The 52,786-nt window shown below is 34.7% G+C and overlaps 1 protein-coding gene across 1 annotated transcript; it reads right to left on the minus strand.

Annotated features, from left to right (window-relative positions):
• Nucleotides 1–24,249: 24,249 nt before the first annotated feature.
• On the minus strand, nt 24,250–33,428 carry LOC131153033 (protein CANDIDATE G-PROTEIN COUPLED RECEPTOR 2). Its single transcript, XM_058105051.1, has 6 exons — nt 32,773–33,428; nt 26,850–27,041; nt 25,187–25,349; nt 24,996–25,098; nt 24,824–24,905; nt 24,250–24,680 (listed from the first exon to the last, which is right to left on the minus strand). Exons 1-6 carry the CDS (start codon nt 33,058–33,060, stop codon nt 24,603–24,605), a joined length of 906 nt encoding a protein of 301 aa, XP_057961034.1. The 5' UTR covers nt 33,061–33,428; the 3' UTR covers nt 24,250–24,602.
• Between the last annotated feature and the right edge of the window lie 19,358 nt (nt 33,429–52,786).

Below are 52,786 nucleotides of genomic sequence, written 5' to 3' on the forward strand. Positions count from 1 at the left end.
TACATGAGAAAATGCTTTAATTACCCAAACATAAGATCCTAAAATCCCTGCAACCATAATAACACTCACTTGTATGGCATGAGTATGAATATTTTCATGTAAATATTAACATATCAGGTTATTTTATGGTTACACAGAACAAACATGTTTTTATAACAAATTTTTAGAAAATTTATAAATAGTATAGAACTTATGATATTTTTCAGTATATCGTGATAATTCAACTGGCCCAGATGTTGTGATAATTCAGTTGGTCCAAATGCTGTGATAATTCAGTCGGCTTAGATGTCGTGATAATTCAACCGGCCTAAATGCTGTAATAATTCAGCTAGCTCGGATGCCGTGATAATTCAGTCGACTTAAATTCAGCCGCCTCAGATGCCATGATATTTCAGTTGGACTAGATGTCGTGATTAAATATATTTATAATAGTTTATTCAGAAACATTATTATGATTATTTTACACATAACCATGAAACAGTTATATTACAGTTATTTATGAAATGTATTGTATATTAGCAGAACTCGGATGACTTAGTTTAGTTTCAGAGTATGATACTGTAACTATCAGTTCAGATTAGTGCCACCACTTGTCTCAGATAGAGTATCAGTGTATGGATAGTCGATTGAGCTTAGGGTAGTAGTGTGCCCCCTTGGCAGTCCGGACCAGGCTGGGCAAACCAATCGTACTTACAGACGAGTCAGTTTTGGCTTAAAATGGTAGGCCAACTATTGTTAGGTCCTGCCTATGGACTGCACAACCCAATCATGTGGGGGTAATACATAATATCAGTTAGCTATCCATCTAGGGGAGAATTTCAGTATTATGCAGATTTAACAGACAATTTATATGCATACAGAAATTTCTGTATTATACAGATATAGTAGACGATTTATATGCATACAGAAATTTCAGTATTATAAAGATATAGCAGATGATTTATATGCATACAGAAATTTCAGTATTATATAGATATAGTAGATGATTTATATGTATACAGAAATTTCAATATTATACAAATATAGCAGACGATTAATATGCATATAGAAATTAATTATAACGGAACGTTATGTTGAAATATGATTTCTTCAAACTTATATAGAATAGATTTTTCCCTGACTTATCAGTACAGTAAATTATGTTATAGTTAATTATGTACAATATATGTTTATAACACATTAGAACTCATGTAGCACACACTGATGCTAATCTATTCCACTTACTGAGAGGTGTCTCATTCCAGAATTCAAACATTTCAGGAAACCTAAACAGACAAGCGGAGCAAGCTCCGAGGTAGAGGAGGTTTAAGTACTGCCCTAACTGCGGGGTAAGTGTTTGAGTTGGAAAAGGGACTTTGTGCGAGTCCCTAGAATATTTCTATCAATTTTTGGAGATGTATATGTATAATTATGAAATTAGTAGGATTCTGGTATTATGTATAAGGTTAAGGTATATCATGTTTCTCGCTGCACAGTTGATATGTATTTATGAACAGGTATATCCCCGGTACCCCACTTTGGGTCTGGGTTGACTTTGTTTACAATTCGTGGTATCAGAGTTTATTAAGTAAAAATAATAATAATAATAATAATAATAATAATAATAATATAGCTAGAATTTTCGGGACGTTACACTCTCTCTCTCTCTCTCTCTCTCTCTCTCTCTCTCTCTCAATTTCTCTTCCATTTCTTGGCAAAATTTAGACATCATTCTCAGGTCTCAGCTCCGTTTTTCAGAGATTTTATCAAAAAAATTTCATCATTTGCATGCCGTAGGCACCACTTCATGGTTAGGGTAAGTGGACTAGATTATGTTAGTGTTTATTTTAAATATATATTCCTGATTTAAATTTATTATATGAATTCGACTATTTCCATATGCTTGAATTAAATTAAACTACGGGAAATTGATCATATTTTTATTTTAATTATATCCAATTAAATGTGAGTATATGAATTTGGTGATACTAGTTTTATTTAAATATTTATGTGAGTAAAAATGAAGTACGTAGATTTGATCCTATCATATTTTATTTAAATATATTTGAGTTAAACTAAATGTGTGGAGGTGATCATACCCGCATTTTTATTAAAAATATACCTGAGTATATTATTATATATTTTCTCTGGTAATTTATTAAATTATAATTATTATACAAATCGTGTGACATGAGTTTAATTTATTTTATTACATAATTGAGCAAGTTTGGGGATTTTTGCGGAGTTATATTTATTACATATTATATTGCGAATTTTACGTTGTTATATTTATTACTTGTTTGATTGAGAATAATGATGAAATTATATGTTGAGAAAATGATGAGAGTATTATACTGCGTTATTGCATAAATTGCAATTATATGTTTTAAGAACCCTCATGGGCCGGATGTGGTGGATGCTCGGTACCGTAACTACAGATGAGTATTGGTGCAGCCACACTATTGTGGAAGTATTGGCAGTGGATAGTCGATTTGGCCTGAGAAGGGTTGTGTACACACCTATTTTCGGACCAAGTTGTGATAGACAATTCGTACTTACAGACATGATACTTTGATTATGTCTAGTCAGCCAGTTAAACTAAGTTCAGTTTTCGGACCGTACAACCCAGTCACGGGGGTTAAACATGATGTGCATAGGCCTAAATAAGTTCTTTTATATATATTTGGATATTTATGTGATTATGACCACTTAACCGGCTTAATGTTGTTTTAAAGAAAGGTACGCATATTGATATATTTAATCCACACGTTACAATGAAATTTTTATTATAGAAAATATATGTTGTTCTCTGTTTATAAATTTTGTTTTAATAGTTGAATTATTAAATTAATTATTTTTATACTAGCTCATTTTAGCCACACACATATAGTAATCTAGTCCTTTCTCACTGAGAGGTGTCTCACCCAATTATTTTCATACATTTCAGATGCCTTGAGGAGCCTAATCGAAATCAGAATAGCGTATCGGAAGTGTGTGTGGGATAGAAGAGTTATTTAGAATAATTCCTAACTTAGCTATATTTTTAATGTTTTAGAATTTTAAAGATAATAATATTTGATGTTAGAGATATTGTTGTATAAGGGTTGTTGGCCTAACATGACTTTCAAATATCATTTTGATGATTACAAATGAATGATGATTTAACATGTGTTGTTAAAGTGATGATATTTTAGGAATACTTAAAGACAAAGTTCAAAAGAAAGAATAGCAATGAAAGTTCAAGATCACTAAGGACTCAGAAGCCACATTCATATTTAAAGTGATCCAAAGGAAGCTCAAGCAACACCAAAATGAGTAAAGTATGTGGATATTTAAAGTTGACTCAAAGCTCAAGTCAAAGGGGATTCAAAGTAAAAATACCATGGAAGACTTCATGCTTAGAGTGTTTTAAGGCTTTAAGACAAATGATGTAAGTACTTCATATTGAAATATCACATGGAAATATGTTGAAGCTCTTTAGGGGTCATTGTGGATTTAGAGACTTTATTTTACAAATTCCTGGATAAAGTTTTTATAAATCAAAGCAAGATAGCAAAGAGTTTTCTTGAAAACTAAAACTAAAAAACCAGAATTTTAACTGCTTAGACGACTGAAGTTTATCCTCAAAAGACTGAAAATTAAGTTCATTCTACTGAAGAGTTTCCTAATGAAATCCTGAAGAGGCAGTATAACCTTAGAAGACTGAACCATGTCAGCTTAGTTAACTGACCCTATTTCTAGTTAGTTTTTTAGTATTTTAAAGAACTTTAGAAGACTGAATCCAATACTTCAGTCTACTGAAGACTGTTAACGGCTAAAATTTTTAAATGTTTAAAAATTCAAACTTATGTTTCTTGTGCCCCAAATTTCATGAAAACTTAGGAAATGCTTCAAGTAATCTTGGGCAACATGAAAATACCCTTATGAGCCTATAAATACATGTTTTAGCAAATTAAACTACACCAAGAAATTGAAAATCTGTTCAAAAGCTGAAAGCTCTCTTACTCTCTTAAAGATCTCTCTTGCTCATTCTTGCAACTCTGAGTTGCTGAAGAATTCTGAAGTGCTAAAACATCCTTCTCTGAGTTCTAAATTACTGAGTTGTTGATTCTCATTTAGAGAAGAATTTTGGTGAAATCATTCTTTAGTTTCAATCTATTTCTTTTGATATTTGATATTGAAGTATATAGTGCTTTTAGTTGTACTAATCTACTCTTATGAGAGTGTCATTGTACACATGAATTGTTTCTTGTCTCTTGTAATCATTGACGATTCAAGGATTATTTGGATCATTTGACCAAGCATGGGGTATTGCTTGGAGAGGGGACTCTACGCTTAAAGAGGAATTTGTAAAGGTTTGCTCCTCCCGGAAATGAGTGCTACAGTGGAATCCTTAGGTGGTATTGGCCTAAGGCGAGGACGTAGACTGGGAATAAGTCAAACCTTGTAAAAATCTCAGTCTCGCTCTTATCCTTCTCTTTACTTTCAGCATATATATACATTGTGTTATGTGTATGCAAAGTGCAGGTTGCTGAAAATTAAAAATCGAGATTAAGAAGACTCTTAACTTAAGAAAGTACGTTTGATTAAATTTTGTTGAAACCGAAAAGGGAGTATGTTGTTTAATCGTTTGCGGAAATCTTAGTTGAGAGAGTGCTAACAATTTCATTCACTACAGGGCTTGAAACAAACATATATTCATAGGGCTACAAAAATCTCTACCTTGAGTTCTTGCAAAAGCTAAAAATTGCCAAAGAGCTACATATCATATCTTGATTTGGTATTTTATGGTTGATTGGTTTCGTTGTTGATTGGTTATTTGATTGATTGATTATTGAATTGATTAAATAACTTAGTTTTTGCTGTGCATTTGATAAATTAGTACATAAGGTTGAAGGTTTTTGAAATGAATTAAAAAAAAATTTTAATAACCCAATTCATCCCCTCTCTTGAGGCTACACCTTGACTTTCAATTGGTATCAGAGCCGTATTATAACAAATCTTAAAAAGTAGTTATATAAAGATCTACATGGCACATGTAGGAGTAGCTCCCTTTGGAGAGTGTCAATCCTTAACTAGACCACCTATCTTATGTGGACTTAATTACACATTTTGGAAACAACGAATGAGGATTTATCTTCAAACTATGGATTGGAAAGCTTAGAAGGTTGTCACATATGGTGACTTAATCCCTACAAATCTAGTAGATGGAAAAGATGTTCCTAAGGAAGAAAAAGAGATGATCGAAATGGATCAAAAAATGCTGCAAGTCAACTCTAGTGTTATAAACGCCCTATATTGTGCACTTGACATTAATGAATTCAATAGAGTTATGACTTGTAAAATAGCAAAGGAAATTTGGGATAAACTTGAAGTAACCTATGAAGGTACCGTAAATGTTAGAGACAATATAATCGATATGTTGACTAGTGAATACGAAGCCTTTAGGATGAATCCTGATGAATCCATCACAAACATGTACACTATGTTTACACATATTATAAACTCATTAAATGCTCTAGGGAAAACTTATTCTACTTATGAGATGATACGTAAAATCCTTAAAGGACTTCCACCCGTTTGGGAACCAAAAGCCACAGCCATAACAGAAGGTAGAAATCTCAAGACCACCTCACTAGATGAACTTATAGGATTCCTTCTCACATATGAGATGGTGATGAACGAAATAAGTGGAAAATCTAAAACCCAAGAATCTATTGCATTTAAAGCCTCAAACGAAAGCTCTAGCGATGAAGATGAAGAAGAGATGGATACAAATGAAATAGCCTTCATATCCAAGAAACTTGAAAAAATACTTAGAAGAAAGAATAAATTTAAAAGAAAAATTCGGAACTCAAAATCAGATAAAGAACAAACTAATAAGAAAGAAACAAAGAAAGAACCTCCTACATGCTATAATTGCAAGAAAGTTAGACACATAAAACCAGATTGTCCACAACTTAAGAAAGATTCCAAAAAGAAAAAGAAAAGGGCAATGAAAGCGTTTACATGGGATAATATTAGTACAAGTAGTTTAGAAATTGAATCAAGTGACTAAGAGGTTGCTTGCAATATGACATGGGATGATGATAAAGGACAAAGCTCCTCATCCAAATCATTTAATGATTATAGTAGTGATTCATCTAATGAAACCAATAATGAGAGTATGCCATCTTATGAAGAACTACAAAGTGAACTATTCAAAGTTCATAAGATTCTAGTTAATATGACTAAAAGATACACATCATTGAAAAATAAGAATGAAGCTGTAATGAAAGAATCGGAATCTCAAAAACTTGCTAAAAAAGAAAAATATTTGAAAATCAAGAAATTAGAAAGCAAGAATGAAAAGATGATGAAGGAATTAGAAGATATAAGATCCTAAACTTCCATTAATATTGAGAAATATCAATATATTTCTGAACTAGAAAATAAAATCAAGAAGATGTCTTAAGACCAAGTAAAACTACAAGAAAAGGGTAAAAATATACTAGACTCAGAAATTGGTGATCTTAAAAGAAAAATTGAGGATCAAACTAAAATAATCTACAATTTTACTAGAGGAAAGGAGAACTTTGATAAAATGATTGGCGCACAAAAAATGTCCTTGAATAAATAAGGCATATGATTCAATGGAGTTGAAAATATATGGAAAAAGAATCTTTACATAGGATACTTTACAAAAGCCTCTAAAGATTACGCTAGCACCTCCTCCAATGCTTACACTCACACCACATGATTTCTATGTAAGAAGAAAGGACACATTAAGTTTGAATGTCCATTAAAGAGAAAAGGTGTGAAAATTAGACAAGTTTGGAGAATAAAAGAAACATTGCTTGCTAAACCATCCAAAACCAAGAAAGTATGGGTACCTAGATAAAATGGACTCCAAAGATATTAGGATGTTTTAATAAGGAAACCACTTCATCCAATTTAAAGATCATTGAACTAGCTGAAATGTAGAAAACTAAAAGAAGAGCTTATGAGATATATCAAATAAATACAAAATGTCATTGTTGGCCAAACATCAACAAGACTTGGAGTGTTGAAAGCTTATCTTCAAAGATCTAGGAAGTCATAAGCCTCAAAAGCCAATTTGAAAAGACAATTGAAGCCTAATAATATGATAAAACAAAAGAAGGAAGAGTTTACGTTAAGAGAAAAGAAAATATTTAGAAGGTTAAGGACTTCAGACGACTAAGCCATTAGACCTCAGGCGACTGAGGTGCTATTGCCTATTTAGATTCCTATTTTGTAAATATTCAGACGACTGAACTTAATCTTCAGTCTACTAAAGTCGCGGGATCTATATATTTAACACGTAAAAACCCTAACTTCAGACTTCTGAACACTGCTCCATCTCTCATCTAAGGTACACGATCTCTATTTCCTTCAATCCTCACCAAATATCTCTTGAATCCAAGCCTCCCAACACGATTATACACCCTTACCTATGGATTCTAGGGTTTCATAGCTGGTGTTTGTTTGCTCTCTGATCTTCAACACGTGTCGCACTAAAATGACAGCAAACCGAGGACCTTCTATTGGCAGAGACAATAACAACATCAAGAGATGGCTAGTTGCACCTCAATCCAAGCTTCATTATCGTTCTACTCTCTGTTCTGCGAATCCTATTCTTGATAAGGTGATCGATACCACCTTCTTTGATACAGAATTCCCTGAGATACTCCCCATGTTTAGGAATATAGGATGGATGAACTTTGTAGTTTACTAAGCCAAAGGCATGTTCCCCAATCTTATCAAAAATTTTTATGCCAACATTGCTCATGAAGACGATGTTTTAACTACATAGGTTTGAGGAAATAAAATTGTTTTAACCCCTCTTGGGACTACACCTCAAATTTTAGCTCCCATTTTGCATATCACCCCAAAAGAATTCGAATGTCTTGCATTTGCTCAATCCTGGATTTTAGAGCAAGACTTCACACCAAAAGCCTTTTTGCCTCTAATTATGAAAAATGAACCTGTGTATTTTGAACATCCACCGTTGTACAAACAATTGAATCTTAAAGTCCAAATCCTTCACAAAATCATTTCATATAACATCTCACCTAAGACTGGCTCTTTCGATCATCTTTCCTATGTTGAGTGCTTTATCTTATGGTGTTTACTTAAAGGAAAGAAACTTGACCTATCCAGTCTTATTTTGAAGTGGATATGGACAAAGTTAGAAGCATCTAAAGTGACCTTTCCATATGGAGGCGCATTGAACCTCATCTTTGCTCAGCTTGATATCACTACACCTTCTGAGTTGTTCATAAAATGTACTCGTTAAGATCTTTTCAACTCCACAACCTTTAAACAAATGGGCTATGACAAGAGTGATCAAGGTTGGTACTTCAAAGGAGGAAGGCCTCAACGAGCACCAGCAGCAGTTCCTCCTCCTCCTCCTCCTCCTCCAGTTCATGACCAAGGACCCTTCATGTCCTTTCATAGTGAATTCTCCACCTTCAGCAGGGATATGAAGTCAAGAATTCAGGCCCTTCAGGAGAAGGTATCCTCCCTTGATCAACGCCTCACTCGTATTGAGGAATATTAGACTAGCTCATCTCGAGGTGTTGATCCTATGGACACTAGTTCAACCCTTTGAAGTGATGATGAAGATTCTAAGGAAGGGAGTGACGAAGGTGATGAAGAATAGGAAGGTAATGAAGAGGAGGAAGGTAATGAGGAAGAAGAAGGAGATGAAGAAGAGAAAGGTGATGAAGAAACTAAAGAAGAAGATGATGATGCTGATAGCTAAGTTTTAGACTTTTTATGATGTACTCTTTATGTAAACACTTAGTTTTTATGTTGCCTTGCTTTTATTTGCTTGACTTTCCTATGCTTGTAATACATACGCTCTTTTAATGACTTTTTGCATTATGCCCATCGATTCTTTTTGAATGATGTCAAAGGGGGAGAGAAGTTTTGAGCAAATATGATATGAATTATGATATGAAATTTTGAGCAAATATGATATGAATTTTGATATGGATTGTGAAACAAATATGAATGTTAAAGCATGAATGATAAAGCACAATATGAGCAAACATGTTAAAGCAAATATGAATGTAAAAATAATATAAATAAAGCAGTTAAAGCAAACTACATGATGACATATGCTATTATGAAATATACTTGATTGTGTGTGTTCATATGTTTTATGTACCTGATTCTATTCATATGCTTAATTGTGATTTTTTTTTTAACTTACTCATATTTGATATCATCATTTTTCAAAATTATTAAAAGGCATACTTATTGTAAGGGGGAACCTTGTCAAAGGATCTCTCATCTTTACTCCTTATTTTCCATCATAAAAGAGGGGGAGATTGTTGGCCTTATGAATTTCAAATCTCGTTTTGATGATAACAAATGAAGGATGATTTAATATGTGTTGTTAAAGTGATGATGTTTCAGGAATACTTAAAGACAAAGTTCAAAAGAAAGAATATCAATGAAAGTTCAAGATCACTAAGGACACAAAAGCCACATTCATATTTAAAGTGATCCAAAGGAAGCTCAAGTGATTCCAAAATGAGTAAAGTATGTGAAAATCTAAAGTTGACTCAAAACTTAAGTTAAAGGGGATTCAAAGCAAAAATACCATGGAATACTTCAAGATTAGAATGTTTTAAGGCTTTTAGACAAATGATGTAAGTATTTCATATTGAAATATCAAATGGAAATATGTTGAAGCTCTTTAGGGGTCATTGTGGACTTAGAGACTTTATTTTAAAAAACCCTAGATGAAGTTTTTATAAATCAAAGCAAGGGAGCAAATAGTTTTTTGGAAAACTAAAACTGAAAAACCAGAATTTTAACTGCCTAGATGACTGAAGTTTATCCTTAGAAGACTAAAGAATTTCCTCAGAAGATTGAAGATTAAGTTCAGTCTATTGAAGAATTTCCTGACGAAATCTCAAAGAGGCAGTATAGTCTTAGAAGACTGAATCATGTCAGCCCAGTTGACTAACCCTGTTTCTAGTTAGTTTTTTAGTATTTAAAGAACTTCAGAAGACTGAACCCGATACTTCAGCCTACTGAACACTGTTAACGGCTAAAATTTTTAAATGTTTTAAAATTCAAACTTAAGTTTCTTGTGCCCCAAATTTTATAAAAACTTGGGAAATACTCCAAGTAATCTTGGGCAACACGAAAATACCTTTATGAGCCTATAAATACACAAGAACAACAACAACAAAATCAAGCCTTAGTCCCACTAAGTGGGGTTGCTATATGAATCCTTTTCTGCCAATTTATGCAATCATAGACCATTACTTTTGATAGATTCAAGGATATTAAATCCTTACTCACTATCTCCTCCCAAGTTATTTTAGGTTTACCCCTACCCCTTCTATTGCCCCCAACAGTAACTAAATCACTCTTCCTTATAGGTGCACTATAAGGCCTACCTTGCAAGTGTCCATACCATCTGAGTCATCCCTCCCTTATCTTATCTTCTATACGAACTACACCTAACTTGCCACAAACATGTTAATTCCTTAATTTATCTTTTAATGTAATACCACTCATCCATCTAAGCATTCTCATCTCAGTAACTTTAACTTTTTGGATATTATGTTTTTTCGTCGCCCAACATTTCAATCCATATAGCATAGCTGATCTTATAACTGTAATATAAAACTTCCGTTTCAATTTTAAGAGTATTCTACGATCACATAGCACACTTGAAGCACTTCTCCATTTTACCCAACCTGCTTTAACTCTATACCTTACTGTTGGAAGTCCCAACCCAGAGTATATAGTCTAGAGGGGGGGTGAATAGACTCTTTTCGTGGAATGCATATTTTTCTATTAAAATAAAAACTCTTGACAAGATACAAGAAATTATATCGTAATATAAATATAAATCGTGCGTAAGATATAAAATAAAGAGTGTAAGGGAGAGAAAGAACAACACCGGTATTTTTACGTGGTTCGGCACCAAGCCTACGTCCACGCCTTAGCACCAAGCCAAGGATTCCACAATCCACTAAAGATACTCCTTCACTGGAGGAGAAGCCTTACAACTCAAGAACAATTCCCTACACTTGGGAACAAACCCCTACCGCGCTCACCAAGAGCCTTCGCTTCGGTTCACAAAGAACCTTACAAGAGATTGGAAATACAATTTAATGCACCTTAAATGAGCCAATATGAAACAAAACCAAATCCTTACTCTATTCTCTCAAGGAATGAATCTTACAAGATAAGTGAGCAAGAGAGGATTGAGCACTTGTGAAGAATAACTAAAATGCAAAGTGCAAAGAGCTTCGATTTTGGATAAAATGATATTTTTCACAAATATGATCAACAATGCTCAAAACCATGTTAATACAAGTCTAATAGCTTGTATTTATAGCCCAAGAGCCAAAGGAGCCGTTAACTAGCCATTGGGGGGAAGAAAAACTATTTTATTTGGTAAACTAGTCGTTTTCCACCCTTTGAATTCGTCGACTAGGCCCTGCACTCGTCGACTAACCATACACTGCACTCGTCAACGAATCCCCTATGTTCACCAATGAGGTCCCTAAATCAGAAAAAGTGATCAACATAAAAGTTGTGGAATTTTGTCTTAGCTTTCTAGATACACTAAGATCGTCCCATTTGGACTTTTCTAGAAAAAGTTATGCCAAAAATACTGAAAGGTGTTCAGGACTCAAGGCTGCACTACGGTAATGACGATTGCTTTGTTTTTCCTTATCAAAAAGTGTTTTAATGACTTAAAACATTCTTGGACAAAAGTATATAAAATATATTGAGTCTAATGAAGATTAAAACTTGTTCAAGTGAGTTTCCCCATAAATATAAGATATCTTGTTTTATGAAAACATATTTGAAAACTTGTTTCGATATCTTATATGCTTAGTATGTCCTTTATTGAAAATATGCTTGACTTTTAGGACTTTAGGACGTAGAGCTAGTTTTGTAAAATCGAGACCAAGTTTTGAAAATGTTTATAACTCATATATTACTTAACACTTGTCCCATTTTGAAAAATTAATTGAGTATAGGATTATTTTGACAAACTCTTTGCTTTTATTTTGAAAACTATGAATTGTGAGTTTGTTACTTTTGTGCATATCCTATATGCTCATATGCCCTAGTATGCTTATGCAATGGCTCAACTCTTACTCAGAAATCATGCAAGACACACACCTCAAGAGTTATAATACGCACTCACTCACACAACCCTTATTACAATTAATTTATACACAATAAAAACTCCAGGATGTGCTTTGGTGTTTTTGAGTCAGTGTCCTTCCGATCTTTTCTATTTGACGTCTACTAGGTTCGATCTTTGCTTCTGATTTGGTACCTTTGTGTATCCATCACTTTGTACTTATACTAGATAAGATCTGCAAGGATGGAAAATACTAGAAACAACAAATAGGTTAATATCATCAAAACATATAAACCAAGATAGTGTAGCTGACAGGGCTAACATTCTCTCCCTTTTTGACGATGTCTAACCTATTAAGAATCTACTTAATCTTTGCATTTGTGTTTTTTTTTACTAAGGCTTATTGTACAAAGATAATCTTACTTAGAACCACTAATGGGTTGTTATCATCAAAACAAGACAATTAAGCTTACGTAGCCTCTAAGGCTAACAATTACATCATCTTCAATTTCTCCTTTAGCTTGCATAATAGATCCAAGGTATCGAAATCTACAAGTGCTATTTATTGCATCATCATCAAGTTTAACTTTGTCTCCAATATTCCTCCTATCATTACTAAAATTACTTTCATATATTCTATTTATTTCTACTTATCCTAAAGCCTCTAGATTCCAAAGATTCTCTCTATAATTCTAATTCAGTCTCTACTCCGTCCCTAGTTTCTTCAATTAATACAATATCATCTGAAAACAACATATACCATGGAACCTCCTTTTAAATACTCTTAGTCAATTAGTCCATCACTAAAGCAAAAAGATAAGGACTTAAAGCAGATCCTTGATGTACACCTATGGTAATTGGAAATTCTCTTGTTTCTCCATCTATAGTCCTTACACTAGTCATTACTCCATCATACATATCCTTAATGACATTGGTATACCTACAACATACACCCTTTTTTTTCTAAAACCTACCATAGAACTTCCCTGGGTATCCTATCATATGCTTTCTCAAGGTCAATAAATATCATATGCAAGTCTCTCTTCTTTTCCCTAAACTTTTCCACTAATCTTATTAAAAGATAAATAGCTTCTGTGGTAGATCTCCCAGGCATAAAACCAAATTGATTTTATGAGCCTATAAACACACAATTTAGCCAATTAAACTACACCAAGAAATTAAAAATTTGTTCAAAAGTTGAAAGCTCTCTTACTCTCTCAAAGATATCTCTTGCTCAGTCTTGCAACTCTGAATTGCTAAAGCATTCTAAAGTGCTGAAACATCCTTATCTGAGTTCTAAACTACGGAATTGCTGATTCTCATCTAGACAAGAAATTTGGTGAAATCATTCTTCAGCTTCAATCTATTTCTTTTGATATTTGATATTGAAGTATATAATGCTTTTAATTGTACTAATCTACTCTTTTGAGAGTGTTATTGTACACAGGAATTGTTTCTTGTCTCTTGTAGTTGTTGACGATTCAAGGATTGCTTGGATCGTTGGACCAAGCGTGGGGTATCGCTTGGAGAGGGGGCGTTACCCTTAAAGAGGGATTTGTAAAGATTGCTCCACCCGGAAAGGAGTGCTATAGTAGAATCCTTAGGTGGTATTGTCCTAAGGTGAGGACATAGGCTGGAAATAAGTCGAACCTCGTAAAAATCTCGGTCTCGCTCTTATCCTTCTCTTTACTTTCAGCATATATATACATTGTGTTGTGTGTATGCAAAGTGCAGGTTGCTAAAAATTAAAAATCGAGATTAAGAAGACTCTTAACTTAAGAAAGTACGTTTGATTAAACTTTTGCCAAAATCCAAAAGGAAGTACGTTGTTTAATTGTTTACGAAAATCTTAGTTGAGAGAGTGTTAACAATTTCATTCACTACAAGGCTTGAAACAAACATATATTCATTGGGCTACAAACAAACTCTACCTTAAGTTCTTGCAAAAGCTGAAAATTGCCAAAGAGCTACGTATCATATCTTGATTTGGTATTCTATGGTTGATTGGTTTTGTTGTGTATTGGTTATTTGAATGATTGATTATTGGATTGATTAAATAACTTAGTTTTTGCTGCGTATTTGGTAAATTAGTACAATAGGTTGAAGATTCATGAAAAGAATTAAAAGAAAATTTTAATAACCCATTTCACCCCCCCTCTTTGGGCTACACCTTGACTTTCAAGGGTGTTGACTTTTTGAGTTCGATTCTTGTTTTGATGTCGACAAAGTATCAGTATCTTATGTGTGTTTTAAGTGATTGAACAAGTTTCTATTTTGTCACACACATAAGGGAAAGGGGTGTGGAAACCAAGACAGGACTTAAAAGTGCATACAACTTGGTGCATTCCATGACGAATCGAAGAGCAAAAGAAGAAGACATTCATTGAATTATTTTGTAATGTATTTTTGTTTTCTATATTGATCTGTAATAATGCATAGCATGCATGATGTGATTGCCAAGCTCGGGATGAAAGTAGATAGACCCTAAGGACCAACACTTTTCATGAAATTTTTTTTAATAACTAATTGGTTAGGGTCAAAGATTAGGGCTAAAATGAATGATAGAAAGAGAGCATTCATATTTATTTGGGCATTCATTATTCAAAGCACTCACTCACTCTCCTTGGTTTTGATGTTGAAAAATATTTTTGAGAGTTGATTTTTAGTTTCTCCCACATATTTCATTTGATAAATATCTCTAGGAGATAACTTTATTTAGCTTGTGAGTTTTTGCATCTTGATTGCAAGATTCAAAGATTTGCTTTTGTGCTTATTGCAAAAATATTTTTGAGAAGCAAATATTCATTATCTCCTATACTTTCATTGCTGAAAAATCATTTTTGTGGAGATAATATCATTTGAGATTTAGATCTTTGAAAAACACTGATTGAATATTTTTCATCAAAGATCATACATTTTATTTGGGCAAAAATTATTTGAAAGCAAATGTCCTAAGTTCTCCTACACTTTATTTGAAAAAATTTCTTGAGAGAAAATCATTATTAGGGCTATATATTTGGAGTGCATTATCATATACATCATTTTCAAAGATTACAAATTAATTTTGAAAAATACACATACTCACATTGAGCTTTATATTCATATCATACGTGAGAGCATTGTGCTTATTGGAGTACATATCTGCTTAGTTTTGAAGTACATTTGTTTGTACACAAATTGAATATTTATTGTATTCCCGACGTGTGGTCGGACGAGGGAGACTTGCGTTGTGAAAAGTCCCGAATTGCTCAGACTTGGTTAGGAAAGCATCGAATAGACTTAGACCTGGTTAAGAAAGTCTCAGACTGGTTCAGACCTATTTAGGAGAACTAGGTGCACCATCCTATATGGTATTGTAATCGGTGTCGTTCCACCCATTAAGTGAGCAATTAGTGGAATCCTTGAGCTGCGGCTTAAGGTGGGGAAGTAGGCAGTATTGGCCGAAGCCCGATAACATTTCTTGTGTCTGATTTTAATTTCTACAATTTAAATTTATGCACTTGAATGTTTATATTTTATTATTGAGAATGATTGAGAAACTAAGTCTGCTATACTTGCTTTGATTATTTGCTCAGTTAAATTCTTGTTGGGTAATTGGTGTTCGTTCAGACAGACCTTAGATTGTGTATTACTGTTGTTAGTTTAATTTGACTTAGGAAGAAATTTTTAAATACTCAATTCGCCCCCCTCTTGGGAATACACCAATTCCAACAAAGGGTTTTTAGTACTCTAATATAAATGAATTTGAGGTCTTCTATTATATAAAAAAATTTGGGTCGCTACAGTTGGTATCAGAGTAAATTTTTGGGTCACTATAGTTGTTGTTAGAGCAAATATTCGGATTATTATAGTTGGTATCAGAACACCAAGATATAGATTCTGTAGACTTTAGGAATGAATTTTACCAGAATATAGGTATGAATTAGGATAAGGGTAGGAATGGGTAGGTTATGATATTTTCTAGTGTTATGTGTTAACAATAGATTTTATTTAGGGTTATAGTGTATTTACCTTCTGATCTCCTGCTCTACTTTAAATCATCTTGATTCACAAGTACTCTTATTCCTCTGCTAAATAGCAGATTCTCTTTAGAGAAATTCTTCGCTTTTGATTATTTAGCAAATTTCGAGGACGAAATTTTCATAAAAAGGGGAGAATGTAACAACCCCAAATATATATATAAGATTAGTGGAATAATCCTAAAAAAAATTTTAAAATTTTAAAAATTAAATTTAATTAATTATAAATTAAATAAGATAATATAAATATAATAATACATTAATATAATATAATAACATTATATATATATATATATATATATATATATATTTGTGTGTGTGTGTGTGTGTGATGGATCAGGATGTTTAAAACCCCCCTCTCAAATATTCTCTCCCCCTCTTAGAACCATATCTCTCTCTCTCTCTCTCTCTCTCTCTCTAAATTTCTCTTCCATTTCTCGGTGTAATTGAAGAACATAAATTATTCCTGGGTCTCAGCTTCGCTCTTCAAAGATTTAATCGGAGAAATTTTATCTTTTGTATGCCGTAGGCACCACTCCAGAGTTAAGATAAGTGGACTAAATTATGTGAGGGTTTATTTTAAAAATATATTCTTGATTTAAATTTATTATATGAATTTGATTATTTTCATATGCCTGAATTAAATTAAACTGCGGGGAATTGATCATATTTTCATTTTAATTATATTCGATTAAATGTGAGTATATGAATTTGGTGATACTGGTTTCATTTAAATATTTATGTGAGTAAAACTGAAGTACGTAGATTTGATCCTATCTTCTTTTATTTAAATATATTTGAGTTAAATTAAATGTGTGAAGATGATCATACCCACATTTTTATTAAAATATACCTGAGTATATTATTATATATTTTCACTGGTAATTTATTAATTTATAATTATTATACAAATCGTGTGGCATGAGTTTAATTTATTTTATTGCATAATTGAGCAAGTTTGGGGATTTTTGCGGAGTTATATTTATTACATGTTATATTACGAATTTTTTGTTGTTATATTTATTACTTGTTTGATTAGGAATAATGATGAAATTACATGTTGAGAAAATGATGAGAGTATTATACTGTGTTATTACATAAATTGTAACTATATTTTTTAAGATCCTGATGGGCTGAATGTAGTGGATGGTCGGTACCATAACTACAGATGAGTATTAGTGACAGCCACACTAATGTGGAAGTGTTGGCGGTGGTTAGTTGATTTGGCTTGAGAAGGGTTGTGTACACACTTGTTTTTAGACCAGGCTATGATAGACAAATCATACTTACAAACATGATACTTTGATTTAGTCTGGTCAGCCAACCAGGCTAAGTCTAGTTTTCGGACCGTACAACCCGATCATGGGAGTTAAACATGACGTGCATAGGCCTAAAGAAGTTCTTTTATACATATTTGGATATTTATGTGATTATGACCACTTAATGGACTTAATGTTGTTTTGAAGAAGAGTATGTATATTGATATATGTGATCCATAGGTTACAATGGAATTTTTATTATAGAAAATATATGTGGTTCTCTATTTATAAATGTGGTTTTAACAGTTGATTTATTAAATTAATTTATTTTATACCACAACTCATTTTAGCCACACACTGATAATAATCTAGTCCTTACTTACTGAGAGGTGTCTCACCCAATTATTTTTATACATTTCAGATACCTAGTGGAGCCTAATTGAAATCAGAGTAGCGTAGCAGAAGCGTGGGTGGGATAGAAGAGTTATTTAGAATAGATTTAAATTAGCCGTATTTTTAATGTTTTAGAGTTTTAAAGATAATAATATTTGATATTGGAGATATTGTTGTATAAGGGTTTTTAATACTCTGGTGTAAAGAATTTGAAGTCTTCTCCTGTATAAAAAAATTCGGGTTACTACAATTGGTATCAGAGTAAATTTTTGGATCACTGCATCCTAAGTGTGAAAAAAGTGGTTGGTGCATTTGTCAATATGAAGGGTATCGCCAAACATCACCTGCACCATATTGCATTGGCAAGTAGTCTTTGATTCATCACCTTCTATTGTCCTCACCTAATAGTAGTATACTATAAGTCAAGCTTGGTGAAATGTTTGGCATAACTTAGATGATCAAACAAATTACTAGAATGGTATACTTGTAATCACTTTATTAAGTGCGTGGAAGTCAACACACATCCACATGATCCTATTATATTTCCTATAAAATGGTTCTTCTGAAGGACTTACATTACCTACTTCCAAAAACTTATCAAATTGTTTCTTTAATTTTCTAACTCTCAAGAAACCATCGAATATATAACCCTTTAATATGAGGCTTAACTCTTGGTAACAATTCAATCTCGTGCTCCATAAGGAGGAAAGTTGTGTAGTAGCTTACTCAATATCAGAACTTTGTACTCCACCAACACAAATTGGATGGTAAGAGGCACCAACTCTTGTCCTTCATCTTTATCTACCAACAATGAGGTACGGTGTCACATCCCTAGTTTTTTTGGTACATAACTGATTGTGACTCCATCTAAAATCCAATAGGATTACTAACAAGTGCCAAATTCTAGCTTGGCCAAACCACTGCTTAACATGGAAATACTAACAAGTTCCAAATTCAAGCTTGGCCAACCACCACTTAACACAGAAATACCTTGCGGAGGTTTAGGGCCTTTCACTCAAGGGAGATACAATCCCTACTTGCTCAAAATTCCACAATACCACAACCACAACAACACATGGTGTCATCTATTTCACCAAATAACAATTTCAAAAAATGCAAACACAAGCTTTGCCATAGCAAATAAAACCATCATCCTTACAAGAGGAATATTTATCACATGAAAATTTTCCAACCATACACGATATGCAACTATGATAACCAAAAAAATACATGCATTATGTAGTCATATCAAGTAATTAGAGACAACAAACTTAAATCTTTCTTATTAGGATTCAACTTTATGCAAGTTTCTACCCTTGTTTCCTTTAAGTACCTAAAATCCCTAGGTGAATAAATGAAAATTAAGAACAACTACCTTGATTTCCAACTTCTTCAACTTAGTCTAAGTTCTACTCTGAATTTCCCATATTTTCTCTTGATTTTCTTCTAATTACTTGATTTTCTGTAGAGTTATCTCTCTCTCTCTCTCTCTAAAACTAGGGTTTTTGGAAAAAGCTTTGGGGTGTTCTTTTTTATATTCAGCCTGTTTTGCAAGCTGGGAAGTCAATATAGTAGTTGGACACCTGGCAGGACCATAGTAGCTGGTGGCAATAAAGGTCTTGCAATGCAGCCAGCTGTGCAGTAGGTGTTTGCTGCCGATTTTTCAAAATTGGTAGTTGGCAGCTACTAGTTTCTGGTGCTACCAAGTGTCACACATGGTTTCATTATGCCCCATCTCTCTCTCTCTCTCTCTCTCTCTCTCTCTCTCTCTCTCTCTCTCTCTCTGTGCCTTAACTCTTATGTTATTTATGTTTTAGTTTGGCCCTCATAATTGTCATGCCCCGAACTCACAAATGGGTCCTGGGTGTGAATATAGTAACCTAACCTGTCTCTGTATCAAATAAAACATACATGATACAACACCAAAAGAGGGTCCAACCCTATAGGGTACATGGATGCCCTTACAATCATAGCATACTTATCCATACTCATCAGATACACAGTGAAATATGGTCTTTCTATACATGTACAGTACCATACCAGAGTCTATACAAAACTAGGATATACATTCCCATAATTACAAAATATACCCCGAGTGTCTACAAAAACCATCACGACAACCCGGTTACAAAACTCTTACCTAAATAGGCACTAACAGTAGCTAACGACACCCTCGCTTCCAACTGCTAGGATGCTAGTTACGGCTACCTGAAGGACCTGAAAACATTTGTACGTATATTCAGGGTGAGACACTTCTTAGTAAGGAAGAAAGCAGGTTATATCAGTGTGTGACATACTAGTGTTATTTTATGTAAAACATAACACCATACAATACGACACAGTTTAAAAACATTTCCATACAGTTCCAGTATTTTCACAAATCCATTCCAGTACATACGATACCCAAACATACGGTCAGTATCGTCACACTAATAAGCAACTACTCTATGAATCCAGAAGCTTCACAACTATTATGTTGCCAATACGATGTAGCTCACACTAATATGCAACTACTCCATGAAACCTGAAGCTTCACAGTGATTACATTGCCAATACAGTGTAGCTCACACCCCTCGGTGACCAGCCGAGATACAAGTGATATTTCATACCCTCGGATATAGAGCTTGACACTCTCGCCCACGGTTTTGACACCGATATATGGCGCAGCGTATGGTAATTAGCCGCCATATAGCTATTTTAGCATACGGTAATTAGCCGCCCCTAGCTGATTTCACAAAACTTGAAACCATTTTGAAACTCATGTTTCTATACTCATCAGCGTATGGTAATTAGCCGCCACATAGCTATTTTACAAAATACCTGGAACAATTACATACAATCATAAATGCCACACTTATTTGGTTTACGACAAATCATATCGTTTTCCAATTCAAGTTTACAGTTTTATACAAATATGGATAATAGTCTTCTCAATAATACAGTTTAAACAAAACAAATAGTTTTCCAAACAAAGTAGAGATGACACTCGAAATCCCCAAATTTTCTTGAAAACTGTAACCCGAAAATCCTGTATTTTACCTGATAGATTTTCCCAAATAAGTTACCAAAATATACATACTATCGTAGCCTACAAGCTTACCTATACCGATTTCAAAAGTAACTAATATAAACTGAATCCCCTTACCTTGACCTGAATTCCAACTACTAACTCTACGGTCTTCAAAACTACGAACTGAGACTCCAAAACCTATAAATCACAGTACAATACATGCTTACAACTCATACTACTACACATATTTTGAATCAGAAAGGAAAATCGAGCCTTACCTCGATTTTGGCTCGAAACCTGAAACTGCTCGAAATGAGATTTCGATCCGCCAGAAACGTAGAGAATCCTTCCCTGATCCTCGCAGTAACATTGGATTTACGAATCAGGTGAAGAATGACGAGGAAATCTAGAGAGAGAGAGAGAGAGAGAGCTTCGAATGTGAGAGAGAGAGAGAGAGAGAGAGAGAGAGCTTCGAATGTGAGAGAGAGAGAGAGATAGAGGAGAGAGAGAGAGAGAGAGAGAGAGAGAGAGAGAGAGAGAGAGATGGGTTTTCTTAACCCCAAAGCAACCCCAAAGATCTTTTAAATGCCTTTGACTCGAGTGGATTCATCGACGAGATGACGTCTTCATCAACGAGTTCATCGGGTTCCTCGTCAACGAGACGGCAATTTCGTTGACGAGCCGGATATTTCCAATTTTTCCGAACCTCTCAACATTTCCTTGTCAACGAGCCTCTGAATTTTGTCAATGAGGAGTCACTAGCCTTTGTCAACGAATGATGGCCTTGTCGACGAAGTCTACACAATTACCTTTTTACCCCTCTCTTAATCAATTTAATCCATTTATCACGAATCGGTTTCTTATAATAATTTTCTTTCATCTAAGCCCCTCCAACCACTAATAAGACAAAAGAAATTTCCAATATCAGTTAGCACAACTCAAATAAATGAATAACATGGCTAGTATGAACTTATTTATTGAAATACAAAGCAAATCTTGCTAATTTATCAAAGTAGTTTAAATTTACATTGACCTAAAGGGTATGGTTATCAAATAAGGTGTACTGGTTCACTCCTTCTTGATCCCTTCTTGTTTTGTATGGCAGAAAGAGAACTTCTTATTGCCTCCTTTCACCACAAGTTGCACTATGCAAAATGATCTTTTATTAAACAAAAGGAACAAATGAACACATCATACCATCTTAATATTCCTTAAGAATTTCATTCCAAGTATTACTTTGAAATTATCTGCTAGAGCAAATAAGAAATTCTCATGTTTCAAATCAAACTTCACAATCACTTGCATGACTACTTCTAATGTAGTTTGGGCTACAAAGTTCCTCACTTTCACACATTATAGGTCTTTTGTCAACTTCAAGCTAAGTGTGCTCCTTTATGAAACAAACTTATGGTTATCCTCAGTATCCACCATTAGCACAGTTGCTTATTTAATTGATCTTCTTATCCATAAATGTTACCCTTTTAGATTGGACAGCTTTCGATTCTTTCGTTTATCTCTCCAATGTGTTAGATAACCACATTGCAGCCATCCTCAAGGTTTTTTCCTCATCCTTATCATATCCTTTTGTCCCTTTTCAATGGAAGCTTAGAAGACATTGTGCAATAACTTGTGAGGGCAATCAACAACTCTATAAGGCCCTTGACATAAGAAGCACATAATCTTACCATTACCACTTACCATGTAGTAAGATTGAAACGAAGAAAAAAATTAATGCCCTAGTGTCATCTTCCCAAATTTTAAGTTTGCCTAAAGACTTTTTGTTGCTTTCACCCGACGAGCCACTCTCCTGAAGCATGGGGAAACTCTCTAGCATAATTGGTCAATTGTTCTACGTTAGCTTGTGCAATAAACAAGTTTTGAACTCTTTATCAATGAAGTTTAACCTTTGCCCACCCTCCATATTGTTCCAATGTGCTTAAGATCTTGCAATTTTTTTGACCATTTACTCAACATTCTCAAAAAAGAAATGGGCCTTGAGCTCTCTTTCCAAGTCTACCCTTCTAAATCTCATCATACTAGGTCTGTGATCACAACTTGGTTTTTCCCACTCAAGTACATGGTAGCCATGGATAGTTTCACCTCATCTAAGTATGTCCTAGTCGTAGAAGAGTATTGTTCCATGTTAAATAAGTTCAACTACTGCACCTTCATATACTCTAGGTTCTAGCACCTTTATTGTCCCATGTTCTATCCAGAAAAAAGTGAAATTATCACAAGCAAGAATTATTAAGTCCCCCTTAACAATAAGTTTACCTGGTGTTGTAGTGCTCTTATCATACCATAGAAATATTCCAACAATTCCTTACTTATTGCTATTTACGAGATCCTTTCAATAAACCAACATGTTCCGAAAGTTAGGTCATCTTTATAGCCACATGATTCATTCTTAGTTTGTGCCTTTAGCACATCAATCCATTGGTATTCGTACGTAACATGGTTCTCCAAATCGATGCTTTTCGGAATCTATTTTAAGGGCACCCAAATCACAAAGTAGTCAACAAGATTTAACACCAACTATTTTTAGTTAAAATAAATAAGTTATAACACTTCACACATTGTGAAAGATTATGATACTCATTGTGACAAGTTAGCTTAACCAATCAACTAAAAGTAAATTATAGTTGCACCATATGAACAACTTCAAAATCAACTGTTAATTTTTTTGCAAAACTTGACAATAGAAACAAAACCTTGGTAATATAGATAAATGAGTTATCATAACATATTTAATCACTAGACAAAACACTAACCTCTCTTGAGATTTGACAAATAAATAATAACCTTTTTTGAGGTTTCGAGAACTAACCTTGTCAGAGGTTAAAAATACACAAACCACTCCTTGCATTTCACGAAAATGTAAGTTTTTAATGAGCGCTATATTTTTAATGATCAAATCTCAAGCAAGTTAAGTGTCTTCTGCCCTTGATCACTATATAGCTACAAACACATAAATAATACCAAATAATCCCTAAAATTTTGGAAGGCAAGAGAAAGATAATTCTACAAAGAACAAGATAAGCATCATTTAAAAACAAGCTTATGAGAAAATTTAACAAAACTCAAAAAATGTAATATGTAAAGGTTTAAGAGCATCTTTGTGAATTTCAAAAACTCTACTGCAATTTTAAAAACTCAAAAACACCATTCTAAATTGAATGTTTCTTTCAAAAATTACTTGTACCATAAAATAATTTTATATAAAAACATTAAAAATTATAAATGGCTGATGCATATAGTGAGAATCCAGCACAAATAACCCTGCAGTGAGAGACTTCAAGAATTTTTCGTCTCTTAATAATTAGTTTATATAGATAGCAAAAAGGGACAGAGACTGAGCAACTATCATAGTCAGTTTAGTTCAGCCCAATACCATAAAATGCATTAACCAACTTTGCAATATAATCTCGCCAAACCTTAGCCACCAAAACGAATCCACCCTTAAAGTCTACTTCACACCTTCCATATTTTTCATTTCAGGCTTAATAAAAGCATAAAGCATCATTATTCACATGTTCTACCTGCATTCAAAATAAATGCAACCTTCTTCTACATGAGAGCGAAATCAATTGGTACATTATCAAGCATCCAAAGACTCCAATGGGTACATTTTATATTGGTTTCTTAATTGCCAAGGCAGCTATTCTAAGAATAGGGAGCCTGGAAATTTATGCTAATTGCTATATTGACCAAGCCCTCCTTTGCAGTATTTTGGTTAAGCCACCAAATCCAGGAGCATCTATGTGTTTATTTACAGCATAATGACCACAGATCGCCCAATGACTTGGAAGAATTCACTCCCAATCAGCATCAAAGAAACCGGCATCTTTCATCTCAGAATAGTAAACATTCTCCAGGTGCAAATCTTCCTCCTGTGATCATCACAAAATCAATCACCGATCCTTATATAACATCAATCTACCAGTATTTTGTAAGCAGAATGGGAGAAACCAAACCAAGAAAATCATTGACAAAAATTTAGATGAAAAAGTTTGCAATGGATGACAATGATAACCTGGAAAAAGTCTGCTAGAAATGTAACATAAAGAAGAGGAAGATAAAAGGCATGGTAGCAAATGATTGTCAGGTCGTACAACCTGTAGAAGAAAATAAAGGCAATCCCTGAAAATTAACTCAAATAAATAAATAAAAAGGTCAAATAATTTATGTAAATAATTATTAAGTACCAGAGCCCAAATCCAGCCTCATTTACAGTAAGCCCACAAGCAAACAGAGCCAATGCATTCAAAGAGAATATGATGATGATATAGTTGTAGAATGATGGTCTTGCTGCAAAATTGGAAAGATTTTATGTTAAACAGCTACATATCTCATACAAAGCAACTTGATAACAAAATATATATTCCCTTGAACTTACCTGGTAACCGTTCTTTCCATCTAGAGTGGTACATAAATAATATAAAGCCATAAATTGCAGTCAGCACTAGCCTGTGTACAACCCACAAGCCCCATTTCACTCTATGCGGACTTTCATCGTCATCAATGAACAATGGCACCCCAAATCCAAATAGGTAAACTGCCTGAAAAACAAATGAGTGTGCAAGGAAATGTAAGTTATATTATGAAGCACTGGGTAAAGACATCCATAATTTGTCTGTTGCGCAGTGCCAACTCATTAGGCTAGAAAAAAAAACATGTTTATCATTGAAACTATGAAAAAGCAGAAAAACTAATGTGAGCAATTCTATCTATTTGTAGGAAAAGCCTCAACATGCAATCTAATGAATATTTCAATCTACAGATGAAACAGAAGCTAAAATGGGCTCCAGTACCCTTCTGCCTGCAGTTGGAACTTTGAAGTCCTCATAACACAAGGAAATATATTACAGTAATCTTCACAGGATATTTTACCCAGAAATTGTTGCATTTCTGCAATACAGCAAATGCAACATGCCAGGCAAAATATTCAAAAGCATCATCTGCTTTTCCCAACTAAGAGCCGGACAGATCAAAGGCAGGACAGGCAGCTTTGTGTATTATTTCATACATGCACCATGTCATCCAGAGTGGATAGTTGGAAAGGTTATGTTTCGGCCCCATCTCATGTAGTTAATCTGGAAGGAGATCACTATACATAGCACTTTGGACACGAAATTAGATGACTTCTTACAAAATATTCCTCTTTAATTTTTTTTTTTTTCCCCTAAAAAACAAGATGGAAGCATCATGATCAAAATCTGCTTTTGAAAATAAAAAGAATTACCCCTAAAGAAGTAGAGTTTGTAGCAAAGGTGATTATGCATCAGGTATTGCGATATGTGTCGCTAAAGTGGAAGTATTGGTGCAATTAGTAGTAATAATAATAATAATAGTAATAGTAGTAGCAGTAGCAGTAGCAGCCTTCCGAAGAAAGTATAGGTTGAAGTGATGGAGTTTCTGGAGATCATTGAGTTGTAATGCTGCTGACAGCAGAAATGTTGATGCTGCTAACTGGAGTTTAAGCAGTGGCGAATGGCAAGGATAGTAAAAAGGGTACTGTCAGTTTGGTAATGATGGTATTGACAACAATGCTGCAATAATGGAGGTGGCAACAGTAATGCAAGGAGTGGGCTCAATAGCAGCGCCATTTGCTTGTACAATATCCCCCCCCCCCCCCCCCCAAAAAAAAAATAAACACAAAAAACAAAACAAAAAAAACTTTCTTATTTTCAAAAAAAAAATGCCACTGCTACTGCCATCACCACAACAATACAACTGCTGCACCAGATATTCAAATATGTAATGCCTAGTGCACAGGGCTCCTATACCATCAGGAGTTGGGAGAGTGCAGGATGTACCTAGTTTTATCCCCATGCTTGGAAAGATTGTTTCTGTGAATTGAAAAACTTTGGTTTCAGGTTTGGACAGAATACCCTTACGAGATATTCTAACATCTTTAAGAAAATAATCATAATGAATTTTAAGCAACATAAACATCAGAAAACAATCAAAGATGGCTTTTCTTCAAACTACAAGAATGAAAACATTTACAACAGCACACAGAGAAAACAGGGAACATATTTTGAAAGAATCACCAATACCTTGAGAAGTATATCTAAACCAACAATGAGTCCCGAGACAACAAAAGTCCGTGTTAGTGCTTCCAACCCACTTGCATAATTGCCTTGAAGTAAAAAGGCCACCAAACTTACTTCCAGAAACAGCATTCCAGATGCTGTAAACAATGATAAGATATTCCATACCACTTCTCTCTCAGGACAGCACTCCCATGCCTGAACCAACAAAAGGATGTTCAGTAGTAATTACCTATTGGGCTTGCTTTATAAAGTACGGTCAAATTAATACAACCAACAAACACAGGGTAAACTTTAATAGAAAGAAATTCAAAAAGATATTGGCAAGCGGCTTAAATCAAAATTAAGCGAGAGAAAAGTTTTCCTTCAAATGATAATTCTAACAACAAAAGACTTGAACAAAGACAAGCAGAGTCATCTGCAACACATAAATATTCACTCTTGGTTAGTATAATTTTTCCATGTATACATTTATGCCAACTAAGTTGTTTGATAGCATGCCTAAGAGAAAAATCAATTCATTACAAGGCTGTTTATCATCATTTTTGTTTTTATTATTTTTGGTTTTTATTGCAATATAGTGAAGAAACAGGTGGTGAGAATACAATTGTTTACGCCACTAGTTTTCATTTTCTTTCTTTTTCTTGTTTTGATAATAAAAGAAGATATATTAAGATAAAGAATGTAAAATCAGAGCAAGTAAACTAAATCCTCAAAAATAAAAAGAAAGACAAAAGCAAAGAACAAAAATAAAAAATAAATATAAAAAAGCTGAACTTATCCAAGAAAGCCCCTCTTTGATCCCTTCCCAACATAGTTCATTTCTACCATCAAGGCTTACTTCATTTCCTCCGGGATCAGACAATGTGATGCCCAAGCTATCCAACAAATTCTGAGTCTGAATGTCTTTCTCAGCAGATTCTAGAAGTGGATTAGGCTGAATTCCATCATTTACCTTCAGTTCTTCTTTAGAAAGACTGTCCTCAAAAATATTAATCCCATCTAAACCTTCTAGAGGAGGTGACACATAAGACAAATTCCTGAGACAATCAAAAGAAGAGCTGGAAAAAAATCCTTGCTACTCTAGAATTTGATCCAAAGTAAACCCTTTTCACATTCAAAATCACTACTAGCTATCCTTGCCATTAGTTTTCATTTTCTATTGTCAGTTTTCAAAATTTCTAGGTTTTTTATGTTGTGGCCACCTCTTGCAGCAATATATTAATATCCAAAATTCATTTTTTGTCGAAACCATTGTGTAAGGAATGCTTTTAACAAAAAACATTATAACTAAATGTTATTAATTTTTCTAAAAACTGGAAAAATAATAAATAAATAGAAACATAAAAAAAAAAGATTTTTTTTTTTTTTTTTTTCCAAATTTCAACCTTTGTATACATGTATTATTCTTGGGCTACGAAAAATAAGTTTAAAAAATACAACATTTAAGGGCTTTTCTTTCTTTGTCCAGTATGCCACTCTATGAGCAAGTAGTGCCATGCATGAATGGATCAAGAAATAATCTCAATTTTTTCCATGAAAAGACCATTCATTGTTTTCCAACATGGATCGCAACTTTATCCAACTTGTCCCTCTCATTATTCACCCAGCAATTGGATTGAGATTTTCATTTCGGAATTTCTCCTTCTGAAAGAAGTTGTTCTACAGAGGGGGGGGCCAGGGGAGCAGGTCTCCAACCGTTCTGCTTCTGAGTCGTCCACTGGGTCCGAAATGAGCTGGCTTCTTCTTCCTCACAAAGATAACTGTAAATAATTTCTCTTTATTACAATATCTTTTAATTTGTAACCTTTTGCATTTTCATGTTTCAAATCACAGTTATTTGATCCAAAGATGAACATGAATATGTATTTAATTGATTTTTTAATTCGTTGGGAATATTAATCCAAGTTCAGTTTTCAATTTCATTCTCTGTTTCTAATTTTTAGTTTTCATTTCTAGTTCCATTATTCAAATCAATTTATTAATGACTATTTGCCGCAAGGACAAACATAAATGTGTTAGGTTAGGTTTTTCAATTTGTCTCAATTTTAGGAGTATTAACCAAACAAGCTGTCAGTTTTCAATCTCATTTTCTGCTTCTAGTTTTTAGTTTTCATTTCTGGTTCATGTTTCATAGTTTTCATTTAGTTTTAATTTTTGTTCTTTTGTCTCCTAGCCCTAGATTCGCAAAATTAGAGTTTAACAAAGTTAAGTTTGCACTAAAAAAGATGAAAAATGGGAAAGCTATAGGACTAGATAACATCCCAATTGAAGTTTGAAAATGCTTAGGTGAATGGAATTATATGGTTAATTAATTTATTTAATACAATTATAAAAACTACGAAAATGCCAGATGAATGGAGGAAAAACATTTTAATACCTATGCAAAAATAAAAGAGATATTCAAAATTGTAATAACTATCGTGGAATTAAACTTATGAGTCATACGATGAAACTATGGGAAAGGGTAGTTGAACAAATATTAAGGTTAGAAACGAACGTTTCAGAAAATTAATTTGGTTTTATGCCAGGGAGATCTCCCACGGAAGCTATATATCTTTTAAGAAGATTAATGGAAAAGTTTAGGGAAAAGAAGAGGGGCTTGCATATGATATTTATTGACCTAGAGAAAGCATATGTTATGATCTAGGAAAGTTCTATGGTAGGTTTTAAAAAAAAAAAAAAAAGGTGTATGTAGTAGGTATACTGATGTCATTAAGGATATGTACAATGGAGTAATGACCATGGTTTTAAATAAAGGCCGCAACCATTACGTAACGGTTTTTTGGGTTACCGATACCGTTACATACCACGAAATCAGTGAGAAGAAAAATCACGACCGTAGCGGCTGTTAGAGACTGCGACCATTACGTAAAGGTTGCTACAACCATTACGCAACCGTTACTTTTTCTTCTCACTTTTTCCCTCTCTTTCATAAATCATTCTCAATATACCATGTGGCAAAAGGGGAAAAGATTATAATGAGGATGACAATGATACAAAATTTACTATTTCTTTAAATACTCACAATAGATGCATTAATTAACAATTTGAAAATACTAGTTAGGAAAATATTTTTATTTTGATAATATTTGTAATGTGATATTTATGTTCTATATTTTTCAACTTCAACGATCTTTCTTTTCTAATTATTTTATATTTGTATTATTTGTATGTCTTATGTATCTAATAGATTAATAGAGTGTATAATGTATTTTTTTTGTATTAATTAATTTAGCACACATAAAAAATTATCATAGATAAGAACAATGAGAAGTATAAACACACACAAACACACACAAAAGTAATTTTTCTATCAATGGTGGTCTAAAACAAATGTAAGTCAGTTGCCCTTACCAAATAGCTTAGTTACTCGAATTAAAGGATCCAAAATACACTAAAGCTCTTTCTAAGAAGGGCTAAAAGCTTAAAACATGCAAGTACGCTAATATGCACAAGGTTGTGCATGCTTCAAAAACATTCACAGCCGTTACGCCTGCTTCCCGTTATGTAACATCCGCTACCCCCGCTTCCCGTTACACCTGTTACCATTAAGTTACGCTACCCACATCCGCGATTTAAAACCATGGTAATGACTAGTGTAAGGACTATAGATGGAGAAACTAGAGAATTTTCAATCACCATATGCGTACACCAAGGATCTGCTTTGAGCTCTTATCTTTTTGCTTTAGTGATGGACCAATTGACTAAGAGTATTCAAAAGGAAGCTCCATGGTGTATGTTGTTTGCAGATGATATTGTATTAATCAATGAAACTAGGGACGGAGTAGAAACTGAGTTAGAATTATGGAAAGAAGCATTGGAATCTAAAGGCTTTAGGATAAGTATAAATGAGACAAAATATATGAAATGTAATTTTAGTAATGGAGGAGGAATATTGGAGACAAAGTTAAACTTGATAATGAAGAAATAAATAACACTTGTAAATTTTGATACCTCGGATCTATTATGTAAGCTAAAGGAGAAATTGAAGATGATTTAATGCATAGAGTTCAAGCTAGTTGGGTAAAATGGAGAAGTGCTTCAAGTGTGCTCTGTGATCTTAAAATATCCTTAAAATTAAAAGAAAAGTTTTATAGGACAGTTATAAGAGCAGCTATGCTATATAAATCAAAATGTTTGGCGACGAAAAAATAGAATATCCAAAAAGTAAAAGTTGCCGAGATAAAAATGCTTAGATGGATGAGTGGTATAATATTGAAAGATAAATTAAGGAATGAGCATATTTGCAGTAAGTTAGGTGTAGCTCCAAAAGAAGATAAGATAAGAGAGTGACGACTCAAATGGTATGAATACTTGCAACGTAGGCGACATAGTGCCAGTGAGGAAGAGTGAGTTAGTTACTGTGGGAGGCAATAGAAAGGGTAGGGATTGACCTAAAATAACTTTGAAGGAAATAGTGAGTAAAGATTTAATATCCATGAATCTGTCAAAAGAAAAGGTCCATAATCGCATAAACTGATAGAAAATGATTCATATAGCTGACCCCATCTAGTATGACTTAAGGCTTGGTTTTTTTGTTGTTGTGTTGTGTCTCCTAGCCCTAGATTATTAACTTATGGCAGTGCAGATGAAGGAGAACCTATCATTGCCACCGTAGGAGAAAGCAAAGGCCGAAAGGACCACGTCTCCAAGTCAAGGAATCATCACAAGCTTGAATCTCTGCCTCCTTTCCTTGCTAGCACACATGACATCATCAATCACTTCAAAAAAGAAAACTGCTCGGCACTGATCGATTTTAGTTTCTTGAGTCCCAATAATCAAAATCTAAGATTTAAATTTTCAAAAAAAAAAAAAAAAAAATCATTTTCCTACAAAATATGGAGGAACCATAAAAACATGCACAAAGCACAATAGCAAAGTTAGCAAATTTTGAAATATGTGTATTTGTTTGTCACTGTGTGTATGAGCACACTGCACACACATAAATTTTTCTTTCTTTTCCCACATTTCCCTCACCAACTTAGCATAGCAAATTCAAATTTTAACCGTTTTATTGTCCTCCATTTTCTCCACAGACAGAAGAACGTGCTATTCTATAATCTAATCTAATATCATAAATGTGGTCTCTTTTTTCCTTTTCCTTTCCCTACATTGCCTCAAAAACCAAACAGAGTTGTTTGGGAGACGGAAAGCAGATCTTGGCAGGCCTGCTTTTGTTTTCTTGGCAGGTTAGCTGGAAGACAAGGGGCCTTCTAAAGTTGATTTCTTTGCACAAGAAGCAACTTGGGGGGAAAAAAAAAAGAAAAAAAATCTACCATTGCCAACGTGTTGGAGCAAGGTTGTGATTTTGTGATGCAAAATACGCTTCCAGAATAAATAACAGGGCAAATCAGTGAAACAGTTGCTTGAACACTGTTCCTGGGTGTAGACACTTGGAAGCTTGGCCTGGCTTATGCCACTAAATGGACAATGGTAAAGAAGTAGAAAACGAGCTTCTTGCTTGAGGGGTCACACTGCGCAACGATAAAATAAGTTTGGGATGAGATCCCTTTTGGTGCTGTCTTGGATAATCAAGAGGGAGGGAAACACAAGAGCTTCCAAAGGTAATGGAACACCTCTGGGGGCTAAGGGAAGAAGGCTTGGGCTAATGTTTCTGCTGCTATGACTCTTTGCTCAATTCAATATTACTTTGTAAATTTGTCGAAAGCAATTACCTTAATTTCATTTGCTTAGGTTCCTTATGATCCTGAACACCTAACGGACATGCATTGCTCCCCCTATGGAGCTATGTATGCGCGCGCGCGCGCGCACGCGCGCATTTTTCCTTCTAAAATATTTCTCTAAAATCAAACGCAGCAGAATTGAATCATTTCCAGTTTAATTCTCAAATATTCATTTTTTTTTCCCTCGCAGCTAGCTGAGCATAATCACACAATTCACCAAATTGGTAACTTAATAATCAAACCTGAAAACAACACCAAGCTAGATTGAGCAAGCTAACGAGCCAGAGACACCCGTAATAAGCGATCATAATATACGATCGGCCATGCGAGAGTTTCTTGAAGCTCCTTCTCGCCTGATAGGCCAAGTAGAGCACGAAGAGAGCCGAAGGCACAATCAAAGCGACGTTGTGCCAAAACCCATGGCACTCGAAGAGCCATCCGTGCAGTGTCAGGCCACGCCCACCTTCTTTGAGGGTCGAATTGGAGACCGGAACTTCTAAAATGTCTGGAATTCCTTCGAAAGCTCTCATGTCGATTCAACAAAGATTTCAACAAATCACAGAAACCCTAATACGAACGTCGCATGCATGAATCTATGAATTTTAGAAACCCTAACCGTATAAATTTTGGCTCGGAACTTCTCTTTTTTGGGAGAGTATTTAGCTGAAAACTTAAGAGAGAGAGATAAAGTTTGAACCGTGTTTGATCCTAATGATTTAACAAGAGAGAAAGCTCCTCAACTGTTTGACCTCTGGAATCATGGACAGCGTTGAGGAGAATGACGAGTTTTGAAACGGCGTCGTTTTCGTTGTCAACCATGGGCGTAAGTTGGCACCGATAGTTGCCAACATAGGAAGCTTTAATTTGTTTATGTTATGAATGGATGTGGGTGGCTCCCATTCATCCATAACTTGCCTATCTCTTTATGTCTCTTTATGTCCCCATTGTGTATCATATGTTTGCACTAATTAATATCCTCATGAACCTACTGCATATGTTTACACTAATTGTATCCCCTTGTGAATCTGTTCCAAATATTTGTACTAATAAAGTAAACATTACCTAACTTGTGAAGGTTATAAAAGCCTCCTCTCACATAGCTAGTGGAGTAGAGAAAAATAAAGAAGAGAGAAAAAAAAAAAAGTGGAAAGAAATATAAGAGATATAAAATAAAGTAGAAGATATATTTTGTACAAAGTTACTTCCATATTACTTTGTAATTCTTCCTTAAAATAGTGAAATTCTAATATTATCTGCTTGTAGAGTAGGTATATCCGAACTACGTAAAATTTATGTTTTGTTTTATTTAATTTTTTATTTATTTTTGCAACTTTTATAACACGTTACAAGTACAAAAGAGATGGTAAGATAGTCTTCCAGAAGAGGCTATATATATATATATATATATATATATATATATATATATATATATATATATATATTTAAATCTCCCGAAAAGATAGCCCTCCTGCAGATGCAAGATATTTAATCTCTCGTCTACATATTTAATCTCCTAAAGAGGTTATATGTCTAATATTCAGAAGATGTGATAAATATTTACCTCCTTAAGAGAGTATATTTTTAACCTCTTGAAGATATGTTAAAATCGACCTCCTGAAGAAGTGAAACATATATTTTTCAGATGAGATAGTATTTAACATCCGGAAGAGGTGGTAAATTATTACCCAATTTAATATTGTAAATTGGAATCATACTCCTAAGAAGTACAAATTGAGAAAAATTAAATAATGATCCTAAGGAAACATATTTAAGTACCCCAAAATGGTGGAAATAATATTATATTATTATCTCAGTTTTATTTCAGTTTTTATATTTTGTTTTCTAAATTGTTTTATTATTGTTAATTTATTCAGATGTTGAACTTAAGTAAAGTTGAATTTGTTCTCCTTGATATCAAAGGTAACAATTATTTATTATGGATTCTTGATATTGATATTCATCTAAATGCAATGAACTTGTGAAACACAATTTTAGATGGAAATACCGTATCCCTGCAGGATTGCGGAAAAGTTATGATCTTCATCCGTCATCATTTAGATGAAGAATTAAAAACTAAATATCTCATTGTTAAAGACTCACTTGTCCTATGAAAAATATTAAAGGATAGTTTTGACCACCAAAAAACAGTGATTTTACCAAAAGCTCGATATAAATGGCTGCATCTGAGGTTGCAAAACTTTAAAACAGTTAATGAAACTCATTTTTGCATAAGATTAGCTCGAAACTAAAATTATGTGGTGAAAATATTACTAATGAATACATGCTAAAAAAAAATTTTACTACTTTCTATCCCACAAATGTGCTCCTACAACAGCAATATAGGAAGAAGAAATTTACTAAATTTTCTGAACTTATATCATGTCTTTTTGTTGCTGAACGAAATAACGAGCTTTTGATAATAAAAAAAAATCACCAAACTCATCCAACTGGTTCAACCCCATTCCCTGAAGTGAATATGAATACATCTCGTGGTCGAGGATGAGGCCGCATGCATAGTCGTAGTTGTGGTCGAAATAATCACAAGTATCAACGTGAGGCTACAATCCCCCAGAAGAGGGATAACCCCTAGAAGAGGGATGACTCTCGGAAGCGGGTAAATGATCAAAATCAGCAACCTAGGTAGCATGAAACTGAATGTTATAAATGCGGAGGAAAAGATCATTGATCGTGTATCTGTCATAAGCTCAGGCACTTGATAGATCTATATCAAGCCTCTATAAAAGAAAAGGAAAAGAGTAAAGAAGTTGAAACAATTTTGCTAATAATGTTGTTCCAATAGTTCTTAAAGCTAGACCATCAAACTCTATTTATCTTGTTACTGATTTCCTTGTAAATTAAGATGAAAATAATGATGTAATATTTTAAGTTATACAGTAAGTAAAATTGTATTTTTATTTTAATAAAAAAATTATCATATTTATTGTTGCTATGATCAATTATAATAATGGGTTTTTAATATATGGGTTGTAGTGTGAATTGTCTTAAAGCTTTGATTAATTATAAGATGTCTTTGGAAGAAGTTTGTTTATCTGACAGTGCTACAACACACAATTTTTCGAGATAGGAAATATTTCCATTACTTGAATATATCTTGAACAAATGTTAATACAATATCTGGTTCTACAAATTTGATTGAAAGCTCTAGAATAGCTAATATAAAGTTACCCAATGGTACTTTATTACAAATTGAGGAAATTTTATGTTCCAGTAGATCTAGAAGAAATTTGTTAAGTTTTAAAGATTTAAAACTCAATGGATATCACATTGAAACTACAATGAATGCAGTAAAGAATTCCTTTATATTACTTTTATTGTTTCTAGGAAGAAACAAATTTTAATAAAATTGCAAACTTTATCTTTTGGATTATATTATACAAAGATTAAAGCAGTTGAAGCATACAATGTCTTACACCAGAAGTGCAATGATCCAAAGTTATTTACACTTTGGCATGATCATCTTGGACATCCAGGAGATGTAACGATGTGAGGAATCATTGAGAATTCACATGGTCGTCCACTAAACAATTGAAAGATTCTTTTATCAAATGATTTCATGTGTACTGCTTGCTCTCAAGGGAAATTAGTTGTCAAACCATCTGTTTCAAAGGTAAGTCTTGAATCATTCAGTTTCTTACAAAGAATTCATGGTGATATATGCGGGCGGACCAATACATCAACCATTTGGACCATTTAGATATTTTATGGTCTTAATTGATGCATCTACTAGATGGTCACATGTTTCTCTACTTTCTACTCATAATATTGCATTTGCTAGACTTCTTTATCAACTGATCAGATTACGAGCTCATTCTCCTAATTATCCAATTAAATCAATTCGTTTGGATAATGCCAATGAATTTACATCCCAAACTTTTGATAATTATTGCAGGTCACTTGAAATAGATATTGAACATCTAGTTGCTAATACCCATACACAAAATGGTTTAGTTGAATCTTTTATTAAGAGACTTCAACTCATTGCTAGACCTATGATTTTGAGAATCAAATTGCATTTATCTATTTGGGGACATGCTATTCTTCATGTTGCATATTTAGTTTGCATAAGACAACTGCTTACAATAATCTTTTACCCATGTAATTAGTTTCTGGGCAACAACATGATATTTCTGATTTAAGAACTTTTGGTTGTGCAGTATATGTTCCTATTGTCCCTCCTCAAAGAACTAAATTAGGTCCTCATTGTAAGCTTGGTATCTATGTTGGTTTTGATTCCCCTTCTATTATTAGTTATCTTGAACCTTTAACATGTGATTTGTTTAAAGCATGGTTTCAAGATTGTCATTTTGATGAAGCAGTATTCCTTACATTAGGGGGGGAGCTAAATCAGTGCTTGTAGCATAATATGAAATCACATGGAATGCCATGAGTTTATCTCATTTAGATTCTCGCACAAATCAAAGTGAACTTGAAGTTCAGAAGATTATACATTTGCAAAGGGTTGCAAATCAATTACCAGATTCTTTTGCAGATACAAAGGCCATATTAAAATCTCATATACCAGCTACAAATATTCCAACACATATTGATGTCCCTAAAGGACAATAGCCGGCTAATGAACCTAAACCATAAGTTAAGCGTGGAAGGCCTCTTGGTGCAAAAGATAAAATTCTCAGAAAATTGAAATATGTAAACACTCAAGGAGAGATTACAGAGGTGAATAATTCATTTGACATTCACAAACCTATTTCTCTTGAAAATGAAATCCCTATTATAGAACCTCTTAAAGAAGAACCTCCTGAAGATGAATCTCTTGAATAGAAAACTCTTGAATAGATATCTCCTGAAAAGGGACAGGTACCTGGAAATAATAATGAGATCTTAATTCATTACACAAGAGAAATTAGGGATAGAAATAAAGTTGTTGTCAACAACACATTTGCATATGCAGTAGCTACTAACATTACCATAAGTAATGAGGACCTTGAACCTAAATCTGTTAATGAATGTCGATATAGGAGTGATTGGCCAAAATGAAAATAGGTTATCATATTAGAATTAAACTCTCTATCAAAGAGAGAAGTTTTTGGACCTAGAGTCAAGATACCAGAAGATGTCCAACTTGTTGGATAAAAATAAGTATTTGTGTGCAAGCAAAATGAAAAGAATGAAATTAATCGATATAAAGTAAGGCTTGAAGCACAAGATTTCTCATAGAAACCCGAAATTGATTATGAGGAGACATATGCTCCCGTAATGGATGGAATCACTTTCAGATTTTTAATTGTGCTAGCAGTTGCTGAACGACCGAGTGGTCTTATGGACGTAGTAACAACATACCTATATGAATCGTAGGATAATGAAATTTATATGAAAATCTCTGAAGGATTAAAATTGCTGAAAGCAAAACCCAGAAGTTTATATTCAATTAAATTTCAACGTTCTTTAAATGGATTAAAGCAATCTGGACGCATGTGATACAATCAATTAAGTGAGTACCTTGTGAAAAAGGGATTCATAAATGATCCAATTTGTCCATGCATTTTTATTAAAAATCAAAATCCATATTTGCTATAATTGTTATTTATGTTGATGATTTGAATTTAGTTGGGACTCTTAAAGAGCTCACTAAAGCTGCTAATTATTTAATGACAAAATTTGAGATGAAAGATTTAGTAAAGACAAAATATTGTATTGGCCTATAGATTGAAACATGTAAATGGCGGAATTCTTGTTCATCAATCTAAATATACCGAAAAGGTATTAAGGCAATTCTATTTGGACAAAGTTCATCCTTTGGGATCTCCAATGATAGTGCGCTCACTTGATGTTAAGAAGGATCCATTTCGACCTCATGATGAAGGCGTGGAATTACTTGGTCCTGAAGTACCTCATTAAGTTCTATTGGCTCTCTAATTATCTGGCTAATTGTACAAGACCCGACATTGCATTTTTTGTAAATCTACTAGCAATATATTGTTCTACTTCTACTCGACGACACTGAAATGGAATTAAGCATATTTGACGCTATTTGAGAGGTACATATGATTTGAGTCTATTCTACTCATTTGATTCCAAATCTCAACTAGTAGGATATGCAGATGCTTTGTAACGTCCCCCGACCTGCCACATGGGGCCCGGAGTGTTAAGGGATCGACACACGTACCCGATACCAATAACGCAGCGAAAAATAATAATGAAATAACCTCGAACAAAATATACCAGAGTTCTAAATTTAAACATCAACAAACTCATAACATATGGTCGTGTACTTTAGGTTACAAACATGGATAAAATATAAAGAAACATAAAACTAAATAGGTCCTTTCCAATTCCACTCACAAAACTACCTTGCCCTGGAGCTACCTAAGCTCGATCACCTGGATAACCTGAAAAGATTTAACATATGTCGAGGTGAGACACCTCTCAGTAAGGAAGAAAATAGTTTATAATAGTGTGTGGTTGAAGTGTTTATAATACAAATAAAATATCCATCTAAAGTGTACACATAGTTCACAAGAAACCAGATAACATGCCCATAATCGCACAGGATCAACATCCTTATCATCCAATCACTCACCCACAACCAATCAGTATTTTAATGTTAGTTTTCGAGAATAGGGAAATCCACCTGCATATACAATTGGGTTCCCTCTGCTCTAGTACTAATACCAGGGCACTCACCTTTCTCAGTAAGCCCTTGGGTTGTGTATTCAGGTAAAGTCACTAAGAATAGGGAAGATCACCCGCCCATACAAGTGGTTTCTCTCTACTCTGGTACCCATAATTAATTACCAGCGTACTCGCCTTTCTCAGCAAGCCCTCGGGTGGAGTAATCTACTTTACCCTAAATACTTAATTAATTAACATTCGTACACAGTCAACACAATCGCTTCACAAAATTTCACGCATACGCCCATATCATAATCAATCCACACAGGATCAAATCATGCAGCATCAATGTCCACATAGGACTAGTCCCCACAGGACTAAACAAGCACATTATAAATGTCTACACAGGACAGCTCAAACCACACATATTACAAAACAAACACCCCGTTTGTGATAAATAGGTAAACAATCTCCTCATACCACTACCAATGTTTACCTCCCAATATAAACGTTCATATAACGACCTCCTCATACCATTGCCAATGTTATATGACGGTTATACGAGGTACGATATAACAACCTCCTCATACCACTGCCAGCGTTATATTGTCATTTACATGAACCATACCATAGATCAATCACAAACCTGACCAATCAACCATGTCCACGCAAATACCACAGTATACTCAGCCATCTAGTATTTTCAACCAAACAATGTTCACAATCCAATCAGTGTATTCAACCAGACTAGAATTTCAGTCAAATGTCATTCACAATCTCAATAATTTTCTTATTCCACTAAGCTTAACGATCATTTAGTGATCAAAATGGTATCAACCACACAATTTTTCCCAATTTAATACTTATATAATTAAAACAGTATTTTCAATATCATTTTGGTTCAGAAAAATTATACCTATATATGTAAGATTTTTACCCAAAATTAGTCATTTTAATAATTACTAAAAGCTATTATAAAATATTTCCCCTTACCTAATTTTTAAAAAAAGTCCTAAAATAACCAGTCATGCACCTGCAGGATTCCCCATTCAATGCCCTGAAAACCACATCTCTCAGAACTAAATTTCAGTATTTCTTCGTATATAATATTTCCTACAACTAGGGTAAAGCCAAATTTTACATAAAAAGCCTTACCTTAAATCTGAGATGTATTCCTAACTAGTCCCACCGACGATCCACTCTAACAGATTTGTAGAGAACTCTTCCAGGAGCGGCGCGGTAGCTTCAGATTGTCAAACTAGTGAAAATCTAGCCCTAAATCGAAGAGAGAAGGGAGGATGGCTGAATTTCTAGAGAGAGAAGGTGAACATGCAAGAATTCTGCACTAAAATGAAAGAAAAGTTCTCTTTTATACCCAAGGATTCGTCGACGAGTCCTATACACAGTTCGTCAACGAGACAACCAACTCGTCGATGAATTTCAGTCTATAAAAACTCCTCTCGGTAATTCCTCATCGACGAGACACATCACTTCGGGGACGAGCTAAGTAGAACATTCGTCAACGAGACCAATCCATTCGTTGACGAATGCTTGCTGCCATACCCTTTTCCAACTTATTCCTCCTCCCCTTTTATCTTCTTATATTTTTAAATTATTTAAAATTTTCCGGGTTGTTACATGCGGGATATCTATCTGATCATCAAAATGCTAAATCTCAAAATGGATATGTATTTCTTTACGAAAAAACTACTATATCTTGGAAATCAATAAAGTAGACGATTACAACAACATCCTCCAATCATTCTGAAATACTAGCTATCGATGAAGCTAGTAGAGAATTCATGTGGCTCAGATAAATGATTTCTTATATCCAAGAAAATTGCGATCTTCAATCAATCAAGGATATTCTAATAGTTTTATATGAAGACAACACTGCATGTATAACTCAACTAAGAGGAGGATACATAAAGGGTGACAGAACAAAGCATATCTCTCCAAAATTCTTCTATACACATAAACTTTAGAAGAATGGTGATATAGATGTTTAGTAGATCCAATCAAGTGATAATCTAGCAAATTTGTTCACCAAAACTTTGCCTATTACAACATTCAAGAAATTGGTTCATCTCATCGGAATGAGAGATCTTAAAGATCTTAACAGAAGAAGTTAATATATGAGTGACAGCCAACGGGGAGTGTTATGAATGGATGAGGATGGTTGTCATTCATCCATATCTTGTCCACCTCTTCATGTCTCCATGAATCTGCCTCATATGTTTGCACTAACTAATGTTCCCATGAACCTACCCCATATGTCTCCAATAATTATGTCCCCATGTGAACCTACCCCAAATGTTTGCACTAATAAAGTCAGCATCAACTAGCCTATGAAGGCTATAAAAGCCTCCTTCCACATTGTAGGAACCCGAACCAACAAAAAGAAAAAGAAAAAGAAAAGTGAAAGGAAAATAAAATAAAGGAAATGGTTTAGGATAGGACCAAATCGTCGATGTTTTAAGGAACCTCGGGAAAAACCATAGACAGTTTCAGTAGGGCAACGATTTGTTAAAACCAAACCGTCAATGGTTTCAAACAACCGAAAGTTGTTATATAAGAACACAGGAAAATTGATTTAATAAGTGACCAAATCGTCGACAATTTCAGGAAAACCGTCAATGGTTTCCTATGGGCTGGGGGTCTATAAAAGGAAATCTATTATTTCTTTTTCATTTCAAACTCTCTCTCTCTCTCCTAGGGTTTCACTCTCTCTCACCCATTCCCTAAACTGAGTCTCTCACTCTCTCTCTAGCTAGGATCTCTCCGCACGTACTCTCCGGTCGTCTTTCTCTCTCTCTCTCTCTCTCTCTCTCTCTCTCTCTCTCTCTCTCCTCTTGGCTTGCTGATCTTCGTCCTCGACCAGATAAGAGGCTAGGATTTCGTTCTCCAAAGGTGTAGGTAGTTTTTTAAGAACTGGTAAGGGGATTAAATTATGTCAGTTATTTTTGAAATGTGAATTGATTAAACTAAAGTATATGGATACATGAATACTATATATGATTTTATGAATAAATCGGGCATATGAAATGAGGGTTTTTGTATTATATACATATTTGGGGAAAACTAAAGTGAGTAGGGTAATCATCTCATTTTTCCTATAAATCATATATTCTGAGTTAAACTAAACCCTAGAGATGATTATACCTTTATTTTTAGCAAAATGTATTTTCCCTCGGCAGTTTATTATAGTATGATATATCATTCAAATCGCGTGGAATGAGAATGTTGATTATTATTACATAATTAAACTCGATGATTTTTATGGTATTATACAATGAAAGATATGGTTTTATACTAAGTTATGATATGACAAGTTTTATACAGAATTATAAACATGATGGTTTTATACCGAGATATGATATGACGGTTTTATACTGAGTTATGAATATGACGGTTATATACCGAGTTATGATATGACGATTTTATATCGAGTTATGATATGACAGGTTTTATATAGATTTATGAACATGATGTTTATACTGATTTATGAAAATGAGATCCTGTTACTGCTTTTGCTATGTAAATTATATATATGGTTTATGAACCTTAAGGGACTAGCTCTTATGGAAGCTTGGTACCGCAACTAGTGAAAGTGTTTGTGCAGCCACACTGTAGTGGAAGTGTAGGCCATGGGGATAGTGGGTTTGGTCACGAAGAGTTGTTGTACCCCCTAGAGTCCGGACCAGGCTGGGTAGGCAAATCATACTTACAAACGTACGTGTTTGACTTAGCCTGGTGGTAGGCTAGTCATGACTAAGTTCAATCTTCGGACCATACAACTTAATCATGGGGGTTATTCATGATGTTATATGATGGCCCGATAAGGAAGGTTCTCTATTCGTATATGTAATTTACGAAAAATGGGCCATTTTAAGCCAAAAGTGTGTTATCTAGGAAAATATATGTACTTTCAATTATAAAGGTGTGAGTACAGGTTTAAAAATGCTATTCCACATATAGTTAAATAAAAGAATGTATTATGTCACACTAAAACTCATGTTAGCCACACACTGATGATAATCTAATCCGTCTTACTGAGAAGTATCTCACTTAATATCCATGTTATTTTTCAGGACCTATAGGGAATCGAGCCTAGTGTGCTACGGGGCTGGGATTAGTTTTTTTGTATTTATTGTAAGTGCAAGCAAGACACTAGTTTATCATGTTTTTGTTTATGTAGGGATGTAATATATATATATATCATGGAGACACATATGAGTAACTTGGTTGGTTATAGAACTCTGGTAAAGTGTTTGAGGTTTAATTATCTTCCGCTTCACGTTTTACATTGAGTTATGGACAGGAACACCCGGGACCCCCTTTTGGGTTTAGTGCGTTATAATTATGGTATTAGAGATATATGTGTGGAATAATAGCACTCCGGGCCCCATCGGATTCAGGGAGCTACAGTTATGGTATCAGAGCACCAAGTTGATAGGTCTTGTAGACTTTAACAGATGATCTTACCAGAGTATAAATTCGAGTTAAGATGAGGATAGGAATGGGTAGATTAGGATACTGGTAGGTTATTTTGAATTTTGTTTTGCAGCCTAGAGGCAGAAATACCTTGATGGTCTTTTGTGTTTTTCCTAGAACGACGGTTTTAGAAAAGCCACGGTAAATCCATCGACAGTTTTTGCTTCCGAACTGAGAGATTGGAACTTCAAAAATTAGAACTGGAACATTAAGTTGGTTGGATATGTTGTAATTTCTATGGTAATTTGAGGCATGTTCCTTAATATGACTAGATGTATACAAGAAAGGGATTGGTGAGGCTTTATGGGGCCAAACCGTCAACGGTTTTTTGTGGCATCCACAAACCGTCGACGGTTTTCATCAAAACATGCTCTCAGGATCTCAGGTTTTCTGTCGACAGTTTCGGAGGCCTCAGTGAAACCACCAACGATTTTGTGTCTGAACAGTAGGATTGAACCTTAAATTGAGAATTTGGACTTAAAATGGTTTCCTAGCTTAATGATTGTACCAATCATGTTACGATATTGGAATTGTAAATTCATTTCTGTCCTATCTTCAGGATGGATCCGAAGGATAACAATGTGAATGCTAGAGGAAGTAGCAACGAGGGGGCTTCCAACGTGGACGACGTTGATTCTACATCGATGCTTCGTGGTTTTGCCCAGCAGTTTATAGCCGAGATTTTGTGGAGTTCTAGGGGACAAAACTGTCCCACCATTAACTTGGGTTGTACCATCGAACAGTTTACCCGCATGAATCCTCCAACCTTGGCGGAAGGAGGCGACCCAATCATAGCAGAGAATATGGTTTGGGAGATCGAGGAGATACTAGTAGTACTGCGCTGCACTGATGAGCAAAAAGTCCAGTATGTCACATTTAAAATGACGAGAGAGACTAAGCACTGGTGGATAGATGTGAAGTTACTTAAGGAACAGAGGTCAGTACCCGAAACTTTAATATGGAACCATTTCAAAGAGATTTTCTTTTATCATTACTTCCCCACCTCCACTAGAGATGCTAAGGTAGAGGAGTTTCTGAACTTGACCTAGGGGCACTTGGCAGTTCAACAGTATGCAACCAAGTTCGTTGAGCTTTCTCGCTTCGCTCCATATATGGTTCCATATAAGTCCAAGAAGGCATGGAGGTTCGAGAAGGGCCTAAGACAGGGGATCTACCAGTAGGTGGTGGCATTTCAGGTGCAAGATTTCTCAGAGTTGGTGGATAAAGCCACTGTAGTAGAGACGAGTCTGTAGATTCTGAATCAGAGGAAGAGGTCCATGCCTCATGGTTTTTGCGCAAGTGCAAGTAGGGGTCCTTGGAGGAGGCATGATAACAGTGGAGGTCAGAGATAGGAGATGGTAAATTAGACATTTCAGGGTAACCCATCATACCCCATTTATCCTTAATGTAACAAAAGGCATCCAGGGGAACGCGGAGTGGATCAGGTACTTGTTACCGGTGCGGTAGACCCGGCCACATTGCATAAGACTACAGTGGACCATCGAACAATGCACCCCCACCTAATCAATACTAAGGAGGGAATCAGGCACCCCGAGGCAACTACTAGAGGAACACCACTTAGGTGCGGTTTTATTCTTTTACCCTGGGAGACGCAGAAAATGTAGGAGACGTGGTGACAGGTAATATCTTATTGTTTTCAAATAAAGTTGTTGTGCTATTTGATTTAGGAGCAACACACTCTTTCATATCTCTGGGGTATATCAAATTGTGTGGGGTAGAAACTCAACTATTAGACATTGAATTATCTGTAGTCACACTAGCAGGAACAGTAGTGGTATGTAGGAAAGTGATTAGAGATTATCTAATGGGTATTCAAGGAAGAATGCTACTTGCTAGCTTAATAGTGTTTGAAATGCATGGATTCGATGTCATTTTGGGAATGGACTGGTTAGCCTCCAATTACGCTAGTATAGTTTGTCACAAGAAAGAGGTAGTGTTCAGACCTTTTGGGGAGCAGGAGTATAAGTTTGTTGGGACGTGCGTGCGCTTTTCACCACGGATTCTGTCAACTATTCAAGCAAAGAGACTACTTCTGGAGGAATGCCAGGGGTACCTAGCATGTATGAAAGAAGCACCAATGGAAGAACTAAAGTTTAAGGCTATCCCAATAGTAAGGGAGTTCTTAGATGTTTATCCGGAGGACTTACCTGGGTTGCCTCCCGATGGTGAAGTGGAGTTTGCTATTGACTTACATCTAGGTAAGGCACCAATCTCTAAGGCTATGTACAGAATGGCTCTAGTTGAACTGAAGGAATTGAAGGAGAAGTTACAGGAACTACTGGATAAGGGATTTATTAGACCTAATGTGTCATCCTGGGGAGCACCAATGTTGTTCGTGAAAAAGAAAGATGTATCGATAAGGATGTGTATAGATTATCAGGAGATAAATAAGGTGACGACTAAGAACAAGAACCCGCTACCCCGTATTGATGATCTGTTTGACCAACTTTAAGGAACATAGGTCTTATCTAAGATTGATCTCTAATTCGGGTATCATCAGGTGAAAGTCAAATCAAAGGATGTACTAAAGACTGCTTTTCGAACTAGGTATTGCCACTATGAATTCTTGGTTATGCCATTCAGACAGACTAATGCTCCTGATGCATTTATGGACCTGATGAACAGGGTCTTCCATAAGTATCTGGATCAGTTTGTGGTGGTGTTCATTGATGACATTTTGGTTTATTTAAGGAGTCCCGAGGAATATGAGAATCATTTGAGGCTAGTACTCCTGGTTCTTAGAGAAAGGAAACTTTACGCTAAATTCAAGAAATGCGAATTCTGGTTGGAACAAGTTGCATCTCTGGGACATGTAATATCCAGGGGCAGTATTTTTGTGGACCTGAGTAAGATAAAGGTGATAGTGGATTGGGCGAGACCGAAAAATGTTCATAATGTTAGGAGTTTCTTGGGTTTGGTAGGGTATTATCGCTGATTTGTGGAAAGGTTTTCTAAATTATCAGGTCCTCTGACACAGTTGACAAGAAAGAATGTGAAGTTTGAGTGGACTGGTGATTGTTAGCAGAGCTTCCAAGAATTGAAACAACGACTCATCACTGCTCCGGTTCTAACCATTCCATCAGGAGATGGTGGTTTCGTGATTTATAGTTATGCGTCTTAGAAAGGGCTTAGGTGTGTTTTAATGCAATAGGGGAAGGTCATCGCATATGCTTCCCGTCAACTCAAGGAGTACGAGAAGAATTATCCTATGCATGATATGTAATTGGCAGCAGTAATGTACATATTAAAAATCTGGAGGCACTGCTTGTATAATGATTATAGACCATAAAAGCCTCAAGTACTTCTTCACGCAGAAAGAACTAAATATGAGACATAGGAGATGGCTAGAGCTAATAAAGGACTATAATTGTACCACCAGGTATCACCCAGGGAAAGCTAATGTGGTAGCTGATGCATTGACTCGGAAGTCAGTTGGTGCATCAATATCAACAGTTGTAACTCAACATCAAATCAGGATGGATCTGGAAAGATTTGGTATGGAAATAGTGGAAGGAAATCATCAGGCATTGATTGCTAGTCTAGTAGTCCAACCAACCTTACTGTAAAGGATTAAGGTCACTCAGATGAAAGATACAAAGTTGGTGAAGATTGTGGATAAAGTACAAAGTGGACTGAGGGCAAATTTTAACATCTCAGATGATGGGGTTTGGAGGTTTTACACCAGGCTAAGTGTAGGGAGCACCAAAATGTACCGGGATTTACAAGAATCTTTCTGGTGGAACAACATGAAGAGAGAAATTTCCCAATTCATGGAACAGTGTCTGGCATGTCAGCAAGTGAAAACTGAGCATTAGAGACCAGTAGGACCATTGCAACCACTTCACATTCCTGAGTGGAAGTGGGGGCATATTTTCCTGGACTTCATCACAGGGTTACCACGGGCACTTCATGGGCAAAACACCATGGGGGTAGTGGTTGACCGACTGACAAAGACTACCCATTTTGTTCATATTAAAGTTAACTACTCCACGAATAGACTGGAAGAGTTGTATATTCAGGAAATAGTTAGACTACCTGTATCCATCATTTCATATTGGTACTCGCGGTTCACCTCCCAATTTTGGAAAAGTTTGCAGAAAGCTTTAGGATCTCAACTGACCTTTAGCACAGTGTTTCACCCGTAGACTGATGGACAATCGGAGAGAACAATTCAGATATTAGAGGATATGTTGTAGGCTTGTGTGTTGGATTTTAGAGGTAGTTGGATTCAGTATCTGCCACTAGTCAAGCTTGCTTACAACAATAGCTATCAGGCCAGTATTGAGATGGCACCGTAGGAAGCATTATATGGTCAGAAGTGCCGATCTCCGTTGTATTGGGATGAGGTTGGTGAATGGTGAATTTTGGGGCAAAAAATTATACAACAAACTTCTGGATAAAGTCAAACTCATCAAGGATAGAATTAAAACAGCTCAAAGTCGACATAAGAGTTGTGTTGACATAGTCCGACGAGAGCTAGAGTTTGAGGTAAGAGATAAGATATTTCTAAGGATTGATTCGATGAAGGGAGTTATGAGATTTGGGAAGAAGGGTAAGTTAAACCCTAGGTATATCAGACCATTCGAGATACTAGAGAGGGTTGGTCCGGTTGCTTACAAGATAGCGTTACCCCCGAGATTGTCTAGGATCCCTGACGTGTTTCACGTGTCTATATTGAAAAAGTACGTCCCAGATCCTTCGCACGTGATAAGCTATGACTCTTTGGAAGTCAGAGACACATTATCATATGATGAAGTGCCATTTCAGATTCTATACCTTAAGGAACAGGAACTACGTACCAAAAAAATTCAGTTGGTGAAAGTACTCTAGCGTAATCACATAGTTGAGGAAGCTTCATGGGAATTAGAGGAGGAAATATGATAAAGGTACCCACAGTTGGCCAACGAGGCCCAATGCTAGTCAGGTAAGGGTGACGGTTCGGGTAAGTGTTTGGTTTTTGAATATGAATTTTTTTAGAGCGGGTTTGTTAAACTGTATGTTTTTGTTTTAGGTTAAGAGTGGTTTTTGGGAGTGACTTTGATTTTCTATTTGTAATCTCCCAAAAGCTTTTATGTAACCAAGATATTCCTCCACCATAAGTGAGGGTAATTAATAAATTTTGGACAGAGGTGCTATATGGGTGGCTACTGGCTCTTTCTAGAGTCGGATAAACATTTCAGTGAATTCATATGTCAGTATAAGTGTCAGTTAGAAATTTCAAGGACGAAATTTTTATAAGGAGGGAAGGATGTAGGAACCTGAACAAAGAAAAAGAAAAGTGAAAGGAAAAGAAAAGAAAGGAAACGGTTTGGGATAGGACCAAACCGTTGATGGTTTGAGGAACCTCAGGAAAAACCATCGAAGGTTTTAGCAGGGTAATGATTTGGTAAGACCAAACCGTCAACAGTTTCAGAAATCTCATGGAAACCATCAACGGTTTCCTATGGGTTGGTGGTCGATAAAAGGAAATCTATTATTTATTTTTCATTTCAAACTCTCTCTCTCTCTCTCTCTCTCTCTCTCTCTCTCCTAGGGTTTTCACTCTCTCTCACCCATTCCCTAAATCGAGTCTCTCACTCTCTCTCTAGCCAGGATCTCTCCGCACGTACTCTCTGGTCCTCTCTCTCTATCTCTCTCTCTCCCCCTTCCTGGCTTTCCGATCCTCGTCCTCAGCCAAATAAGAGGCTAGGGTTTCGTTCTCCAAAGCTGTGGGCAATTTTTCAGGAACAGGTAAGGGGATTAGATTATGTTAGTTATTTTTGAAATGTGAACCAATTAAACTAAAGTATATGGATGCAGGAATACTATATATGATTTTCTGAATGAATCAGGCATATGAAATGAGGGTTTTTGTATTATATACGAATTTGGGGAAAACTAGAGTGAGTAGGGTAATCATCTCCTTTTTCCTATAAATCATATATTTTGAGTTAAACTAAACCCTAAAGATGATTATACCTTTATTTTCAGCAAAATTTATTTTCCTCGGGCAGTTTATTATAGTATGATATATCATTCAAATCGTGTGGCATGAGAATATTGATTATTATTGCATAATTAAACCCAATGGTTTTTATGGTATTATACAGTGAAAAGATACGAGTTTATACTAATTCATGATATAATAGGTTTTATACAAAATTATGAACATAATGGTTTTATATTGGGATATGATATGACTATTTTATACCGAGTTATGAATATAACGGTTTTATATGGAGTTATGATACGATGGTTTTATACCGAGTTTTGATATGACATGTTTTATACATATTTTATAAACATGACGGTTTATACTGATTTATGAAAATGAGATCATGTTATTGCTTTTGTTATGTAAATTATATATATGGTTTATGAACCCTAAGGGACTAGCTCTTATGGAAGCTCGGTACCGCATCTAGTGAAAGTTTTAGTGCAACCACACTGTAGTGGAAGTGTAGGCCATGGGGATAGTCGATTTGGCCGCGAAGAGTTGTTGTACCCCCCTAGAGTCCGAACCAAGTTGGGTAGGCAAATCAGACTTACAGACGTACATGTTTGACTTAACTTGGTGGTAGGCCAGCCATGGCTAAGTCTAGTCTTCAGACCGCACAACCCGATCATAGGGATTATTCATGATGTTATACGATGGCCCAATAATGAAGGTTCTCTATTTATATATGTAATTTACAAAAAAAATGGGTTATATTGAGCCGAAAGTTTGTTATCCAAGAAAATATATGTACTTTTAATTATAAAGGTGTGAGTACAGGTTTAAAAATGCTATTCCACATACAGTTAAATAAAAAAATGTATTATGTCACACTAAAACTCATGTTAGCCACATACTGATGATAATCTAATCCATCTTACTAAGAAGTGTCTTGCCCCAATATCCAAATTACTTTTCAGGACCTACAGGGAATCGAGCCTAGCATACTACAGGGTTGGGCTTAGTTTTTTTGGAATTATTGTAAGTGCAAGCGAGACACTAGTTTATCATGTTTTTGTTTATGTTGGGATGTAATATATATAACATGGAGACACATATGAGTGACTAAGTTGTTTTTAGAACTCTGGTAAAGTGTTTGAGGTTTAATTATCTTCCACTGCATGTTTTATATTGAGTTATGGACAGGAACACTCGGGACCCACTTTCGGGTTCGGGTCGTTATAATTATGGTATCAAAAATATATGTATGGAATAATAGTACTCCGGGCCCCACCGGGTTCGGAGTGCTACACACGTAGCCAGTGGAGTAGAGAAAAAAGAGAGAGAGAGAGAGAGAGAGAGAGAGAGAGAGAGAGAGAGAGAGAGAGAGAGAAATGGAAAGAAAGAGGAGAGATATAAAAGAAAGTGGGAGAGATATTTTGCACAAGGTCAGTTACATTACTTTGTAATTCTTTCTCAAAATTGTTAAGTTCTGATTTCATCCGCTCGTGGAGTAAGTATATCCAAATCATGTAAAATTTCGGTCTTGTCTTATTTAATTTTCTATTTATTTTTGCATCTTTTATAACAATCTCAACATAATTGCAAACTTCAAAATTAGTTTTCATTTTATTTTACTTTTAGTCTCAAGTGGAGACTTTAGACGAAGTAGTAAATTAATACTTCAAATTATTGATTGAATTTAATACACATCCTTAAAGATTGTTATCTATAAAATTTAGTTAATAATTTAGGACAAATATAAAATTTTGTTAACAGTTTGTGAACTATAGTGCTGCAATTTAGTTGACATAAACTGATTTAAAATCCTCAATTGAGACTAATAATGGAACTACATTAAAACTATTCTAGAAGTTTAAATATGTATAAAGCAAATTGAAGTTTGGGAGAGAGTATAAGATAAGAGTGATAGTTTGAAAACTACTAGTACATTTTATACAATTTATGATAACAAATTGTTTAATGTATGTTATTTGCAAATGATATTTTCTTAATTGATAAAAGTAAGAATCGGTAAAATCTAAGTAAGAACTTTGAAAAACTATTTTAGAGTATAAAGGTTTTAGGATAAGTAGAAATAAGGCAAAATATATAAAATGTAATTACAGTAATGTAAGGAGTGTTGGAGAGAAGATTAAATTTGATAATCAAGAAATTAATAACACTAGTAAATTTCAATAGCTTGGATTCATTATGCAAGAGAGAGAAAATTGAAGATGATGTAATATACAGAGTTAAGCAGGTTGGTTAAAATAGAGGAATGGGTCAAACATGTTGTGTGATCATAAAATACCATTAAAATTAAAGAGAAAGTTATATAATACAACTATAAGGTTAGGTATGCCTTATGAATCAAAATGTTTGACTTAGCCTGGTGGTAGGCCAGCCATGGCTAAGTCTAGTCTTCATACTGCACAACCTGATCATAGGAGTTATTCATGATGTTATACGATGACCCAATAATGAAGGTTCTCTATTCATATATGTAATTTACAAAAAAATGGGTTATATTGAGCTGAAAGTTTGTTATTCAAGAAAATATATGTACTTTCAATTATAAAGGTGTAAGTACAGGTTTAAATATGCTATTCCACGTACAGTTAAATAAAAGAATGTATTATGTCACACTAAAATTCATGCTAGCCACACACTGATGATAATCTAACCCATCCTACTGAGAAGTGTCTCATCCCAATATCCATATTACTTTTCAAGACCTACAAGGAATCGAGCCTAGCGTGCTACGGGGCTGGGATTAGTTTTTTTGTAATTATTGTAAGTGCAAGCGAGACACTAGCTTATCATGTTTTTGTTTATGTTAGGATATAATATATATAACATGGTGACACATGAGTAACTAAGTTGTTTTTAGAACTCTGGTAAAGTATTTGAGGTTTAATTATCTTCCACTGCATGTTTTATATTAAGTTATAGACAGGAACACCCGGGACCCTCTTTCGGGTCGTTATAATTATGGTATCAGAGATATATGTATGGAATAACAGTACTCCGAGCCCCACCGGGTTTAGGGCGCTACACACGTAGCCAGTGGAGTAAAGAAGAGAGAGAGAGAGAGAGAGAGAGAGAGAGAAAGAGGAGAGATAGAAAAGAAAGTGGGAGAGATATTTTGTACAAGGTCAGTTCCACTTTACTTTGTAATTCTTCCTCAAAATAGTTAAGTTTTGATTTCATCCGCTCGTGGAGTAGGTATATCC

This window comes from Malania oleifera, chromosome 4, assembly GCF_029873635.1.
Source record: "Malania oleifera isolate guangnan ecotype guangnan chromosome 4, ASM2987363v1, whole genome shotgun sequence".
NCBI classification, from domain to species: domain Eukaryota; kingdom Viridiplantae; phylum Streptophyta; class Magnoliopsida; order Santalales; family Ximeniaceae; genus Malania; species Malania oleifera.

Bases quoted from the DNA above. Each gene is read 5' to 3' on its own strand.
- LOC131153033 (XM_058105051.1), bottom strand. From the start codon at position 33,060: ATGAGAGCTTTCGAAGGAATTCCAGACATTTTAGAAGTTCCGGTCTCC. The intron at 25,350-26,849 runs GTATTGGTGATT...TTTGTTTTTCAG, and splicing joins GTTTAGATATACTTCTCAAG to GCAGTTTACCTATTTGGATT. The intron at 25,099-25,186 runs GTAAGTTCAAGG...CCAATTTTGCAG, and splicing joins ATGGAAAGAACGGTTACCAG to CAAGACCATCATTCTACAAC.